This window comes from Neomonachus schauinslandi, chromosome 13, assembly GCF_002201575.2.
Source record: "Neomonachus schauinslandi chromosome 13, ASM220157v2, whole genome shotgun sequence".
Classification (NCBI taxonomy): Eukaryota; Metazoa; Chordata; class Mammalia; order Carnivora; family Phocidae; genus Neomonachus; species Neomonachus schauinslandi.
Genome location: NC_058415.1, coordinates 54,123,013 through 54,195,101, shown reverse-complemented (window position 1 = coordinate 54,195,101; position 72,089 = coordinate 54,123,013). Strand labels below are relative to the sequence as shown.

General features: G+C 35.5%; 1 protein-coding gene and 1 pseudogene across 1 annotated transcript; both read left to right on the top strand.

Moving 5' to 3' along the window:
- The first annotated feature begins 36,938 nt into the window (after window positions 1–36,938).
- On the top strand, window positions 36,939–37,455 carry LOC110572644 (annotated as a pseudogene).
- A 2,405-nt stretch (window positions 37,456–39,860) lies between these two features.
- LOC110572663 (ras-related C3 botulinum toxin substrate 1-like) lies at window positions 39,861–40,583 on the top strand. The gene is given in 1 exon segment (XM_044920411.1): window positions 39,861–40,583. A coding segment is annotated over 1 exon segment (723 nt).
- The last annotated feature ends 31,506 nt before the right edge of the window (window positions 40,584–72,089 follow it).

Sequence of the window (72,089 nt, the reverse complement as noted above, 5' to 3'; positions counted from 1 at the left end):
GTGGTGATAGTGGATATCCCTGCCGCGTTCCTGACCTGAGGGGGAAAGCTCTCAGTTTTTCCCCATTGGGAATGATATTCGCTGTGGGTTTTTCATAGATGGCTTTTATGATATTGAGGTATGTACCCTCTATGCCTATACTCTGAAGAGTTTTGATCAAGGAAGGATGCTGTACTTTGTCAAATGCTTCTTCTACATCTTTGAGAGGATCATATGGTTCTTGTTCTTTCTTTTATTAATGTATTGTATCATGTTGGTTTATTTGTGGATGTTGATCCAACATTGCAGCCCAGGGATAAATCCCACTTGGTCGTGGTAAATTATCCTTTTAATGTACTGTTGGATCCTATTGGCTAGTATTTTGGGGAGAATTTTTGCATCCATGTTCATCAAGGATATTGGTCTGTAATGCTCCTTTTTGATGGGGTCTTTGTCTGGTTTGGGATCAAGGTAATGCTGGCCTCATAAAATGAGTTTGGAAGTTTTCCTTCCATTTCTATTTTTTGGAACAGTTTCAGAAGAATAGGTATTAATTCTTCTTGAAATGTTTGGTAGAATTCCCCTGGGAAGCCATCTGGCCCTGGGCTTTTGTTTTTTGGGGGATTTTTGATGACTGCTTCAATTTCCTTAGTGGTTATACTAGGTCTATTCAGGTTTTCTATTTCTTCCTGGTTCAGTTTTGGTAGTTGATACATCTCTAGGAATGCATCCATTTCTTCCAGGTTATCTAATTTGCTGGCATGGAGTTGCTCATAATATGTTCTTATAATTGTTTGTATTTCTTTGGTGTTGGTTGTGATCTCTCCTCTTTCATTCATGATTTTGTTGATTTGGGTCCTTTCTCTTTTCTTTTTGGTACGTCTCCAGGGGTTTATCCATCTTGTTAATTCTTTCAAAGAACCAGCTCCTAGTTTCGTTGATCTGTTCTACTGTTCTTTTGATTTCTATTTCATTGATTTCTGCTCTGATCTTTATTATTTCTCTTCTCCTGCTGGGTTTAGGCTTTATTTGCTGTTCTTTCTCCAGCTCCTTTAGGTGGAGGGTTAGGTTGTGTACTTGAGACCTTTCTTGTTTCTTGAGAAAGGCTTGTATTGATATATACTTTCCTCTTAGGACTGCCTTTGCTGCATCCCAAAGATTTTGAATAGTTGTGTTTTCATTTTCATTGGTTTCCATGAATTATTTTAATTCTTCTTTAATTTCCTGGTTGACCCATTCATTCTTTAGTCGAATGCTCTTTAGCCTCCATGTATTTGAGTTCTTTCCAACTTTTCTCTTGTGATTGAGTTCTAGTTTCAAAGCATTGTGGTCTGAAAATAGGCAGGGAATGATCCCAATCTTTTGGTACTGGTTGAGACCTGATTTGTGACCTAGGATGTGATCTATTCTGGAGAATGTTCCATGGGCACTAGAGAAGAATGTGTATTCTGTTGCTTTGGGATGGAATGTTCTGAATACGTCTATGAAGTCCATTTGGTCCAGTGTATCATTTAAAGTCTTTATTTCCTTGTTGATGTTTTGCTTAGATGATCTGTCTATTTCAATAAGGGGGGTGTTAAGGTCCCCCAGCATTATTGTATTGTTGCTGATGTGTTTCTTTGCTTTTGTTATTAATTGGCTTATATATTGGCTGCTCCCATGTAAGGGGCATAGATATTTACAACTGTTAGATCTTTTTAGATAGACCCTTTAAGTAGGATATAGTGTCCTTCCTCATCTCTTATTACAGTCTTTGGTTTAAAATCTAATTTGTCTGATAGAAGGATTGCCACCCCAAGTTTCTTTTGATGTCCATTAGCATGGTAAATGGTTTTCCACCCTCTCACTTTCAATCTGGGGTTGTCTTTGGTTCTAAAATGAGTCTCTTGCAGATAGCATATTTATGGGTCTTATTTTTTATTCCAATCTGATAGCCTGTGTGTTTTGATTGGGACATTCAGCCCATTTACATTCAGGGTAACTATTGAAAGATAGGAATTTAGTGCCATTGTATTGCCCATAAGTTGACTCTTACTGTCTATTGTCTGTGTTCCTTTCTATTCTATATTAATTTAGGCTCTCTCTTTGCTTAGAGGACCCCTTTCAATATTTTTTGTAGGGCTGGTTTTGTGTTTGCAAATTTCTATAGTTTTTGTTTGTACTGGAAGCTTTTTTTCTTTCCTTCTCTTTTCAGTGACAGCCTAGCTGGATATAGTATTCTTGGCTGCATATTTTTCTCATTTAGTGCTCTGAATATATCCTGCCAGTCCTTTCTGGCCTGCCAGGTCTCTGTGGATAGGTCTGTTGTCAATCTAATGTTTCTACCCTTGTAGGTTACAGATCTCTTGTCCCGAGCTGCTTTCAGGATTTTCTCTTTGTCTCTGAGACTCGTAAGTTTTACTATTAGATGTCGGGGTGTTGACCTATTTTTCTTGATTTTGAGAGGGGTTCTCTGTGCCTCCTGGATTTTGATGCCTGTTTCCTTCCCCAAATTAGGGAAGTTCTCTGCTATAATTTGCTCCATTATACCTTCTGCCCCTCTCTCTCTTTCTTCTTCTTCTGGGATCCCAATTATTCTAATGTTGTTTCGTCCTATGGTATCGCTTATCTCTTGAATTCTGCCCTTGAGATCCAGTAGTTGTTTATCTCTCTTTTTCTCAGCCTCTTTATTTTCCATCATTTGGTCTTCTATATCAGTGATTCTCTCTTCTGCCTCATTTATCCTAACAGTTAGAGCCCCTATTTTCGATTGCACCTCATTAATAGCCTTTTTGATTTCGACTTGGTTAGATTTTAGTTCTTTTATTTCTCCAGAAAGGGTTTCTCTAATAACTTCCATGCTTTTTTCAAGTCCAGCTAGTATCTTTAAAATCATTCTGTACTCTAGTTCCAACATCGTACTAATGTCCTTATTGACTAGGTCCCTGGCAGTCGGTATTGCCTCTTCTTCTTTTCATTGAGGCGATTTTTTCCATCTTGTCATTTTGTCCAGAGGAAAATAGATGTATGAGAGATCAAAATGCTAACAGGGTAACAATGTCCCCAGAAAATATACTCTAAACAAATCAGAAAAGACCTGAAACCGGGGGAAAAGAAAGGGAAAGAAAGAAAAAAGAAAAAGAAAAAAAAAAAGAAAAAGAAAAACTTAAAAACAAACAAAAACAGAACAAAACAAAACAAAAAAACACAATGTGATCAAGTATGATCAGGCTGGTGCATAGATCAATGCCACACACTAGATTTTGGTTGTATTTTGGTGTTTTAGAAGAAAGTGCCTCCCAAAATTTTAAGGAAAGAAAACTTTTTATATGTACAAAAATAAGGGTTAATACAATGAAGGGATGGAATATGACTGTAAAGATGAAAATTATAAAAGATTTTATAAAAGGAATTGATAATATAAGAAGTTGTTTGAAAAAGAAAGAAGAGGATTTAAAAAAAAAAGGAAAAAAAAGGGAGAGAATGTGATCAGGTAGGAGACTAGAACAAAGCCATACACCAGAGATTTAGGGTATATTTTATCTGTTAGAAGAAACTGTATCTCAAAATTTTAAAGAGAGAACAACTCATATATATATATGCCAGAAATAAGGGTAACTACTATGAAGGATAGAATATGACTCTAAAAATGAAAAATAAAAATGTTTTTTTTAAAGAAGGGATTGATGGGGTGCCTGGGTGGCTCAGTTGGTTGAGCGACTGCCTTCGGCTCAGGTCATGATCCTGGAGTCCCTGGATCGAGTCCCGCATCGGGCTCCCTGCTCAGCGAGGAGTCTGCTTCTCCCTCTAACCCTCCCCCCTCTCATGTACTCTCTCTCTCTCTCATTCTCTCTCTCTCAAATAAATAAATAAATCTTAAAAAAAAAAAGAAGGGATTGATAACATGTTTTTTGAAAAAGGGGAAAAGAAAAAAAAAGTTAAAAGAAAAATTAACTTTGAGAGACTAAAGAATCATGGTAAAAAAGCCATGAATTCTATGTGCAGTATTCCCCTAGCACTGGAGTTCTGCTGTTCTCATTGATTGGTAAAGTTGGTCTTGGCTGGTGGTTCTTGCTGATCTTCTGGGGGAGGGGTCTGTTGCCGTGGTTCCCAAATGTCTTTGCTGGAGGTAAAATTGCCCCTCCCTTGCCAGTCCAGTCTAAGTAATCTGCTGGGGTTTGCTCTCAGGAGCTTTTATTCCCTGCAAGCTTTCCATAGGACTTTGGAAGACGAGAGTGAAAATGGCGGCCTCCCAATCTCCGCCCCAGAGGAGCCGACAACTCGGGGTCCCACTCCTCAGTGTGCCCTCAGAGAAAAGCAGTGAATCACTCCCGTCTCCCCGGTCTCCGGTGGCACTCCGTGCTCACCTCGCCTGTGACCGAGCGTTTCTATCTCTGGCGCACGACCCCATGTGGAGTCTCCAAACCCAGCAGATCCCTGCTGGGTGCACTCCTGTGCTGCTCCTCCTGGTGGAGGAAGGGGAGTCTCCCCAGATCTGCTGCTTGTTGGGTCCCTGCTGGAGGAGCAGTGGCCCAACTGTGCCTTGGATCACAGTTTATGGCAACCCCGAGCTGAGAGCCCACGCCTCGGCTCTGTCTCTGCAGCCGGCCTCCCCGCTCCGATACCTGGGAGCTCTGCCGCACTCAGGCACCCCCAGTCTTTCTGTGACCCCAAGGGACCTGAGACCACACTGTCCTGCGAGGGTTCCACCCCCCCACTTAGCCACTGGAGTGACGTCCCTCAGCAGAGCTGACTTCCAAAAGTTCCGATTTTGTGCTCCACTGCTCTATCACTTGCCAGAAGCAGCCAACGGAGGTCCCCTCCCCCGCCGTCTGTCCTCCTGAATATCACCTCGGATTCACTTCTGCGCATGTCCTACCTCCCAGAAAGTGGTCGTTTTTCTGTTCAGAGTGCTGTTGCTATTCTTTTCTTCGATCTCCTGTTGAGTAGGTGTTCAGAGTGGTTTGATCCCTATCCAGCCGAATTCCTGGTACCAGACGAAATCCAGGTCTCCTACTCCTCTGCCATCTTGCTCCGCCCCCCCCATATTCTTGCCATTTTTGTTGAAGATGAATTTATCATATAATCATGGATTTGTTTCTGGGCCTTCTGTTTTATTCCATTGATCTATATGTGTATTTTTGTTCCAGTATCACACTGTTTTGATTATTACAGCTTTGTAGTATAACTTGAAATCTGGAATTGTGACACCTCCAGTTTTGTTTTTCTGATGAAAGATCGTTTTGGCTATTTGGGGTCTTTTGTAGTTCCATACAAATTTTAGGACTATTTCTTTTAGTTCTGTGAAAAATGCTATTGGTACTTTTTATAGGTGTTGCATTATATCTATAGATTGCTTTGGGTAGTATGGATATTTTAACAATATCTGTTCTTTCAGTCCATGAGCATGGAACATCTTTCCATTTGTTTATATAATCTTCAGTTTCTTTCATCAGTATTAGAGTTTTCAGAGTACTGTTCTTTCATCTCCTCAGTTAAGTTTATTCCTAAGTATTTTATTACATTTTGTGCAATCATAAATGGGATTGCTTTCTAAATTTTCTTTGTTTCATCATTAGTGTATAGAAATGCAACGGATTTCTGTACATTGATTTTGTATCCTCCATCCTTATTGAATTTGTCAGTTCTAGTAGTTTTTTGGTGGAGTGCATAGGGTTTTCTATATGTAGTATAGTGTCATCTGCAAATCATGAAAGTTCTACTTCTTTACCAATTTGGATGCCTTTTATTTCTTTTTCTTGTCTGATTGCTGTGATAGGACATCCAGTACTATGTTGAATCAAAGTGTGTCTTTGTCTTGTTCCTCATCTTAGGGGGAAAGCTCTCAGTGTTTCACCATTGAGTATGTTGTTAGCTGTGGTTTTTCATGTATGGCCTTTATTATGTTGAAGTATTTTTTCCTCTAAACCTATTTTGTTGTGGGTTTTTATCATGAATGGATGTTGTACTTTGTCAAATGCTTTTTCTGTATCTATTGAAATGATCATATGCTTTTTATCCTTTCTCTTATGAATGTGATATATCACATTCATTGCTTTGCTAATATTGAACTACCTTGCATCTCAGAAATAAATTCCACTTGATCATGGTGAATAATTTTTTTAATGTATTGTGGGATTTGGATTGCTAATATTTTGTTTAGGATTTTTCATTTGTTTATCAGGGATAGTGGCTGTAATTTTCTTTTTTTGTTGTATTTTTATCTGGTTTTAGTATCAGGGTAAAGCTGACCTTGTAGAATGACTTTGGGAGCTTTCCTTCCTCTTCTATTTTTTTTTTTTTTTGGACTAATATGAGTAGAATAGGTATTAACTCTTCTTTAAATGTTTGGTAGAATGGGAGTTCTGAAATTACTGATTCAATTACATTGCTCGTAATTGTCCTGTTGAAATTTTCTATTGCTTCCTGATTCAGTTTTGAGAGGTTATGTTTCTAGGAATTTATCCATTTTATCTAAGTTATCCAGTTTGTTGGCATATGATTTTTTATAATATTCTCTTATATACTTTGCATTTCTGTGGTTCCAGTTGTTATTTTTCCTCTTTTATTTCTGATTCTGATTTTGTTCATCTGGGTCCTTTTTTTCCTCTCTCCCCCTCTCTCTCTCTCTTTCTCTATCTCTCTTTTTTTGGATGAATCTGACTAAAGGTTTACCAATTTTGTTGATCTTTTCTAAGAACCAGCTCATTTGGTCACAGCCTTTAAGTATCATTTTGTGATTAATGTAAGCCATCTTTTCTTTCCTTTTTCCATGCTAATTGGCATATCTCACGTTAAGGTTGCCCTCTTTTCCTAGAAAAATGACAAATGGAACAGTGCCAAACACCACCTAGAAAAACTGCATGGGTAGCAGTTATAGTCAAACCACAAATCACCATTTAAGTTGAGCAGGAAATAATCACATTTGCAACTAGCTGAGCTTTGAAGGTCATTTATTACTAAGCATAGCTGCCCTATACGTAAATCTATCTCACTCATTGAACCATTAGGTATTTTCCATTATAATCTGAGTTAGATACTCTGAGAAAGAGTTGAATATCAACAGAGAAAATTAAGCCTAAGGATTCCAGGTCCAATATAATTCAGCAAATATTCGTTGTGATCTTATTTTTTAGGAAAATGTGCTGAGTTATACAGAGAAAACTGAGATTGATTTCTTGTCTTCAAGGAATTCATAATCTATGTGGAGAAAATTCACAAATATAATTACTTTAAGATGTGTTTCTGTAGTTACTAAGGGTGAAGCATAATTATGGTTCCAGAGAAATACTGAGAAGGAAGGAGGAGATTTTCCTCAAATTTACCATGAAGGGGTATCTCATGAAATAGAGAGGGTTCATAAGGCCAAGAAAAGTAAGGAAGGAATGCTGAAATGTTTGTACTTCCCTTTGCTGGGCTGACGTAACTCCTTCCTTTGCTTTCCACCTCAGTGTGTGCATCGCTTCCCTAGTGTTTTTGCCTTAATAAATACATGTGATCACTAAGAACAAGAGCCTGCAATCAGGTGGGAAAAAAATGCTAAAGGTAGAGTTGAGATTTAAACCTAAGTCCTTTTTAATTGCAATTGGAAAATCATATTACACATGCCTTAAAATGTCATAACAATCCAAATCTTATCAAATAAATGCTGGAGTATTCATTTTACCTAAAAACATTTTTTCCAGTTTAATATTCGGTGGGAAAAAGCAAACAAGCAGTCTAAAACTGAAACCCAGTTCAGGGAAAAGGTCCTTTCTTCTCATGTTACAAAAGCACATTGACTTAAAATTCCCCATTTTTTCCCCAAGAATTAACAAAACATGTGAATAGTTACCTATTTGCATAACTTATTAATGTATTACCAAATGTATTCAATGCTGACAAAACTGTGTCCATTTCAAGTGATTAAATGTACATCTCAACATCTCAGCTGAGTTCATGTATCAGTGTTTTTTTTTTTAAGATTTTATTTATTTATTTGATAGAGAGATAGAGCCAGAGAGCACAAGTGGAGAGAGTGGCAGAGGGAGAGGGAGAAGCAGGCTCCCCACTTGAGCAGGGAGCCTGATGTGGGGCTCGATCCCAGGACCCTGGGATCATGACCTGAGCCAAAGGCGGACGCTTAACCATCTGAGCCACCCAGGTGCCCCCGTGTATCAGTTTTTAAAGTTACCAGATTCAAAGCACGGTTGCTTGTTTGAGTTAAACAAATCCCTGATATAAAATTAATGTTCAGTGTAATAACATCTTTAGCATATTTGGATATGTCAGGAGCTTGACAAGCTAATTTATAGATTTGAAGTGTTGGAGAGTTTATGATAGACAATCTTTTATAACCACATCTCATTAGAGACTAGGAAATTGAGGATAAGGGAAATTAAATTACTTTTTCAAAGATATAGAGATAATTAGTAATATAGCCAGCCTTATATATTCCAGTATCATTGTCTTTTCACCATGCCTCAGGTATGTATGTGTGTGGTTGTGTGTGTATATGTGTATATGTATATATATATATATATATACATATATATATATATATATGGGTCAAATATTGTTCTTTCTGTTTCATCACAAACCTAGTTGGTTACAGGGCAATTTCAGCAGGTGGACCCTGACCAGGATGGCCTTGGGGAGGTTCTGTCTTTTTATAGTGCTCCTAAAATCTCCATGTCATGTCTGTCCTGTTCCATCTCTAGGCTGGAAGAGAATTGTTGCAGAATACTTTTTTTAAATCTTTCTTAAAGGAGAAAGCAGTCTCAGAGGTCACTAAACCAATTTGGATTGAAATATTTTGTGCCTCTTTATTTAAAAAAATAATCATAGCTTATACTTTCTCAAAAATATGTGCATATTTTTATATATGACTCATTAATGTAGAAAAGCTAATGTATAATGACCTTGCTTTTCTGAGGTGAAAGAAGATTATGGACTTTCAGGGAGTAATCAAGACTTGGCATATCAAAGACATGGTTATGTGACTATAGTATTCAATCCATAGCCCTAGACTCCATCTTGATCACTGTGAGAACAGATGAAAGAATGTATATTAGTTTGGCTCTTTACTGTTTTAGGCAACAGAAAATTCTTTCCTTCAGGGGATAAAGGCTAATTGCAAGGATATAAAAGTTCTGTAGCCTGGCAGAGAAATAAAATATAATTTATTTATATTCAGGATTAAATAATAGATCTGGTGGCCTATCAATATCCTTGGTTACTCTCATCTCTTGTCATCTCCTCTGAAGTAGGTATTAATTCCTTTTTACACTCCTGATTCTTCTGATGTGTGCTTCAGCTTCTCTTGGAGTCGGAGTTTCTTTCTGCTCGTATAATTCTTCCTAACTTTGCTGCATTCCCTATGTGAATTTTACACTAAAAACACTTGAGACAGAGGCTGATTAGAATGTCCTCATATATTTGGGGAGATTTACCTTGTTCAACACCTTAGTAAAACTAAGATATTATTTCCCTAATCTATCTATGGGAGTCTTTAGATAGTATGCTGGTTTTCAGTCCCATGTGGCAAGGATAACAAGGCCATATGACTGAATCATAGCAAAATAAACATAATAATGGTGACAGTAATATAAATAGTTAAGCTTTAATAAGTGCTTAAATACATGCCAGCCACATTTCCAAGCACTTTGTGTGTATTAATCCATGCAATCTTAATGACAAATCTATGAATTTAGAACCGTTACTATGCCCAATTTATGAATGAGACTCTGGGTTTAAGTACTTTGTACAAGATGACATAAATACTAAGGAATTACTTTTGATTTACTTATTTTTTTTTAATTTTAAACAGGAACTTTGAATACACCATGTATTTAGTGCTCTCCTGTTTTCTCCAGTATGTAGACCAATTAAATCAGTGAAAATTATTAAATTATACTTAGATGTACGCTATTAGTACTACTGTAGTACTCTACTGCTTATTTTTATGTTCCTAAATTGTGTAATATCCATGTCCACACAAGAGCAAGTGTTCAGAACTTCTAATAAAGAAAACAAGAACGAAATAGGAGATATAATGGCCATCTGTTGCTTCATTTTCTTGGCATCTCTTCTTTTCTCTGTATGCAAGAGCACCACTTCTTGTATGTAATAATCCATCAACCACCCAATCTGGTCTTGTTACAATGGAAGTTACAAAGCCATAGTAATCCTTGTGATCCAAACCTTGACAATCATGTTGTTTCATTGTTTTTAATACTACAAGTACAAAAATGCAAATTTACAAAGAATCATTTGTTCATTCATTTATTCTTTCATTTAGGCAATGTCTGAAGCAGCAGTGAACCACAGCAAAATGCCTGAACAGATGAACTTTGAAAGAAACTATTATAAAGAAGGCATAAATTATATACAACAGTCCGTTAACTAATCATATATAGGAAATCAAGAAAATGCATATATTAGTTTTTTATGCACTTTTATTAGTTCCTCACTCAGGGATTTGTGAAGCATGAGTACAAAATATTGCGAAGTCTAATATCCCTTTCTGGTCCTCAGTGAAGCATTTCAAGTATTATATTTTTCCCCTCAAGCTATTGTTTTACCACAAGGACCAGTTTTATCTAATTAGTGTTCATTTATCTAAAAGTCAATAAACTATCCATAGAACTGGGATTAAAGGAATCCCTGGATTCATTTCCAGAGTACATGATCAGTGAATACAAAGGTGGGAATTTGAGAATTCCTCTTTCTGATAAATGAAACTTTATCACATGTAACTCATCCATCACAAGCTTGTATTCCTAAACCCTTGACAGATTAAAAGTTCATAGTCTAAAATTTTAAAATTTAATCTAAATCATCTTCTAATTTGATTTTAGAGGTACTGGGTTTTGTTGTAGTTTTCTTAATTTCAGGCTATGGCACATTTCGTTCTCAAAGATTTCGTTTTTCAGAGATGTCAATAATTTACCAAAGTATAGAATGGAATATATTAGGCCTTGTTCTCTAAATTAGAATAAATGGTATCTTTTTTATTTTTATTTTATTAACCAACCATTTTATAGTAATAAGGAAATGGGTTTTGTTGCAAAATCATACAACTTCTGTCAGAATCTGAAATCAGTAAATTCCAACTAATAATCTTAATCCCAAATTTGGGGTAGTATATGCTGTTTTATTACACAGATATTCTTCCCTCTTGTGAAAATGTAGAGATAAACCATTGATTACCAAGGCCACTGCCTTTATTATTTAAATGAAATGCAGCTGTCATTTACACAGAGCTTTGTGTCAAACTATTCACTAATGTGTTTGCTTTGTAATGAATTTCACATTTACTCCTATGCCCAAGGGTTTTTCATAAATCCATTCTTATTCATGTAAATTCAGGCTACCTCTCTGCTTTCTTGGCTTCAGTACCAATCAATACTGCCAACTCTTGATTGTCTATGTTAATGAAGTGTAGTATTAATGCAGATAATCCAAAACAGTGGCAAAATATCATGTGCTTTGGAAGTCTGTTCCCACAATATTTCTTGGATCCTACTTTACTCAGGTGATTGTATAAATTAAGCTACATTCCCTTGACATAGAGCAGTAGTGTGTAATGGTAAATGTTCTGTATGATTAGGACATCCAGTATGAAATTAAACTGTTTGCATGTAAACTCCTTTAGAAAATAAAACATTAAAATATGCCATATGTATATGACAAAGCTTGTCATAAAACAAACTTTTTTGAAATATGGGGCACAAAGGAAAGAGGAAGTTATTTAGAGAGCTAAACATCTTGACCTTTCTCATAGGTTTCTTTTATTCCTGGGATCTTCTAGAGCTAAAATAAAGCCATATTCTAAGCACTGACTCACTGTGAACTATCCTCCCCACCAACCCAGATTTCTTTAACACAACATGACACACACAATTCCTGCTACAAAAGTACTATTTTAATTTTATTTTTTTAAGTTTTTTTTTTTAAATTTATTTATTCATTTGAGACACAGAGATACAGAGAGAGAGAGAGCATGATCAGGGGGAGGGGCAGAGAGAGAGGGAAAAGCAGGCTCCCTGCTGGGCGGGGGGTCTGCTTCTCCCTCTGACCCTCTTCCCTCTTGTGCTCTCTGTTCTCAAATAAATGAATAAAATCTTAAAAAAAAAAAAAAACAACTTGACATTCTCTCCAGGTCTGCAATTAGAAACAGATACAGAAGTGATGTTTATGTGATTGTCCCTGATTGTTTATCTACCATGTTTATGAAAGAGAATGTTCTTTTCATCCATTAGTCACCAACACAAAAATAATTGGAATCTTCCCCTGAGATATGGATTGGCTCATGCTGTCCTGTCAAAATCAGATGTTTAAGACTACTGGACCTGAGATGTTGGCAAAATTATCAAGTTAATGCAACTCTGAGGGTTGTTGCTAGTGTGCTGGTTGTTCTTTCCTAGCTAGCATCTCTCTAATTTATTACCATAGCTTGTTGAACTGCAGTCTCTCTAACTTAAAATAACTTTGAAATATTATGTAAATTAATCATGCTATTATGCATTTTATTTTATACTGAGAAGGGATATAAAATATCAAGGTATTTAAAAATTAATTTTCCTTAAAATGATACTATATGTAACGGAATTATTGTTTTTTTGCATTTGATTAACCTTCCAGAAGTAACTCAGAGTCATGAGCTTTTTTGTTTTGTTTTTTTTTTAAGATTTTATTTATTTATTTGAGAGAGAGAATGAGATAGAGAGAGCATGAGAGGGGGGAGGGTCAGAGGGAGAAGCAGACTCCCCGCTGAGCAGGGAGCCTGATGTGGGACCCAATCCCCGGACTCCAGGATCATGACCTGAGCCGAAGGCAGTCGCTTAACCAACTGAGCCACCCAGGCTCCCGAGTCATGAGCTTTTGAGGATTTAAATAACTCAAAATTATGCTACGATCTATTTATTAGGATATAAATTAGTATCAACATAATGGACAGCTTAAAAATACCTATGCTTTTGACTCACTTGATCTTTAGATAGTGAACTTCAGGGGGAGAAACAAAACAAGGACACGCAAAGAGTTTACCTATAAGAATGTTCAATACGGTACTGTTTAAAATAATACAATTTTTGAGGAAGAAGTTAATGTTCAACCAAAAGGGGTGGTTTAAATAAATTATAGTCCAAAGGAATACTTTTCAACTATAAAAAAGAATGAAATTATATTTTGTTATGAATTTTGATATATGGAAATATATTGATATTTAATATTTGATAATGATTTTTCAAAGTTAATTTTGGAAATAGTATATATACTATGAACTGGTTTTATATAAAAATATGAATGTCTAGAAAATGGTCAGGAATGGTAAATAACAATGTCATGAGTGATCTTTTCTAGATGACATGTTTCCTATTAGTTATCTAATGTTTTTATACTGTAGGTTATGACTTGTTCATAATGGAATCACACCATATATGCATTTAACTAAAACATATTTACTATATTTAGCTTATGCCCCAAAGATGGTCCACTTTCCATTTTTGGAACGTGCCTATCACAGAACAAGCATCTTACCAGTGTTGACTTGCTAAATCTACTACCACTGACACCCCTTTATCATTGTATAACTAATTATAGGAAGTAACACATATTCTGAGACCTGGAGAGTGAGCTGTAATTATCTGAGGAGAAGACAATAGGGGTGATGTGAACAAGGGAATACTATGTGTAAGATCAATCAGGTGACAGGGAGTATGGTTTTTTCAGTAGTTAGAAGAAAATTGTACAGCTGCAGCATATAAAATAAGGCAAGTTGTGGGAGACTCCTCACAAAGTGGCAGATTATATAGGACTACAGAGACAAAGTTAAAGAATTAGGATTTTACTCCAAAAGGAACCTAAAGCCTCTAAAGGTTTTTTTTGTTGTTGTTGTTGTTGTTTGTTTTGTTTTTTAAGGGAGTACAAAAGCAGGTTGTATTAATTGAATATATTTTTGTTCATTTCTCTGCAGAAAATAAATTGGGAAATTAAGACATTTCTTGTTGTAAAAACAGGAGATGATACTAAGGCAAAGAAATTGGCAGGAGGAAAGATTGTATACATGATTAGATTTGTGAGATATATAGAAAGAGGCATAAAAGTATGGATATTTTTATTGTAGTATTTTAATAATATCTGGAAGTCCAATTCACCCAAGTCATAGAGTCAACCAAAAGCATAGTTCAAATAAATCAGGAAAAAAAGTGTGTTCATATTAGTCAGATTCACAATTTTGAATTAGGATTGAAGGTAGATTGTACTTTATAATTCATTAAAAATTCACTAATAAATAGGCATAAGGACATAAGTAATCTAGTAAATTCAAAGCTTTATAAGATTTTATTACAGTAATCAGTTGAACGTTTTTATTCCTTAATTCTATCTATTGGCATGTGAGATTGCTCATTTAATCCAGATGATTTCTTCTGTATAGTGGAGGCCTTGGCAATCATTTAACTTTTCCACTTCAAAAGACAAATTGATGTTGGTATTAAAGAGGGCATGTACTGAATGGAGCACTGGGTGTTATACGCAAACAATGAATCATGGAGCACTACATCAAAAACTAATGATGTAATGTATGGTGATTAACATAACATAATAAAATAAAAAATGTAAAATAAAAAAAGATAGATTGATGGGTGTTTTCAATACAGTTGTCATTTAAAATTTGTCTTTCACCTCTGTGTGAATAAATTTGATTGAATATGTAGAATGTTGGGGAGTATTATTTTCTGAGTTTTTCTTAGATTATGACATAGAGTAAATATGATATCTAAGATATATATATTATATACATTAGGTTGCAATTTGTTATTGTATCAAATGGTACAGCTAGGCATATATTCACTAGACTGAATATAATTGGGAGGTTGCAGAGTTGTTGTAGGGGGCTGACTGTAGAGATGCCTGCCATTATCCTAACTCCTGATGTTCATACTCTTATGTGATCTCATCTCCTTAAGGATATGGGAGGCCTGTGATTTACTTTTAGCCAGTGGAACACAGAGAGGTGACAGGACATAATTGGTTATGTCTACATGATTATGGGATTATGTTACAGAAGACCGTAGCACTCATTTTGTAGGAGTCTCTTGCTCTCTGTTGGTTGTTTTGAGGAAGCAAGTAGCCATGTTGGGAAATCCAATATAGAAGGGAACTGTGGTGGTCTCTAGCAGCTAAAATCAGCCTCCAATGAAAAGCCAGCAAAAAAAAAAAGGGGGCGGTGGGGTGGGAATCTTCAGTACCCACCAGGAAATGAATTTTGCCAACAACCTGAATGAAATTGGAAGCAGATCTTTCCTGAGTTGAGTTTCAGATGAGACTACATCCTGACCAACACCTGGATTGCAGGTTTGCACAGGACTCAGGTAGGCTGTGCTCAGTCTCCAGACCCAAAGAAACTATAGGAAAATAAGTATTTTTTTTAAGATTTTATTTATTTGAGAGAGAGAGAGTGAGTGAGAGAGAGAGAGAGCATGAGTTGGGGGAGGAGCAGAGGGAAAGGCAGAAGCGATTCCCCCTGCTGAGCAAGGAGCCAGATGTGGGGCTCGAACCCAGGACCCTGGGATCATGACTCGAGTCAAAGGCAGACGTTTAACCAACTGAGACATCTGGGTACCCCTAAATATGTGTTTTTTAAGCAGTTAAGTTTGGGACAGTGTATTTGCACAGCAATAGAAACTAAAAGAGATGGCTTGTGAGTAACCTCAAGGACAACTGAAAGATGGACATGTATCCTCCAGCACAGTGACACTGCCTTCCAACAAGGTTCCATTGGGCTCTGGACTGGAGACTGTCACACATGCTAATTCAGTGTCAACAGAGAAAACAAACAGTGATTTCTTGCATGCTCCTCACATTTTCTGTTGCAAGGGATATTACTCCAAATTGCAGGTTTGTTTTGATTAAGATGCTCCTGGCAGAGAAAACTCTTTTTTTTTTTTAGCGTTATCCCAAATAAGTGGCAGCAGGAACTTCTTTATTTAAGGATAGTTAACAATCAGTTAGATGCACTTAGGACAAACAACAGTTCCACGTAAAATGTCACTGTCTTTTATCATAATTATTTAAAGAAAAAAAAAAGGCCAACGGAGGCAGATAAGAATACTCTCTTCCTATTAAAATTTCAGCCTGCACTGAGAAGAAAGTTAAATCTAGAGTATAAAAGCAGTAGGGGATTATTTACCATGTGCTATTTGAAGCTTATTAATATGCCCATGTGTCCAAAAATATCTTCTGTTTTTCCTTGACTTCTATTTTTCTTCTAATTTACTTCAAATTTAGATGATCAGGATGCTTCCCATGCTTCTTGGGTTCAGCATCATGTTCCTATGATAATTACACTGAAAGTGGAGACCTTTATTTTATCACTGACACCTAAAAAGGATGATGAGCACAGGACTGGTGTCATTACCTAGGCGAGGCAGGGAGCAAGTCTGTGCTAATCCCTGAGATGACGAAGACAGCATGAGGTTATAGGGCGTGGATGGCAGGCTAGGCCAGATGGCATTTACAAAGCACCATGAAAGAGGGCAGCTGTGTGAAAAGGGTAAGGATATGTGATATGTGATACCATGTTTGCCCACAACTCTGTTCTTTTATACAAGCTATTTCTGCTTTCTGGAATTCCTTCTACTCCATTTTCGTTCCAACACCAATAGAAGAAGCTTTTCCTTTATTATTCAGGCATAGTTAATATGTGTTGTCCTGTGGGTCCACAGTACTTTACACCTAAACTCATTATTTGTAATAAATTTGTAACTTTCAGTCTCCCTTCAGTGTAAGGAATATGAAACTTCATGGTTTTAAATCTGTTTTTAGCATGGCATTAAGTAGATACTCAGTAGATATTTATTTAGTTAGTTTTAAAGATTTTATGTATTTGAGAGACAGAGAGAGAGCGTGCACAAGCAGGGGAGCAGCAGAGAGAGAGGGAGAAACAGACTTCATGCTGAGCAGGGAGACCAATGCAGGGCTCCATCCCAGGAATCCCCCAGATCATGACCTGAGCCGAAGGCAGACGCTTAACTGACTGAGCCACCCAGGCGCCCTCTCAGTAGATATTTATTTAAAAAAAAAATGTTTTATTGCTGATTGGGAACCTGTGCAGGAGACAAGAGTTCATACTAGATCAGACTTGGCCACATCATTTTACATATTCTTGAAAACAAATTTTAATACATATACACACACACTACAGTTATACTCAAATTTGTACTTTAAAATATCAGTTTTGAATATCAAATGGTCACATGAGATTTTTTAAAAACTGACTTCCTACCTATTTTTAAAAAATATTTATTTAGAGAGAACTCATGCAAGGGGGAGAGGGGCAGAGGAAGAGGGAGAGAGAGAATCTGCAGCAGACTCCATGCTGAGCAGTCACGATCCACGACCCTGAGATCATAACCTGAGCCAAAATCAAGACTCTAATGCTCCACCAATTTAGCTACCCAGGCGCCCCTGGTTTTCTACCTGTTAAGAATGTTTGCATTCTTATGTGTTTTCTGAAAATGCAAAGGAACATTGTATTTTCCAAAATAAATTATCACTAATACTTGGTTATAGAATTAAAGACTTCCAGATGGAAATAAAAATAATAAACCAATGTTTAAAAAAAGAACTTCTCAAAAATAAGAAAAATATACTGTAGTCTAGTGTGCTTCAGAGAAATAAACAAGAAAATCAGACTTATTCAGCCTTGTATCTGGTGTATAAGTGCAGATTTATTTACTACTTGTATACTAAGATTTTTGAAGTTTATTTTTTAATTAAAATAATGTTTGCATTTTCTCATAAAGAAATGTATACTCGGTGTCAAATGAAAATTCAGTAACCCATGAATATTAGCATCTGGAAGTAAACATTGTTTTCATTCTCATGTATTTATTTTTATGTAAATGTAAACAGGGACGCCTGGGTGGTTCAGTCCGTTAAGTGGCTGACTCGATTTCTACACAGGTCATCATCTCAGGGCCCTGGGATTGAGTCACACGTCAGGTTCTGCACTCAGTGGAGAGTCCCCTTGAGGTTTCTGTCTTTTCCTCTCCTTCTGCCCCCCACCCCTGTGAGCTCTCTCACTCTCTCTCTCTATATATAAAGTAAATTAAAAAATCTTTATATACATGTTAACGTTTATCTTTAAATAGTAGAGATACTATTGGGCAAACATCGCTTTTTCTTTAACATTATAATATACCATGAATAGTCCTTTATCATTGAATTAAAATATTTATGAAATATTTTCCAGATATTGTTTGTATAAAAGGAATCTGAATGGTATTATTTTATTTGTTTGGTGGACTTGTCTCTTTTAAAATCTCAATATATTTGAATAATTTTTAAGAATGAATACATGTGCAAAGACATTGAAATGATATAAAATAACTAGCTTTGTGGGAAAACTTGCTCCTATATTTTGTTAGTTATGACCATTTTGTTAAAAAGTGTCAATATATGCAAAATCTTTAAGTATATTGCCAAATAGTCATAGATCTCAAGATTTTTATCCCAGTTTGTATGCTATATTTAGGATATTGAAAAAATATAAAGGATTATTTCCCCTTGAATAACTCATTTTAGATTACTCTGCCTATGACAAAATTGATTCAAATTCAATCATTATTTAAGCCATTTTTCCTTAATTTTTTAAAATACATTAATTTTCTAAATTCAGTGACAAATTGTCCTGGTTCTGAGACTGAGGAGATTCCCAGGACATAGAATTTCAGTGTTGAAATCAGGATAGTCCCAGGCAAACCAGAACCGCTGATGGACTTATTCCTGTAGGAATGTTTCATGCTTCTCAGTGTTTTGTAGCAGGGTTTGTTCCCTTTTCTACAACTTCTTGTTCCGTCTTCTTCCTGGGCACAGAGCTAGACTCTATTTTCTAGCTCCTCATGCAGTTAAATGCAACCGTGTATGTTACAGAAGAGGAAGTAATGTGTCCTACATTCAGGCCTGGCCCACTGAGACCTCCCACACGTACTCCTTAAGGCCCCATTTCCCTTTTAGATAACTGGGATGAGGAAGGTCACAGCAACCTTGGAATTCAGATTCTGAGTAGCACCTTGGCCAGCCTGGGTTCCTGAACCACTGTTTACAGCAGGACCTCCCCTCCAACATGGACCCCTACTTTGGGCTGTTGCATTCGAGGAAATAAACTATTGGGTTTGAACCATTATTAGTTCTGGATCAGTATGTTACAGCAGCTAGAGTTAAAATACCCAATCCAATATTTCACTATTTAACTATTTACTCAGTTACAAAGAATATCACTGAGCTGTTTGTGAGGTTTACATCTGGGGAAGGATGATCTGAGATTGTCATATTTTTTAAAGAAATGCTGCAGTTTGAAAAGGTGGTAAGTAGAATTAAAAAGAAGTAGATAAATAATTGGAATTAGGCCAGAATGCCAAGGTTTAGGCCAGAATGCCAAGGTTAAAAGCTCTTCTCTTTTATGTGAGAGAGAGAGAAAAAAATCACAGTGAGATTTTTATTATTAGTACTAAGAATATGAGCAATTTAATAGCCAGAAATCATTGGTATCTCAGTTTTATGAATTTAAGATCACCCTTCACAATTCCATCTGTACATTTTACAACTTGATCATAAAATTATATTTAAAATTCAGTCATTCAGAAAAGAAATTCAACCGTTGCTAAAAGGAGAAGCTTGTTCTTCCTCGCTGAAGGCCACAGCTACACTAATAGCCACAGGGGGCGCCAGGGTGGCTCAGTGGTTAAAGGCTAGCTGGAGCCCCAGGATGGGTTTCCTGCTCAGCGTGGAGTCTGCTCCAGGATTCTCTCTTTCCCTCTACCTTCCCTCCCCCCCACCCCCACAGTGTGCTCTCTCTAAAATATATAAAACTTAAAAAAAAAAGATTAACAGTCACCAAAATATGAGGTTTAGAGAAAAAATACTTTCAAAAGGCATATCCAAAAGGGATGAGTTAGAAAGTTTATTTTCACATTACTTGAGAAGAATATTTTCTGAAGGTAAAATTAGTAGGATATAAATTAATAGAAAGATGAACAACCCAGATGCAACATTTATTCCAAATGAAGTGAAAGGTATGTAGGGGAAGTATGGCTATTTTATATTAACCTTCAGTCTCCATTTTTATTAAATATAAGATATGAAATTAATATTGAGAAATATAAACCTTCAAAGTTAATAAAATTGAGTGTATTTACAAATAATAATTTAAAAAGTAGTTCAATCAATTAATTAACCTGGGATATTTTCATACTGTGATTCCAATAGTGCCACATTTCTAATCATTCTTTATTTGATGACTATTTTTTGTGATTGAAAAAGATATGGATTCAGCTTTTCCTTTAATATCCTTAAAAAGTGCAGAATTTCCTGTTATGAGTATAAGCAGTCCAGTGGCTCCATGGTTTCAGAAAGCTTCTCTATTTTGTTTTTATTTTTTCTCTCATCCCTTGTGTATTACCCTTTTCCTGCATGGCGTATCTCCAAATCTCCATTCCAACAGCCTGTGGAAAATAAGTAAGGGAAACAAGATTGTTAGAACAAATAAATAAGCAAAAGCCCACAACTTGGTATTTGGAAAATAAGCACTTGTATATTTATTTATTCATTTAAATGTGAATAAGCAACAATAGGACAATATAAGGCAAATGAAAAATATACTGCAGCACAATTAATGGTGCAGTAAGGAGGACCACTCCTAGGAAAAATTAAAGAGAATAATACCTCTGAATAAGAACTAAGATAGAAAATAACAACAACAACAAGAGTTTTACAGAAGATCTGCTTTGCATTCTCAGTAAGTGCAAGGTGATATTGCCTCTATAAAAATAAAACAGTAACATAAGGGAGCAAGCAGAAATGCAAAGACATAAATCTGAGAAGCAGGTTGCAAAGAGAAAAAGAACTTGTTTAATTAAGAACACAATGCAGGGAAATGAAAAATACAATAATGATTATAATTCTCATTGGAGGCCATAAAATCTTGAATGGAAATTGAAGAAATGGGAATAGAAATTTTAGAAGGTAAACTTTATTCATTCTCGTAGAATGATTGCAGTAAAAAAAAGACAAATATGAGAAGGGAAGCTAATCAAAATCAAGGACTGGTGAGGAAAATATCCTAATTACAAATAAAATAGCCCAATAAGTACACAAAACAAACAAATAGATAAATGGAAGTGAAAATTAAACAAAAATATCTCTATTCTGAAATAACCTGAATCCGTAGGACAAAACTGCTCACCTTATTGTTGGCAAAATTAATGGGCTATGGAAAGATGCTTAGATTTTGAAGATTAAAGAAAAATAATCTCAAATGATCAGGTAAAGAGGTTTAACAAACAAAAGAAACAGAAAAAAAAGAGAAATAAAGCAGAATTAATTTCCTTTTCTCTATGAAAAATCAAATGTGAGCCAGCAATATTCACAAAAGTTGCTTTTAATATTTGAGAGCAGTAGATACTCTAACACAGGTATCTAGCTACTACTTCTACCTTATCTCTGACTATTCTCCAAAAGATCCTTCAGGTGTAGCAATACCAGCTTCCTTGAAGTTTGAACATGTCACATGTCTTGCTGTCTCATTATCTTTGTATGTTTTTATTAGCTGAATTAGTCTTCCTACAAATAGACATCTGACTCCTTCAGGCCAAACCTTCAGATCTCAGCTCAAATATCACCTTTTGGAGAGGTCTTTTATGACTATCCAAGGGGCATCCCCCTTCACTCATCATTTATTAATTCTGCTTTGTTTTGATTCTTAGGACTTGTCAATAACTAGTATCTAATTTAATGTATTTATTTCTGTTTTTTACAGGGACAAACTTTGAACATTCACAGTTATATCACAGCATGTAAAACAGTGTCTGGGAAATAGTGAGGCTCAAAAAATCTCGGCTGAATAAACGAATGAACAGAAAATATGTAGGTGGGGGAATCACACAAATGAGCTTAAATACAGACTAAGAGGATTTGTTCATTTTCTGAGATTAAAAGAAAATAGACAATTTGAAGTTATGCCAGCCTGTAGAATAGATACTACCAAAGAATGCCTGACAAAAATAAGTAAAATTGTGAATAACAGTAATTTACAACTGTTAAATAAGTCACTAAGCTAGCAGTGTAATGAGGAATCCAAACAAGGATTAGGCTGAAGTGAAAGTAGGAAAGTTAGAGGTTAAAAGATCATCAAGGTCTGGAGACGTCAAGGTTCTACTGCGATGACACGTTAGCTTGAACACATTTTTAAACACCTGTATTCATGCAGACATTTTCTGAACAGAAGCAATTAGATATTAATTTTAAAAACAACTAAAAATGCATTTTTAAAAGTTAAAAATACAACTCTAACCACAAATGAAAAATCAGAATGGAAATAAATTATTATAAATAATAACTGCAAGGGTGCCTGGGTAGCTCAGTTGGTTAAGTGTCTGCCTTCAGCTCAGGTTATGGTCTTGGAGTCCTGGAATTGAGTCTCACATTGGTCTCCCTGCTCAGCAGGGAGTCTGCTTCTCCCTCTCCCCCCTGCTTGTGCTCTCTCTCTCTCTCAAATAAATAAAATCTTTAAAATAAATAAAAACAATAACTGCAGAATTATGTTTCAAAATGTCTGAAAGGTAGATAAAGTTGTATTTAGATGGACATATATAGCTTTCCTTTGAGAAACAAGACCCACAGTAAATATTCAGCTAAGAGTCCATAATAAGGTATTAACGAAAAGAAAGCGGAATAAAGTCAGACAATAGAAAGAAGGAAATGTCAAAGATCGAATCTGTAATTAATGAGATCCTCTCTCTCACTCTCTCAAATAAATAAATAAATCTTTTAAAAAAAAGCGGGGAGGCGCCCGGGTGGCTCAGTTGGTTAAGCATCTGACTTTTGATTTTGGCTCAGGTCATGATATCAGGGTCCTGGGATCAAGCCCGGAGTTGGGCTCCCTGCTCAGTGGAGAGTTTACTTGTCCCTCTGCCCCTCCCCCAGCTTGTGCTCACTCTCTCTGTCTCTCTCAAATAAATAAATCTTTTTTTTTAAATGAGACAACAAAGCTGAAAGTTGGTTCTCTGAAATAGTAACATGAACTTAAGATTAATCAAAATCAAAAGAGAAAGTAACAAAATATAAATGAAAAAGGAGACACAACCACAGAGCTAACAAAAATATAAATTTAGGCCAGTAATTTAAATTTTTCAAAAAAATCATTACTTTGAAAAATACTTTCTGAAAGTGACTCAAAAAGATGTTAAAAACACAGAATGCTTTTATAGCCATTAAAGAAAATTACGAGTAGTTAAAAGTCTTCCTATAACGAAAATACTATGTTTAGCTGCTTCACTGGTGAAGTCAATCATTTGTGGGACAGATACCTTTAACACAAAATTTTAGTCAATAAAAGAAAAGGGAACATCTTTACACTAAAAAAGAGCATTTATACTACACCTATACATATATCACACTTAATTTTGAAATAACAAAGCCACTTCCTTTCCTTTTAGTCAAAGCGATTTCAGAGATGTCTATGATCTAACATATCTATGCAACATTGTCATGAGAAGAGAAATACAGTGTATAAAGTTTGAAAAGGGAAAACAAAAATCTCATAATTTTCAAATGATAGGATTATCTATGTAGAAAGTCCAAGATGATTTGAAGTTTTTTCCTCCAATTATCATAAATTTTATTGCCTTTTTTTTTTATCAGGACTTTCAGTAAAACATTGACTAGAAATGGCAGTAGTGGCCATTGCTATCTTACTGTTGCTCTCGTAGGAAAACCTTTCAAAATTTTGTCTTTAAGTACAATGTTTGTTTTAGTTTTTATTTAAGATATCTTTATCAGATATTATATTTTATTTTTTTAGTATGGTAGTTTTATTTGTTTTTAATGAATCGGCATTTCATCAAATGATTTTTCTGTATCTAATAAGATGTTTATAAGATTTTTATCTTATCCTGTTAATATCGTGCATTAAATATTTTTGTTTTCTATTTTAAAACTGCTTTTCTTGGGCACCTGGGTGGCTCAGTCGTTGAGCGTCTGCCTTCAGCTCAGGTCAAGATCCCAGGGTCCTGGGATCCAGCCCCACATCCGGCTCTCTGCTCAGCGGGAAACCTGCTTCTCCCTCTCCCTCTCCCACTCCCCCTGCTTGTGTTCCTGCTCTCGCCATCTCTCTCTCCCTGTCAAATAAATAAATAAAATCTTAAAAAAAAAAAACTGCTTTGCTTTTCATTAGATAGTAAAGTTGAACATGCAATTTAATATAAACTAGTAAATACATCCTGGGCAAAATGATTATGCCTCTGTCCCTGGAGACATGTACAGGACTGCTCACTGAAGTACTGTCCATAATTGCCAAAAAAAAAAAAGAAGAATAAATTGGGAAACCATCATCTATCAAAAAGTACAGTGGAAAAACCCAGTTTTGTTATACAATGAAGCATTAAAATGTATGGACTTCAGCTACATATGTAGAAATGGAGAAATTGCAAAAAATTAAGCAAAACAGGTAAGTTGCTGAATAATACATATACTATGATTCCATTTTTATAATTTTTAATGATAGTGATATTAGCCATGTAGGTAGTAAAATTATGAAGAGATGCAGTAGGACTGGCAAAGTATTTGTGATAATGGTTCCTTTTGAGAGGTAGGGTACGTAATGCTTTGGGGGTGAGATACAGAGGGTTATGACATGTATTGGGAATATGCTACTTCTTAAGCTGGGTATATATGAGTGTTGGTTTTATTATAAGTCTTTGAATTGTTCTACATTTATATAGTTTTCTAAATTAATATATACCACAATAAAGACTTTAAAATAATAAATGTATTACTATAAAGCTGACTGTAGTAAAACTTTATTTCAATTAGAAAATAAAACGATTCTGTAGAAAACTAGTATTTTAAAAATAGACATATCTTCTCTGAAATAATCTGCTCTTATGTTTTCTTTGACATTTTATCACAGATTTTCATTATATATTTTTTTATTTTTAACTTGCTCTTGCTGGTCTTTTTTTTTTTTTTTTGAGATTTTTATTTATTTATTTGTCAGAGAGAGAGAGAGCACAAGCAGGGGGAGCAGCAGAGGGAGAGGGAGAAGCAGGCTCCTCACTAAGCAAGGAGCCCGGTGTGGGATTTGATCCCAGGACCCTGGGATCATGGCCTGAGCCGAAGGCTGACGCTTAACGACTGAGCCACCCAGGCATCCTGCTCTTGTTGGTCTTTTCCACTAATTTTAGGCTTCGTGATGGAGAAAGTGTACAACACATGTAGCATATTGTCTGGCAAGCAGTACTTGCTCAACATACATTTGTTAATGGGCTAATGCATTAAATAATAGTGAAATGCAAGTGGGGATATTACTAGATCTATCTGTATTTATATAAGATATATATATCTATATAAGATATATACCTGTATATATCTATATAAGGCTCTGTTTATATTGAGCCTTACACCTTATTATTTAGGGATACCTAATTTTTCTCTAACCAAGAACAGATATGATATAAACCAATTGTACTAAGTCCTGTAGCCACAAAATGAGCAACAATAAAAAAATTTAAAAAATTTTTAAGAATAAACTAGAAAGTATAAGCTTACTTATTTGGCTGACTTTTTGCAGCTGCATTTCATAGTTCTCTTTGAATTATAGCCCAATTTAAAGGAGACATTAGCTTTCTGCAATGTCTGCAAAAATGTCTTTCTGCCATAAAACATTAAAACATCCCACATTTTCCTGGGGGAAATATTATTTCTCAATTTGTTATTGCAATAACGGAGACCATAGCAGTGAGTGATAATCTCAGAATAGGGAATAAAATTACTGATACTTTTTTTCCTGTAATGATAAATGCTCACCAGTAGAGTGGTTTTATTCCTTTTCAACAGAAGAATCAACTCGTTTCACTGCTTATCTTTGTCAGAAATATTCATATGGCCTTTGAGCATATACTGTAATTTCAGTTTAGATCCTCAATGAAAAACTCAGAGCTTTAGTTAGTTCTGCCAGTGATTAAACAATGATACATTTTCAGAAAGGTTATCTCCAAGTGCACTTAGGGGTTTTGCATTAAGGGGTTCTTCATTCTCCTTCATTAATTCTGTAAAGGACTAACCACTATCTGGTATACTTTGCAACTTCCCTCTTTGCTTTTCAGCAAATAATGAATTTAGTTACTATGGCATTGAGTTGCCAAGAATCTTTTTTTTTAGGATTTTATTTTTATTTATGACAGAGAGAATGAATGAATGAATGAATGAATGAGCAGGGAGGGTGGCAGAGGGAGAAAGAGAAGCAGACTCCCCACTGAGCAGGAAGCTGGATGCGGACTCAACCTCAGGGCCCTGAGATCATGAGCTGAGCCTAAGGCAGACTCTTAAACAACTGAGCCACCCAGGCACCCCTAGTTGCCAAGAATCTTAAAGCTGCTTGCAACTGCCACATTAACATCAATATTGGTAAGAATGAAAAGTTAAACATAAATACAACTGACCACATTAAGCTACTTATGTACAGCTGACCCTTAAATAACAGGGGGTTAGGGACACCAAGCCCCCCATGTAGTTGGATTCTTTGTGTGACTTTTGACTTCCTCAAAACTTAATAGCCTACTGTTGACTGGAAGCCTTAGCCAATACCATAAACAGTCAATTATCACAGATTTTGTATGTTCTATGTATTATATACTGTGTTCATACAATAAAGTAAGCTAGAGAAAAAATGTTACTAAAAAATCATAAGGAAGAGAAAATACATTTATGGTTTTGTACTGTATTTATTGGAAAAAAAAAATCCATGTGTAAGTGGCCCTGCATAGTTCAAGGCCCTGTTGTTGAAGAGTCAACTCTGTTTCCTGAATATACTGAAGATTTGGTGTTGTGTTTTTATATCATAAGGCACTGCCTGCAAATTGTATCCCATCTTCAGCAAAGGCTCCCTGAATTATAAAATGCAAAGAGAGTTATCTCCACAGTTAATAGTATTAGACACTGAGTGGTAACCCAGTTGAGCCTACATGAGGAGGTAGAGAACAGGTATCTAATGAACTAGTAGTGCACACTCCCTCGCCCACTACTCCTGCCCTTGCTTGAGTTGATCCAGTATCTAAGTTTTCAAGTATTTATTAGGGGCCAACCAAGGAAGACATGGTGGTATCTGTATCTAAGCATTTCCCCCCAAATAGATCTGATTCTTTGCATGGGAAACTTTAAATAAAGGCTAAGAGAGCTATAAAAGCATTTAAGGGACCTGGGTGGCTCAGCTGGTTAAACGTCCAACTCTTGATTTCAGCTCGGGTCATGATCCCAGGGTTGTGAGATTGAGCCCTGTGTCAGGCTCTGCACTGGGCATGGAGCCTGCTTAAGATTCTCCCTATCCCTCCCTGTTTCCCTCCTCTACCTCTGCTTTGCACACACTCTCTCTCTGTCTAAAAAGAAAAAGAGAGAGAGAGAGAGAACATAAAAAGCATTTAAGACTCCAGGTCACCAATAGATCTGTTTGAGAGTCCAAAAGAAGATTAAACAGAATTCATTGACATCTCAACATCTTGCAGGATTTTTAATTATTGGTCCACCTAAGCAAATGCTTCCCCGATTGTTTTGCAGGCATCTGACAACAAAATGGTCAGAAGATAGTAAGAGGACAAAAGCAAACTTTGCCCCAAGAGCTTCTATTCATCAACCTGAGCCTCCTAAGAGGGATAGCTAACAGAGTAGAGGTCATATGAATCTGGTTAGAGCTGAGATCTTTCATAAATGCAGATGTGAGTTATTAGTAAATTTGAGCTTTGATGGTTATATGAGCTCTTTGTACCTACAGATTGTCGTGGCATAAAGAAATTTGTGTTGCACTCGTTATTTATAACCATATTCATATTCAAATGTTATAAATTCAGGCTATAGTAATTTAAATTGTAGGATAATTGGTTAGAGTTAAATTTTACTACAGTTTAAATATACTGTTTCTCTGTGAATGATGAAAATTGATAATGTAGTTCAGATGTTGGTTATTGGTAGAATTTAAACAAATTTCCTTCATGACACTCAAGCATTTTATTTTATACATTTTGAAAGTTGCAGAATATTTCAAACATAAAAAAAGGACAGAAGATATTTCAAAAACACCTCTGCACTCATGCAGTTTTGCATGTTTATGTATTAATATATTTACTTGAGATCTATTTTTAAAACAATAAAAATAGAGATTCCATTAAACAAAATAGTCTGTTTTTTTCATTTTCTCCCCAGAGGCAACTACCATCTTAAAGTTATTAAGCTTCTTTGTAGCCTCTTTTTATGCCATCCATCTTCCTATGTTTCCACATATGATATACAGTATTGCCATATATATTGAAAAAATTACATTACATGCATAGAACTTATTTATTTTATAACTGGAAGTTTGTACTTTTGACCACCTTCCTCCAATTCCCTCTACCCCACCCTAAGCCATTGGTGGCCACAGTTTCTGATTTCTTTTTCTATGAGTTGGGTTTTTGTTTTGTTTTTAGGTTCCACATGTAAGTGAGATAGATCATACTGTATTAGTCTTTCTCTGTCTGACTTCTTTCACTTAGCATAATGTCTTCAAGATTCATCCATATTGTCACAAATGGTAGAATTTCCTTTCTTATGGCCGAGTAATATTCTACTGTATATATATACCACAACTTCTTTATCCATTCATCTATTTTTTTTTTTTTTTAGCATCTGGTCTCTGACTCTTTTTTAAAAATTTTTTTTTTAATTTATTTTTTTATTCTTATGTTAATCCCCATACATTACATCATTAGTTTTAGATGAAGTGTTCCATGATTCATTGTTTGTGCATAACACCCAGTGCTCCATGCAGAATGTGCCCTCCTCAATACCCACCACCAGGCTAACCCATCCTCCCACCCCCCTCCCCTCTAGAACCCTCAGTTTGTTTTTCAGAGTCCATCGTCTCTCATGGTTCGTCTACCCCTCCGATTTCCCCCCACTCCAGCAACCCTCAGTTTGTTTCCTGCAATTAAGAATTCCTCATATCAGTGAGATCATATGATACATGTCTTTCTCTGTTTGACTTATTTCACTCAACATAATACCCTCCAGTTCCATCCACGTCATTGCAAATGGCAAGATCTCATTCCTTTTGATGGCTGCATAATATTCCATTGTATATATATACCACATCTTCTTTATCCATTCATCTATTGATGGACACTTAGATTGTTTGCAAGTCTTGGCTATTGATAATAATGCTGCTATGAACATGGTGGTGCAGATAGCTTTTCAAGTTATTCTGCATATGTTTTCATTTACTTTGGATATATTCCCAGAAGTGGAATTGCTAGATCATATGATAGTTCCATTTTTAATTTTTCGAGGATCCTCCATCCCATTTTCCACAGTGGCTGTACCAGTTTGCAGTCCCACCAACAGTGCATCAGAGTTCCCTTTTTCTCCATATACATGCCAGCATTTGTTATTTCTTGTCCTTTTGAGATGGATATTCTTATAGGCAGGAAGAGATAACCCATTGTGGTTTTAATTTGCATTTCCATAATGATTAGTGATGTTGAGCCTCTTTTCACATACCTGCCAGCCTTCTGTATGTCTGCTTTGGAGAAATGTCTATTCAGATCCTTGGCTCATTTAATTGTTGAGTTGTGTGACTTCTTTGTATGTTTTGGCTATTAACCTTTACCAGATACATGGCTTACCAATATCTTTCCCCATTCACTTGACGGTTTGGCTTCTTTTGCTGTGTGGAAGCTTTTTAATTTGATGTAGTACCACTGGTTTATTTTCTATTTTGTTGCTTGTGCTTTAGGTATCATATCCAAAAATTAGTTACCAAAATCCATGTCAAGGAGCTGTTTTCTTCTCCTGCTTTTTTGTCTGAAGCCATTTTATGTCTGTGGAACAGTGTTCCATCCTTGCTTTTTTATCTGAGGACTTTTTCTGTCTTTGGAAATGCACTCAACTCATCCATAACAGGCCAGAAGTGCTGAAGAGTTAATACCCCTGGAGCAACTCTAAACAAATGAGAGATTGGTGGAAAACATGAGGTTAATACACCCAACCATGATTTCATAGTCATTATTTCCAGAAGGAGAGCAAATAGTTAATGGATTTAAAGAAAAATATTAACCAAATGATATACAGGAGGATCACAGATAAAGCAAAATTCACAAAACTAGTTTGTGTGAACAATCTAAGAGCCCAAAAAGGAGTTTAAGGCATGGAGGGGAAACCTGTTCAAGGATTAAGGTTCTGAATTATGCTGAGTTCCTCTTTAATTGCTGTCTCTCATTTTCCTATTGATGTATTCATACCACAAGTATTCATTGATTCTCAGTTATATTTCACAACATCTTTGAGCATTCCTAGAAGAAATAAACAGAGTTGGCCACAACAGTGACACATTCATTTACACACTGTTTTTTGTTGCTATTTTCGTTTTCTTTCCTTTAGTCCTTTCTCATTTTCCACTTTTTCTTCTTCTTGTGCTTACCTTATAAATTACTTACCCCAAATCTTTGATGATATACTTTTGGGGGATACCCCAGACCAAAACACGTGATCTAAAATGCCTTCAAACACTTAACCTCCTTTTATTTCTAGCCGTTTATTTTTAGTCCAGGCACATAAACAGCAACCACACTGAGGTCTCTGATATTCTGGAACAGGTGATAGTAATTTCCATCTCTGTACTTTTGCCTGATCTCACATATGGTCTTCATAGCCCAATGTATGACATGCATGTCAGGGGACAAGGCAGGCCCTCACCCACATGCCTGTGTCTGTGCTCTGGTTATTACCTCTTGCCTGAAATGCCCTTTACCATTGCCTTTGAAGTTCTACTTCTGTTTCAGTATTTGACTCTACTGTATTCTCAAAGCTGTGTTATTATCTCCCCAAAACTTCCATATTACTTTGTCAAATTTAGGACTTATCACAGTGTTTTGGCTCAATATACTATCATTCAGTTACACATCTGTGCTTCTCAGTAAGTCGTGAATTCCTTGAGAGCACAAACTGTGTCTGTAAGCATTCTTTATAGTTATAAGTGTATTGATAGCTGTACAGTAACCAATAATAATCTAATCAAACTAAATATCTGTTCTGAAGATATATATTTTTTAAATATTTTATTTGAGAGAGAGAGAGAGTGAGAGAGAGTGAGTGCACATGAGGGAAGGAAGGAGCAGAGGGAGAAGGAAAAGCAGACTCCCCGCTGCCCACTGAGCAGGGGGCCAGACATGGGGCTTCCCAGGATCCCGAGATCATGACCTGAGCCGGAGGCAGACGCTTAACCAACTGAGCCACCCAGCCACCCCAGTACTGAAGATATTTTTAATAGTTTTGTAAGCTAGCTTTAACTTCCTAAATAGACTTGGTAAATAAATTATAATTACAGTTTTTAAATTTAATATTGTTACTTGTCTTAATTATTCTGAAAAAAGTGACATACGGTAAAATGTAAATCATATTATTTGCATAGTAGGCAACTGTGATAGACTGAAACATTGTCTATAATTGTTCATCTTACCAATATCCATACCTTTGTTTTTGCTTCGTCATATGGACGGCATTCCCCCTCATTTCTAGATTGTGGATTTAACTGTGTTATTTGTTTTGGACAAAGATATGTGTGTGAAAATGACAATGAACCATTGATGAATCAAGATCATAAGGGAACTCTTATGAGTCTATTTCTTTTTGTGTGTGTGTATGCCTCTAAGGTTACCACAGGAACAGCTTCCCTTGGGTATCCCTCCAAATTCAGACCCAGAATGATGAAAATGGTGAAGACCAAAGCCATTTAGTAGAACTATATTCTGGAGAAGGGAACCACCAGCTGGGAGCAGAATGTCAGATTTTACCACCATTAGAAATTCTAATAGATTTTATCATGTAAGAAATATGAGTCTAAAAAATGGCATGATAAAGGAGTAAGCTCATTGTTAATGCCACTTTCCCTAATTTTATTATTTTTGTTAATTTTGTTTGATTAATTAAACTGTGTATAGGTTCAGATAAGTGCTAGCCAGGTCATGTTTTCACTAAGTTTTTACAAAGAGCCTCAAAAAAGATGAATTATCACCTTTAATGACTCCATCTTCCAGTTATAATCAATAACAACAATAATATTTAAAAGCTCTAGATATCAAAAGGGAGAGGTTTCATTGACTCACAGTTATAGGTTTATCACATAACCAGCCGTATTCCATTCAAATAATTCAGACATGCCTCTGGCACTGGAAAACTAATTACACTCTTTTTTTACACTTAATAAGTCCCATAAATCATATTGTTTAATTTTGTGGCATGCTATTCCATCTTATACATGATGGAAAGAAATGTAGCTTTCCTTTGGTGGGAAAATAACATAACTATTACTAATAAATAAAAGAGACACTGGTCTATACGTGCACATTATTAGATTAGTTCATTGTTTTGGCCACTTGTGGTTAATGTTAAAGCCTTGAGTCTTTGTTTTTCAGGTCCACTTCTTTATTAAAACTAGAATGTAACCATAATTCAAAGGTGGAACCATAGCAAGACTTAAGACAGTTACACCCATTTCAAACCAAACAATTCTGTTCAAGTTGGTCTCTGTAGGCTCATTCCTGCATTTCAAAATAAGACAAGGAAGGCCTTGGAAACTTAGCTGGGAGAGAATGGCAGCTTTTAAAATCCTCTGTGAAAGAGGCTGAGAATGCAGTTTGCTGCTGTTTGAGTTTCATATAGGTTTGAAAGATAGAATTATAGAAAGTAATCGAGGAATTTCAAAACTTGTTAGTGGAGATCTAGGAATATTTTTATTTTTCACACCTTTTATTATTATCCATATTCTCTTCTTTGAAAAATATCTATAAATATACCAAAATTGTTAATTAAAACATTTTATTACCAAAAGACAAACTATTTAGGATCATGGTGTCTCAGGGTTGGAGAACATATAAAATATTATTTTTTAAGCTTTTCCTTCACTCCTGGATTTTGGGAGTAAGCAAACTACACAGCCTGAAGACCAAATCTAGACTGCCACCTTTCAGTAATGTTTTATGGGAACACAACCACACCGGTCTGTGTATGGTCTCTGGCAGCTTTTGCACCACAGTGACAGAGGGGAGGAGTTGCACCAGACACTGAATGTGCTACATAGCCTAAAGTATTTACTACCTAACCCTTTACAGAATATGTTTACTGAATCCTACTGTATTCAGTAATATTCAATATGCATGCCTACTGTGGTGGAATTGTACACAGTGCAATGAATAAAATGAGAAAATTGGATATTTAGAGAATTAAAGTGGTTGCTTAAAATATATAGTCAACTAAGGACAATTCGAGTACTCAACTGATACTGCATTGTTCTGAATTCAGTGTTTTTCCTCTGCTCCAAGAAATAGAGACATGCCTCATTAAGCTGCATGACCTAGACATCATTTATAAATAAGGTACTTATGAAAAAAATAGTCGTTAGCTCTTTTATAGAATTGAGATTTTTATTTGTGTATAGGTTATTGTATATATTTCATATAATAAAGTATAGTTGGGGGATTGAATCATTTTGGCTGCATAATAATCTTTATCATGATAATCGTTATCATGTTCTTAGTTGAAGGTATCATCTCATCCAATACCCTGATGTCATAGCTTCTGACTACCATCTTTTGCCCATGACCACTTATTATCAGGAGCCAAACCATCTATCATCACTCATGGATGATGGATGCTTATTTGCAAAAGGACAAAATTATAGATTTTTCTCTGAGCTTTTATTATACTCCAAATCAGTTCCCTAAAAAACCAATATTTGTCTATCAAAAAATGCATATTCCTTTTGATTCAGAAATTTACTTCAAGGCATTTACATCAGAAGTTATTCTTACACTTGTCCACAAAAATATATTTTATTTTGTAGTGGGGAAAATAATCTGCCAATTACCTAAGTGGTAATAAAAAAGGTAATTAAATTGGTATATCCAGCTATTAAAAATAATGAATTCATTTTTTATAAAGTTATATTTTTACCTGTTACATGTATAATGTAATCAAAAGAGCAAGATGCGCAATTATGAGTGTCTCTTCTCCCCCATCTCCTCTCTTTAGTGTGATTGTCTATTTGTCTTCCTCTGTTTAGCTTGATTGTATTGCTGTGAGCCAGGTAACCCAAATAGAAACCCAGTCCCCTTTGTACCTCCTTATCCCTTAGCTATTATGGGTCAGAAAGTTTGGTGAATAGTGTCTTCAAAAAGACTCTCAGGCTCAAATCTTCTACCTCATTCCAGCTGTCACAACTCTAGGTCAAGCTCTTATTTCTCTTTGCTGAACTTCTGAACTCCTGTAATAAACTCCCAACCCCTATCCTAAGAAGCAATATTTTCAAGTCTTGGAATGAATTCCCCACACTGCTTCAAGCAATAGTTCTGGAGAGTCACTTGATTATGCCAATGTCCTTGTTCAAAACTTTGAATCACCCCATTGCTCCATGATAAAGCCTAACGTCCTGTCATGGATTATCTTTTCTTTCATGACCTAGCAACTGCTGAGTTCTTTAGTGGGGGTCAGATATCTCATGTCTACAAGAACCAGGAAGGAGATGTAAATGAACAAAATGAACCTAGTGGGGTGCATGCCCTGGTTCATTTGGACAGCTGCTCTTCAGCTGCTCCTCAGTCTTAGTCGGTGTTGCCATCTGAGTTGTGTGTGTCCAGTCTCTGCCTTTACACTCACCAGTAACTCCTGTTAATAAATACACAAGGCCAGCGCTAATATCATTTTCCTTTTATAGCTATCTCTGACCAGTGCTTCCTCCATCTCCTGCCCAAGTTCAAATTAAATGTTCCCTCATCTGTGTCCAGAATACTCTATATATATTCTCATGATGTTCTTTATCACCATGTATTTTAGCTATTATTGATATGTCCTTTTTTTTTCCTTCCTAAAATGTGATCTCCATACGGGTAGGAAGCATAACATTTCTTTTGTATAATTCTCAATGCAGAGGCCTTGAATATATGAGAAATAATTGGCATTTGAAACACTGAAAAGTATGAATATGAACAAAATGTTTCAAGGACTGAAAAAAGGGTGTGGTTAATTCCGTCTTAACATCTAGGGGGATGGTAAATGCTTCACTAGGAGATGATTTTTCAGATGAATCTTGAAAAGCAAGTAGGAATTTCCAGGTACAAGATAACAGGATGAAGGATGGAGGAAAATGAGAGGAAAGGATTCTGTACTCAGAAAACAAGCATTTGCAGACTCATACTGAGTGCGGTGTGCGCTGGCAATGACAGCTGTCCACAGTGGTCACTTGTGTGGGATTAAGAGAGTGGGGATTAGGGATGGGAGTGCAGCCTGAGTTCAAAGGGATGAGCACGCTCCAAGTGTCAACCTGCGGTCTTGAGATTTTATTTATGGGGTGTGGGAAGTCAGGGATGTTTTTTAAAGTACAATATTGACATGATTTATCTTGAATGTGTTACTTAGGAAAAATATAGTTCTTTCATCTCTGTAGAGATTAACTTGGAAGACAGAAACACAGGTTGGGGGGGAGGACACACTGAGGGGGTTGCTGAAAATATAAAAGGTACCAAGGATGAAGCATCCAGTTTGAAGAGTGACAGATCAGAGAGCCACAGATGGTGGACATACAGAGCTTGCAGTTTGTGAATCTGCTATCTTGCCAATGCAGACAAGACTTTGCCAGACATTTTTTTCTGGCTAGAAAGCTGACTGCTTCACCCACGTGCTCACTTCCTACTTATTCTTCAACACACAGAGCCCTGTCACTTTGGGGAGGAAGCATTCTTTGGCAAACCACACATTCCTCACCCTTAGTCCATATGAGGGACTCCTGGTCCTCTGTGTTCTCTTAGCCCTTCTGCACACCCTAGTAGTACATGCGTTCTACAGTATGTGTCTCTGCTAATCTTTTGTTTTATCTGAAGCTGTCAGCATCTTGAGGAAGGTATCTGTGAGTTGTCTTGTGGTATCTCTTTTTAGTACCAAGCACTGTAAGCAGCAGTAGAAGTTCACTGAATTAATAAATAAAGAAGGACTGACAAAGTAATTGTGGCAAACAGGAGACAGCAGATTGTTAATATAACTGGAATTATTACTTTTAAATCTTTCTAGCTTGGACTGCTTTTTTACTGTTTTGCCTCCATAATTGGAGATAATGCTTTCCTTAATGATTAAGTGTACAAATGGATTGTTAATTTTTACTTAATAAAACACATACTGTGTTTTAAGTGCCACATCATCAAAAACCTGATGTAGATTCAGCTTTGAAAATTTAATTAAATATTGTCTCATAAAAGCTGTCTAAAAATTACTCTATATAATGTAACTATGTTGTAAGAGAGCTCACACTGAAATAGTGCTAAAGATTTTCAGTCAATTGAAGTATAAAGGAGAACAAAATGAAAATTTAAGACGCTAATTCATTATTTTATGGTCGAATTAAAATTACAGAAAAATTTACATTTTGCAATCAATTAGCATATACATCATATTCCACACATTTCAGCTTATATTCTTTAATGCTTTAATATATCAAATTATGACAGGATATTCAATTCATTGTTTTTTCTTACCTAAATATGGTTACTCTTGTGAACTTTATCCAAAGAGGACCAGTTGTGGCCATTGTGAATAAGCCCTTGGCTTGCATTAGTTAGTATCAGTTCTCCATGGGTGTTTTTACAGTAACGGAAATGCAGTGAGCACCATTATCACTGTTTCCTACATCTCTCCGTACTACCCAGCTAAACACCATCAAGGTCAATTTAATAATCTCTATGTTTTCCTAATAATTAAAAAAGATAGGGCAGTGGTGCTGGGAGCCTCGCGGGCGCGGCGCCGTTACTCGCGGTCGGAGGCGGCAGCGGAGGCACCCCGCCCGCACAGCCCCTGCGTTGGCGCAACCACCCTCGCTCCCTCTGCTCCTCTTCCCTTCGCTCGCACCAGGGCTGATCATCGTTCGCACCATGGCTGATCAGCTGACCGAAGAACAGATTGCTGGGTTCAAGGCAGCTTTCTCCCTATTTGACAAAGATGGCGAGGGCAGCATCACAACAAAGGAACTTGGAACCGTCATGAGGTCACTGGGTCAGAACCCAACAGAAGCCGAATTGCAGGATTTGATCAATGATGGGGATGCTGACGGAAATGGCACCATTGACTTCACATAATTTTTGACTATGATGGCTAGAAAAATGAAAGATACAGACAGTGAAGAAGAAATCCACGAGGCATTCTGAGTCTTTGACAAGGATGGCAACGGTTACGTCAGCGCGGCGGAGCTACGTCACGTCATGACCAACTTAGGAGAAAAACTAACAGGTGAAGAAGTAGATGAAATGATCAGAGAAGCAGATATTGATGGAGATGGGCAAGTCAACTATGAAGAATTTGTACAGATGATGACTGCAAAATGAAGGCCTACTTTCAACTCCTTTCCCCCCTTCTAGAAGAACCAAATTGAATCTTTTACTTACCTCTTGCGAAAAAAAAAAAAAAGTTCATTTATTCATTCTGTTTCTGTATAGCAAAACTGAATGTCAAAAGTACCTTCTGTCCACACACACAAAATCTGCATGTATTGGTTGGTGGTCCTGTCCCCTAAAGATCAAGCTACACATCAGTTTTGCCATATAAATACTTGTATTACCTTAATGATAAGGAAGCACCTAGTGGACTCCTTGCAGTTCCATTTGCTCATGATTGAGCTGGCCAGTTTTTCTTGCATGCAGCTTAATAATTGAGCACAGTCAGGCATTTGTATCAAAAATGAAAAATGAAAAAACAAATTTAAAACTTCCTTAAAAAAAAGATATTATAGACTATATGTAACTAAAGTGTGGACAATGAAATATAGTCACCCCCGGTTTTGGAGGGAGAATAAATTGTTAGTGTTTTAGAAAATGTGGCACTATATAACAAAATATCTACGAAGTCTTTTGGGGGGCTGTGGAGATAAATAGGCTGAGCATAAAGGATTTTTAGAGCAGTGAAAATACTCTGTATGATAGTGTAAGGTAGATATATGTAATTATATATTTGCCCAAACCCACACCATATATGACATCAAGAGTGAATCCTAATGTAAACTGTGGACTTTAGGTGATTACGATATAACAATGTAGGTTTATCCTTGATAAAAAATTATACATTCTAGTGAGTCGTGTTGATAATGGAGGAGGCTGTGCACCTCTGGCAGCAGGGTGCTTATGGGAAATGTCTGTACCTCCTTTTACTTTTATTATCAACCTGAAACGGCTCTAAAAAATACACTCTTGAAAAAATTATTGCTGGAATTATTTTTCATAATGCCAGAGCCTAGAACATGTATTTGCCTTCCCATCTACCCAGAGTAACACTGCAGTGACTTAGAGTGAAGTAACTTAAGAGCTATGTAGCCATACTGAAAAGATGAAAAGAAGAAAACAAGAAAAAAAACAAAAAAGTCCTCTGCAGAGGAGAGACTGAGTTATTGTAAGAGAGGGAGCACATGATATCATTTTAACATTTAAACCTAAATAGATGAAAACTTCAAGTCAAAAATGACACTGAAGGAAGTTTCAGAGAAGATGGGGCTTGTTTTTTTCTTCAAGTGTGCATTCATTCCAAGATTAGAAAACCTTGTTGGCTTCAGTACCAAATACAGATATGTGGGATCTAGTCACTTCTCATCACCTGCACTGCAAAAGCCCTGGTCTGAATCACCACCTCTCTGTCTGGAGGACTGCAGTAAACAGGTCCCCTGCTTTGCCTGCCAAGCCCCAAGAGTCAGTTCTCAAGACAGTTGTAGTGCAAGACTTAAAGCCAGATCATGTTCCTTCTCTGTCAAAAGCAGGTGCATTCCTTCTTCTCTAGAACCAGAAGCCACATTCCTTGAGTGACCTCTGAGGCCCTAAGGGATCAACATGACCCTTCTTTCTGACCTCCTCACCTACAACTCTCCTCCTTGCTTCAGCCCCTCTGGCCACCGGCCTTCTTCTTCTTCTTCTTCTTTTTTCAAATATTTTATTTATTTATTTGACAGAGAGAGACACAGTGAGAGAGGGAACACAAGCAGGGGGAGGAGAAGCAGGCTTCCTGCGGAACAGGGAGCCCCATGTGGGACTCGATCCTAGGACCCTGGGATCATGACCTGAGCCGAAGGCAGACGCTTAACGACGAGCCACCCAGGCGCCCCACCACCAGCCTTCTATTATATTCATATAGGCTCAGGACTCTCGGACTCCTGTTGTGTGAATTGACGCTTTGAATTGAAGCCCATACTGCTTTTCCCATAGATGCTTACGTGTTTAACACTCTTGCTGCTTCAATGTCTGCCTAAATCTTACTGTCTCAGTGAGGTCTACCCTAACTTCGAGATTTAACAGAACTTCATCCTTTGTTAACCTCCACAAATGCCATTATGCTGCTTAACTTCTTTCTTAGTTATCTTAAACTGTTAACATACTAAATGATACATTTATTTATTATGTTTTGTCTCTTTTTTTTTTTTTGGTCTCTCTTTTCTTAATGTACTGTAACCTCCATAATGATAAGGCTATTAGTCTGCTATATTCAATAGCGAGAATCCCAGAATCTAGAACATTCTTTAGTACATAAGGGGTGTGTTATAAATAACAGTCAGGTCAATCAGTGGTTAAAGACTAACTTAAGCCTTTAGATTAACAACAACAACACTCCTGTTTCTCTGCAGCTGTCCCCAGCTTTGGGTGGGAGCCACTGCTGGGCTCTGGCTTCCTGTGGGCTGGAGGGTGAGGTGGCGGAGGCAGCAGCCCCAGAACCTGGCGTCTCGAAGTCCACTGCCCCCACCTGGTGCCCCTCTGCCTGCCTGCTATACCCTGAGCCTGCAGCTTCTCGCCTCAGCATCCTGCCACCACTGTGGCCCAGCGATGGGCCCGATGTCAGCCATCATCATGTATGTGGTGGTGGGAGACGGAGCTGTAGGTAAAACTTGCCTACTCATTAGTTACATAGCCAATGCATTTCCTAGGGAATATATCCCCACTGTCTTTGACAGCTATTCTGCCAATGTTATAGTAGATGAAAAACCAGTGAATCCGGGTTTACAAGCTACAGCTGGACAAGATTATGACAGATTTTGTCCCTTATCCTATCTGCATATGGATGTATTCTTAATTTGCTTTTCTTTTATGTGTCCTGTATCATTTGAAAATGTTTGAGCAAAGCGGTACCCTAAAGTGTGACACCACTTTTCCAACACCCCTGTCATCCTGGTTCAGACTAAACTTGATCTCATAGACCACAGAGACACGATTGAGAAACCGAAGGAGAAGAGGCTGACTCCCACCACCTACCCACAGGCTTTGGCCATGGCTAAGGAGATCGATGCTATAAAATACTTGCGGTGCTCCCCACTCAGTACGGCCTCAACAGTGTTTGATGTAGCTCTCCCAGTGGTTCTGTGCCCTCCTCCAGTCAAGACGAGGAAGAGAAAATGCCTACTGATCTGTCCTCCTCAGAATCTTTGTAGACTTTGCTCAAAAATGGTGAAGCCCTACACTCAGTGCCAAGTTTTTGTTACAGATTGTTTTTTTCATAAAACCATTTTGAACCAGTCAGTAATATTTAAGTTTTATTTGTTTAAAGTGTAAGACTTCAAACTTTCACATTAAATTAAAATTTTGTCCTAAAATGGCAAGCTTTCTTAAAGCCTTATTTTTCTAAAGCCCCTATTGTTGCTCAGATTAAGAGTTGCCAAATTACCTTAATAACCATGTTGCATTGTTGTACTGAGAACACTAAGCACTAAACCATTAAAGACCTTTGTCTTTAAGAAGAGACTGCTGCTTCCCAAGTTTGGCAATGCAGATACTTCTTAACTAGTTTCTGATACAAGAGCAGCACAGCCTCTTTTATGAAATGTTGCCATCTAACCCTGCATAATTTATCAACCCTTGTCCATTCCCTAACACTGTACTGTATGTCAAAATGGAATGAGTGTAATGACTCAACTCTTTGAATCAATCTTTTTTATTTGATTTTGTAGTGAGACTTAAAAAAAAAAACACAGCAACAACCACAACAACAACAAAACTGCATATTCACTTTTGCTGAGATTTTGAATAGACCTCTTACTCCCCTGTCCTTCTAATGAAGTATCTGCTCTAGCTGTGGCTGACTGGGGTGGGATGTGTGCAGCACCTGTCATGATCAAAGAATGAAGACAGTATTTTCACAAAATCTGGAGGTTAATTTACACTACATTGTACATGTCATAATTAAGCTGAGTAAAAGTGTCATGGGTAAAATTTTAAAAGGTTAATTTCTGTCAAGTGCAGTAAATGATGAAGAAAGGTTGGTATTATCACTGTCTTTAAGCTTTTCCTTTTTCTTAGACCTGACTGCCATCCCTCCTGAAACTGGGCATTTAATTCATCTTTGAGGTGGTCATTCTGTGAGGGTTCTATAAGTCTGTGCTCCGTGCTAATGCAGTTCTGTACAGCTTACTCACTGGCAAGAATACAAGGTTGGACCTTTCAACCGCTAGAACAAATTTTTTTAAATTGACAGCTGCAGAATTCTCGAGTGGTTTTACGTTGATCTTTTGCTACTGCAATTAGCAGTATGTTTTGATGTATGACTTAATAAGTTCTTGAGTCATAAAAAAATGCTAAGCAGAATGAGTTAAAGAAAACGATGAAAAGAGATCCATGGATCATAGTGAAATTAAATAATATCTAAGGATAAGCAAAAATTTCTACAAAGCTTCCTGATAAAGTTTTTATAAAAAATAGGATCATTTTGGCTCCAGATTTGTCTTCAACAATATGAGTCTTCAGGAGGCATTCAATCTTTGCCCTCAAGGTTCTGAGTCAAAATACATTTGAATTTAGACTTATATACTTAGCCAGACGGTATTCATATATGAATGCAAAATAAAGGTATTGAAGATTCATAGGCTGAGGAAAGTTTTTCTCTCACCAAACTATTCTGAAATATTAGTCAAAGGTATACATTACCAAAATGAAACTGAAATATAAGAATGATCATAATTGTGATTCAGAAAATAGCAAGTCACAACTAGAATGCAACAAAAAGCAAAGCAAAACAGAGAGGGAAGCAATGGACCTCCATAGCCTTTGGCTCAATTCAGCATGCGAAAGAGGTGATTGTATGATAAAGCAAATGAAAAAACCTTAATGTTATAATTAAAAATATATGTAAATTTTGTCAATGGAAAGGCATTTAAAAATCTAAGAGATAGCCAAGACATATAGAAAATATTGAAAATATGGAGCAAAATCATGACACAATTTTGAGCTTTCACAGGTGTTTTAAAAAAGCACACCCACCTGCTCTTCATACCTGCACTGGTCTCTTTCAGATTTCATAAATACAGTCATATGAAATTATATACTATTTTTATTGATGTAATTGCATTACCCTGTTCAGTAGAAAGGTGTATTTAAATTCTCATAATATTGGGGATGCTATTTATACTGTTTTTAATTTATATAATCAGCACTTACACAAGCACACTAAACATACTTAGAGATGAGATAGTCCATTTTCTAAATTAAAGCATTATGAAATGGATATATCTGTCTTATATCTGAGTGGTAGAGAGTGAGATAGAGTCTGTGTACAGATGATGATGTTTTCATTCTTTTATAGTAGTGCAGAGTCAACATGTTTATTTATTTATTACTTAAGGCTAACTATGTTAAGTTAAAGTTGTACACTATAAACCCTAAAGCAACCACTAAAAGAAAAAAAATGCTATTAGCCAATAAGCCAACAAAGGTGATAAAATCTCAATCATAAAAAAGAAAAATAATCAGAGAAATAATCAGAGAATCAGACGTAAAGGGAAAGGGGAACTTATGGGAAATGTAAGAAACAAATAGAAGGCTGGTAGAATGAAACTTCATCATATTAAAAACTATATTAAAGATAAATGATCTAAATCCCCCCATCAGAAGGCAGAAATTGTCAGATTGGATAAAAAGACAAGAATTGACTACATGCTTCCTACAAGAAAGCAACTTTAAGTAAAAAAAAAAAAAAAAAATTAGGGGGCGCCTGGGTGGCTCAGTTGGTTAAGCGGCCAGCTCTTGATTTCGGCTCAGGTTATGATCTCAACCCCTAGCTGGGCTCCACACTCAGCAGGGAGTCTGAGGATTCTCTCTTCCTCTCCCTCTCCTCCTCCCCCTGTTCATGCTCTGTCTCTTTCTCTCTCTCAAATAAATAAATCTTAAAAAAATTAGGTTGCATGTAAAAATATGAAAAACTATACTGTATTTACAGTAGTTACAAGAGAGCTGGGTAGCTATGTTAATATCAAAGTAAATTTCAGATCAAAGATTATGACCAGAAGAAAAAAGTCATCTCATAATATTTAAGGGGTCAATTTAGCAAACAGACAAAGGAATCCTAAGCATTTATGCATCCAATGACAAATGTTCAACATATATGTTACAAAATGAATAATAGTCTTTTTATCAAATGCTGCTGGAACAAGAGAGTATTGGAAAAAAGTGAACTTCAATCCAGTCATCACATTATATATGCAAAAGCACTCAAAGTGGAAAACACACCTAAATATAAAATCTAAAACTATACAATTTCTGTATTAAAACATAGGATACAATCCTTATAAACCTTGGGATTAAGCAAAGATTTCTTAGATTTGATAACAAAAGCCCAATCCATAAGACACAAATTGATAAAATGAAGTTCATTAAAACTAATAGCTTCTGCTTTTTGAAATGTAATGTTTAGAGAATTAAAAGTCAAACCAGAGACTGGAGAAACATTTGCAAATCATATATATGGTAAAATGCTTGTTTTAAGGATATATAAGGAACTCTCAAAATGTAATAAGTACATAATCCAATAAAAATGGGTAAAAATATTCAGATGGCAAATAAATACATGTCAAGATGCTTAATATCTCCCAAAGAATACAAGAACACTAATTCAAAGGGATACATGCACCCCTGTGTTTATAGCAGCATTATTTGTAATAGCCAAGATATGGAGGCAGCCCAAGTGTCCATTGATTTATGAATAGATAAAGAAGATGTGTGTGTGTGTGTGTGTGTATGGATGGATGGAGTGGTATATTATTCACCCATAAAAAAGAATGAAATCTTGCCATTTGCAACAACATGGATGGAGCTAGAGAGTATAATGCCAATTGAAATAAATCATAGAAAGATGAATACCGTATAATTTCACTCATATGTAGAATTTAAGAAACAAATGAGAAAAGGGGGGAAAAGAGAGAGACAAAGCAAGAAACAGACTCTTAATTATAGGGAACAATCTGATCATTTTTCTTTAAGATTTTTTTATTTATTTGTATGAGAGAGAGAGAGCACAAGCAGGGGGAGCTGCAGGCAGAGGGAGAATCAGGCTCTCCGCTGAGCAGGGAGCCCGATGCAGGACTCGATCCCAGGACCCTGAGATCATGACCTGAGCCTAAGGGAGACGCTTAACCAACTGAGCCACCAAGGCATCCTGGAGAACAATCGGATGATTACCGGAAGGGAGGTGGGTAGGTGGATGGGTGAAATCGGTGATGGGGATTCAAGGGGGGCACTTGAGGTGATGAACGCCTGGTGATGTATGGAAGTGTTGAATCACGATATTGTACACCAGAAACTAATATAACACTATAGGTTAACTAACTGGAATCAAAATAAAGGCTTAAAAAAAAAGATGCTTAATATCATTAGTCATCAGAGAAATGTAAATTAAAACCACAATAAACAGTATACCTATTCCAAAGGCAAATATTAAAAACATTGGCTATATCTAATGTCAATGAGGTTGATTGCTGTGTGAATGTAAAATGGACAGTTTGAAAAGTGGTTTGTCATTTTATTTATTAGTTTTTTTAATTAAACACATACCTACCATATATGAAGCCATTCCACTGCTAGTGGACATGAAGGCATGTAAGCATATGTGAAAGGACATGAATGTGTCTCATACATGAATGTGCATAGCAGTTTTCTTTGTAATAACCAAAGCTGGAAACAATCCATGTATCAACTGACAGATGAATATGTTGTCAAAATACACAGTGGTGTATGTATATATAATGGCATAATACTCAGGATTAAAAATAGAAATATTGGGCGCCTGGGTGGCTCAGTTGTTAAGCGTCTGCCTTCAGCTCAGGTCATGATCCCAGGGTCCTGGGATCGAGTCCCACATCGGGCTCCCTACTCGGCGGGAAGCCTGCTTCTCCCTCTCCCACTCCCCCTGCTTGTGTTCCTGCTCTTGCTGTCTCTCTCTCTGTCAAATAAATAAATAAAATCTTAAAAAAAATAGAGATATTAATACATGTAGCAACATGGCTAAATCTTAATTATGCTGAGTGATTGAAAGCAGTCAAAAAGCATACATACTGTATGATTCCATTTATATGGACATTTAAACTCATGAACAGTGACTGAAGGTGGTTTTGTGGTTGCCTAAGGATGGGGTGAGGATGAGCAGGAGTAGGGAATAGAAAGGGATTATTGCTATGTTAAAGATATTGATTCTGTATATTCTGCTTTCTGATTCAAATAATAAAACATTGTGCTAATGGCCATTATATAGAATATTGCCACCTTTGCGTATAGCTGTAATTAGCCCTCATCTTACTATACTAACTGGACATCTTAAGTTAATTATCATTGTGCTTTGGATATAGTCTCAGTCTTGCAAAAAACCTACATAATTTTAAAATGTTCGGGAAATACCTCGTGTTTTCTTTCTTTTTCATATCTCTTTCCACTCTTGTCAGTATCTGCACTGAGCAAATTGCCTAGGAACTCCCACTATCAGGGAGACAAGTCAGGGCTTGATCCCAGGACCCTGAGATCATGACCTCAGCTGAAATCAAGAGTGAGATGCTCAACAGACTGAGCCACACAGGCACCCCATGGAAAAGCAGGTTTATCTGGTGATATAAACTCACTGAACAGCTCACTTTTAATACAAAGTTAATAGAATGCATCTAAGTTTTATAACTTCGAGTCAAGAGTCACAAATAAAAAATGTAAAGTTTTGATGATAATTACCAAAAAAGCTAAAAAGAGAAATGGTTAACAGTTAAAATGAAATATATGTCTAGCATCTGAAAAATATGTTAATGTTAATTGTGTTCATTTCTAGTTTGTGGCATTCAGATGATTTCATTGACTTTTTAAAAAACTTTGTGTATTTCTATGTTTTTGCAATTTATAGCCAGGGAAAAATGATAAAATTATTAAGCTTAAATTTGTTCAGTCTTACAAAAAACTATACTTTCAGGTCTCAAAATTATAGGATTTTCTAAGAAATTACTGCCTCACATTTTATAATCTGTTCTCATTTGTCTGGTTTGATCTGTGGTGGTATTAAAAGAATACAAAAATCATGTACTGGGGGAAACAGGTTTATCAATAATAATTATAATTCACTGTCTCAGATGTGGAAACAATAGTGTATATGCATTTTGTAGATACCAAAGAAAGAGAAAAATCTAATGCTGAAAAACAATTATTGTGACCAGGGGTAAATCAAGAGTAGCTTCACTAAGAATGTGAGAATATACTTGTGTTTGAAAAAAAGAAAGGAATTTCTTTATCTGAGGAAGGGAAGAAGAATATTCAGAAAGCATGCTGCATAAATTTATTTTTTTAATTTAATTTAATTTTATTGTTATGTTAGTCACCATAAAATACATCATTAGTTTTTGATGTAATGATCCATGATTCATTGTTTTTGTATAACACCCAGTGCTCCACGCAGTACGTGCCCTCCTTAATACCCATCACCGGGCTAACCCATCCCCCCACCCCCCTCCCGTCTATAACCCTCAGTTTGTTTCTCGGAGTCCATCGTCTCTCATGGTTCGTCTACCCCTCCGATTCCCCCCTGCTTTCATTTTTCCCTTCCTTCTCCTAATGTCCTCCATGCTATTCCTTATGTTCCACAAATAAGTGAAGCCATATGATAATTGACTTTCTCTACTAGACTTATTTCACTTAGCGTAATCTCCTCCAGTCCCATCCATGTTGATGTAAAAGTTGGGTATTCATCCTTTCTGATGGCTGAGTAATATTCCATTGTATATATGGACCACATCTTCTCTATCCATTCATCTGTGGAAGGGCATCTCGGCTCTTTCCACAGCATAAATAAATTTAAAACAGAATTCACAGCTTAGGGGGATGGATATTTGTTAATTACTAGGTTACTAAGGTAATTCTTCCCTTATTTTGAAAATAGAGTATTATTCACTTTTTAAATTCAGATTTAATTGCCTGCTAGAAAGAAATCTAGGTCATGTGCCTTAGCCAAAACCTATAGGAGGAACACAGTGAGTTACTACTGCACACCTAAATGAGTATACTACAGGCTAAAATAGTATATATATTAGCTAAATTAAAAAAGAAAATCTGTCCTTACCAACTGTTGATATAAAGGAAGTAGACTCTTAAACACTGCTGGTGGAAGTGTAAAACCATACAACCACTAATGTTGGCTAATTGATCATAATAAAAATATATATAGGAATAAAAAAACAAAAACAGACTTTAAAAATATTAGACCACATTCTTAAATATTTGCTTCATGAAAATCTATGCAATTCTCTCTTCCCTAATAATCATGAATGGGGAGTTGATGTATTTCTGTGCTGTTTATAGTGTTTTATATTTTAAAACAGGTTTATCAATAATAATTATAATTCACTGTCTCAGATGTGGAAACAATAGTGTATATGCATTTTGTAGATACCAAAGAAAGAGAAAAATCTAATGCTGAAAAACAATTATTGTGACCAGGGGTCACAAATCATTTATGCTCTGAATGTTAAAATTTATACATAAATGGTTACCCATTCCACAGCATAGTTTGTGAAAAAGATCTCCTATGTGTGGCAATATTTATTTAAAAAGCCTCAATAATCTAAAAATATTATTTGAATAAGGAACTTTATCAAGAATCAAAACAATTAAAATATTCTAGCATCTGGCCAAATGTAAATAATGAGTGACCTCATATTTCAAAAGTAACAATTATTGAGTAATCTTAAAACCCATAAGCCTTGACTGAGTGAATTAAAAATACCATAGCAAAGTGACTTCTTTAGTCTCAAAGGAATGGAAAGGGCTCTGCCCTCAATGTACCAGAGAACCCATTCTAGAGAAACAAAAATTAGAATTCAACCCAGATGTGCCAACATTTGTTTGCCTGTTTTCTGGGGAAGAATAAATGTTAAAGAAAAAAATGCAATTAATAGAAAATTGTGCAAGATAGGGGTGCCTGGGTGTCTCGGTTGAGTGTCTACCTTCAGCTCAGCTCATGATCCCAGGATCCTGGGATGGAACCACACATCGGACTCCCTGCCCAGCAGGGAGCATGCTTCTCCCTCTCCCTGTGCTGCTCCCTTGCTCTGCTCTCTCTCTCTCTCTCTGTCAAATAAATAAATTAAATCTTAAAAAAGAAAAAGAAAAAAGAAAATTGTGCAAGATAAACAGTAGCACCAAGAGATATTCTTTTTTGCTTAGAATTGCAATAGTTTTACTGATTGGTATTATTTATTGATTTAAACTATTTTCCAGTGTTTAAAAATATATGAATGTACCACATTTTCCTCCCGATTTTATGACCCATATCAAACTGTAAAATTTGTGTTTAACTCAAACCCTGTTTTAGTAACAAGTTATATAGCATTAGTAGTATTTGTAAAAGTAACTTGCTTGAATAGTATGCACAAGCAAGATTGTGTGTTCTGAATAATAGACTTCTTATTCATTAATAAACAAATTATTTAGTAGCAAAAATAATATATCAGAAATTATATTCATTCCAAATAATGTTGAATCTGAGTTAGTGTTAGTAGTTTTAATCAGTTTCAAACTGATTTTTTTCAATACATATGGTCATGTGTAAACAATACATATGATTGTATAAAAGGAAGGGAAAAGGAGAAAAAAAAAAGTTTTGCTTCCATAGGCTAGTGACCATGGATTCATATTTGAATTTATTATTAACCCACAGAGTAATTTTTATCTCCTTTCCTTTATGCCTGCAGGTTTCTGATAATCTCATATTGCTTGTCTTTAAGGTCAGCTATTACAAATTAGTCTTTAAATATATCCTGAAATTCAAAATAATATTTAATATGTGCTTAGCAAGATGTAGTTTTAATAAAAATGTTTTTCATTAATCAATTACTAAACTACATAATCAACCTAAAGTTATCTTAATGCCCAGGACTATGCAGCTTGCTGGCTTAAGTATTATCCTGTAATTCGAAATGCAGGAGAGATAAGAATAATTCTTATCAGTTCTAAAAACATTGTTGTGTTGATGTATACAACATGGCCCATTTATGTTTTTCAATATTAAGACAATGCACTATATAAAACCAGTTTAAGAATCTGAATTCATTCTATTGGCCTAAAATCAGTACACCTTAAGTTTACTACTTTTAGCAGTAGGGATAAGACTAATATAAAGCAAGCTATGCAAATTTTTATTTTTCTGTGACTTCCTGGGTCATTACTCTGATCTACCTGTAGATAGAATAATGGGCCAAGTCTCCCTGATCAATGGTAAAGACCTCAACATGTTACATAATAAAAAGCGGTTCATAGTTTTCTAAAAGCATATTTATTTTAATTAGTATTCATTAGCTTCTGAATCCTTGACACCAAGAAAAAGTAAGTGCAAAAGTCAGTTGCAAATAAATTCCATATTGTCCTTATTAACATACTCACATTCACTAATGCAAAAAAAAGAAAAAAGAAAAAGAAAGGAAGAAAAAGGTGGTGAGAAATAATGCCAGGTTCTAACCATTCCCAGCAGGATATTATGCAAATAAAAAGCCTGGATTTTATCCTGAGAAATAAGTTAATTAGTTTTTGCAAATAAGATACAGCTTCTAACCATAAATAGGAAATAAAATGTCCTTAGAAAATGTGAATCGTGATCATTCTTGTTTTGTGTAGGAAAACTTTACTAACTTATACCTCCTAAAGGGACTGCTAGTCAGTAATGGTAAAGAAGTTGTAATATGAATGGTAAGCACATTAGTGTTGAATATACCTTGATATTCATATTTTATTTAAGATATCTGAAAAAATGAAATAAAATATATTAAATACTACATATCATATATACATATTATATATGGGTGTATATATGTATATATATTTTATTTATACCAAATACAGATTTCCTAATCAAATTGTTTCCACATGTACATTAAAAAACTCCTACATGAGCACAGCCAAAAATTATGAGAAATCTTAAATGAATAAAGCAAGAATTCATAAGATTTTCTATAAAATACAAACCAGGAGGATATTAAGCAATTGAAATATAATGTTCTAAAATCTGCATATATCTTAGTTGAGAAAGAAGGGGATTTTACAAAGTAAAATATATGATTGTGAATAATTGTTGAGTCTTAAGCCTTGAGTAAAATTTGTGGTCTCCAAATAACCTTTCCAATCCTCATCTTCCTCAAATATGGGAATAATGATAATAGTTTTTTGTTAAGGTTGTGACAATAAACAATAATATGTATTAAAGTGTGTGGCATGTTGCCTGGCACATAGAAGGCACTAGACATCACACAATAAATATCATTACAATCACTAATATAATAAGTAGTTGTAGCAGCAGTATATTCAGAGTTACATCTTCTTAGACTTGGAATATTATAATAAAGAATCTGACTCCCTTTTTGATGTTTAACCACTGACTTTAAAGTCTCTCCTTCTCTTTCCCTCTGGTACCACATTTAGACAGACTGATGAGAAAGTACTCACATGTGTGTATTTTCTCCTTTGGCACTGATTCGAAATTTAAACCTCCCATGCACGGGAACTTGTCCCCAGTCCAGCCTTTTCCCAAACTACTCATTTCCTATAGTTTGCCCAAGTGAGACCAAACCTCCTTATACCTAACCAGCTTTCACCAGCCATCCCACTTGTGAATAGTAAACTTTCTGTCAAATTTCGTTGGTGTGTGGAATGTCATCAGTTTTGATAGTAAACAAAATTTCAGGTGTCAGTCCATTCTACTTCCATGAGGTGTAGAAGGCTTGGCATACTGAGGAGGATTGTATTGGCATGCTCTAAGCTATGGCCACCATTCCTTGACATCTTTTTTCTGCGGCTCTTGGTTTGCTCTGCACACATGTGTGGGATGGCTCTGCTGCTTGCTGATAAGCTTTCATTTTGAGTTGTGCTGCATTGTGCTGCATTTGAGTCCTGTTGAACCTCTTTCAAAATTTTGCTGACTTAAATTGAAAGTTTTGATATTGGAGTTTAAGGACATGAGCGTAGGATTGGAGATCACCTCTCTCCTAGACTCCTTGGCTACCTGAGGAGCCCCTTGGAATCAACTGAGTGAAGAGTAAATGTGTTCATAATACTTTAAGAGAAGAAGTACCACAGTCACACGTTGTAGAGCTCACTAGAGAACTGCTGCTTTTCATCCCCAAACTAGAACATTCTTGGTAAAGGATGGAACCCAATCCTAAGCATAATAGGCCAAATTCCAGACAGTCACATTAGCACTGGAGGATACCTTGGCCAACAATTGGCCCAAATAATAAATCTTCACAGACTCCTAGGCCATTGTCAATAGGCTAGCTAGTCATTTGGTCAGGCCATCACCAAAAAACCCCAAACAATAACAACAAAAACAAACACTTTTTATTCAAGGCTGCCCCTTTTTGGGTAAAGAATTTTAGGAATTCCTGACTTCCAGGTAACAAAGATTCAAATTAAGATCTCACCTGTCTCTGCCCACATCAGACTCAATTTAATGCTAAAGCTGATATAGCAACACATACATTCTTGGTTCAAGGTTTTATCCTCCAAAGGTTAATGGTTTTATTGTCCTTCTGAGCTAATTTATTAATTTTCCTCAGATTTCTCCTCTTATTTTTAGTTGTACCATCTGCATTTAGGGCCAACTATATCCTCTTGAGCTCCTGTCCCTAAACAAACCACACCAATCTTGTTTTCAAGGGTACTGTATTGTTGCTAGTTACTCCATTCTGCTGATCACACTGTGGGACACTGTGCTGCTTTCAGAATCCACAATATTATACAAAAAAATTAAACTGATGCCTTTCAAGAACTGCCCAAAATAATATCCACATGTATGATTCAAACACTTCTACCCTCAAAAGTGTAAATGAAGGGCTACCCTCTCTGGCAACTATGGTTGCTGATAAAGGTCTAGCATTAGACTATCCACCAGCCAGCTAAGCTTTGGAAATAAAAATACTAAAATCAAATTTTCTAGTGATTGGGGACATGGAGTTTGGGTGCACTGAACTTATTGCTGCATATGGACAAACAATACAGGCAAAGTTGCTCAAATGTTCTAACAAATGAGACAACAGGTTAAAGTCAACAATATCACTAGGGTATTTAAACAAGTGCCTTGAACTTCATGGGCGTCTTTTCCTGGCTCTCCTCAACTATTTAGGGTAATTGTGTGCTTATGTTCTTCCAAGGTCTTCTCATTTTCATTATAGATGGTTACACAGGTATATGGTTCCAAGATTTATGCTTAAATGCAGCTTCAATTAAATGAGACATGGCACATGTCAGTCATCAAACAACAGGGAGTGAATTGTAGTAAATGTAATAAAATAAATGAGTCCATTATTGATATTTGACTACTAACTTCTTTTATGCCTCACTCTTCTTTTCTCCTTTGGCCTTGTATCTGGACAAGCTGATAATAAAGCACAAGCACCTCCTCCTTTGGTACAGAGAGGGAATTTAAACCACAGTAACGAATTTTACCACAGTCGCATCTCCTCATCACTATAAATGCCCAGCCTACAACCTCTGCTTTGCCCAAGCCAGCTCAGACCTGCTAGTTTGTGTCTAGGTCTATCCACAAGTACCTCATGTGATTAAAAAACTTCCTCTCAGATTATCTGGGTATGTAAAATGTCATCAGCCTTTACATCTGAACCAAATTTCAGGTGATGTCTATCCTGATTCTGCTGACTGACTACAAAACATAGATCCACTGAAGCTGAGAAAAACATTACTATCCAATGGAAACACTACATAATTATAGATTATTAATTCCCCCAAAATGTTTTATAGAGCATAGATTTAAAAAAATCAGGATAAATGAGTTGTCAAGCTGAATACTTTTAGGAAACACGGGAGTATTATAATTAAACATGTTCCATAAATATAGATCTTCCCAGAGCCTTAATAATCTAATGTTATTTATAAATCACTAAGAGAGGTGTATATAGAGCAAGATTTCACAAATTCATGTTTTCATAAAATTGGGACTGATAATTAAAGAGGTTCTACGATCACCTTAAGGTGGTTATGGCAATGTCTGTTTTGATTGCTAGTGGCTATGCTGTACCGTGTGTGTGTGTGTGTTCATATATGTATATACACTATTGTCGATAACATAGTTATACATATGCAATATGTGATATAATCATGTATAGGTGTACATATGTATGTGACATATTTAATATATGAATATATATATTACTCTGTCATGGGACTATATTCAGTGGAGCATGAGCTAAACTAAATCTTCACCAAATGTATTTTAAGAAATACTATTTTTGGTGGTTATCAATCCTATGTATTGATATTTTTCTCAAATACAAAAGTTTCTAGTTTTCAGAAGAGTATATTTACATTGAACTGAAATTGTCCTTTTGATAACTTCTAGCCACTTTCACTTTTTATTTAGTGTTGCATAATAAAAAGCCTGTTTCATGTGTCTGTAGTTATGACTTTACTTCAGCCTAAGGGATGCATAGTCCTAGGTAATCATGATGTTCAAGATGAACAGTGTCTTTTTAATGAATTAAAACACTCCACATCATTGGAGATCTTGAGAGATTTCAAATCATGCAACTTTCTTCAGAAACTCATAAATTCCTCTTTCCTTCTCTGTAACCTGTAGTGTCTTGTCCAAATACACATTAAAATGCAGAAGCATTTCAGATTCTAAATATATTTGCTCCACCTTCTTTTTATATCACAATTCCATTTTTTATCATCTTAAATTTCTTCCTAGTGGAGAGAGGTGTCTGAGGTGATTGTTACTTAGTAATTTGAAAATCTAAAAGGGTAGTGCACCTAAGTGGCATGTGCCCAATCAATAGAAAACTTCATTTTAATATTTTCATTTCCATGATTTAAGATTATATTGTTGTTTATATTTAGGAGACATTAGATGTATATGTGTACTGTATATTCCTTGACACTTGTGAGACATTAGAAAGTTATCAACTGTTAGTACTCTTGTTGCTTGCTACATTTATATTCATTATGAAATTTTAGAGGTACAAAAGAGGCTAGGGAAAATGTATCACCCAATGTAAACATCCTTCTAAATTAGCAGTGCCAAAAGATTGTCCCAAATAAATCAGTTTTCTATTAATTTTATGAGAAAAAAATGAGTTCCTTGTTAGACTCATCAAATGAAATTTCCCTTTCTGATTTTGCTTTTCATATATTTACTTTTTTCCTCAAGCATTAATCTTTCAATTGTCATTGTATTTTACCCTTTAAAAAATTTTTATTGAAGTATAACATACAGTGTTATATTACTTTCCGTTCTATAACATAGTGATTCGATAATTACTCAGTGCTCACCATAATAAGTGTAGTCACCTCTGTCACCATACAACATTATTACAATATTATTGACTATATCCCCTATGTTGTAATTTTCATCTCTGTAACTTATTTTATAACTGGAAGTTTGTATCTTTTAATCCTGTTCTCCTATTTCACTGGTTTCCCTACTCCTCTCCCCTCTGGCAGCCACCGGTTTGTTCTCGGTTTTTAAATCTGTTTGTTCATTTGTTTTGTTTCTTAGATTCCACATATAAGTGAAGTAATATGGTATTTGTCTTTGTCTGTATGACTTATTTCACTTAGTGTAATACTCTCTAGGTCTATCCATGTTATAAATATCAAGATTTCATTATTTTTTATGACTGAGTAATATTCTGTTGTGTGTGTGTGTGTGTATACACACTCACATACACAAATCACATATGTGATTTGGACATATATAACATATATTATATATATATCTCACACCATTTTTATCCATTCATCTACCAACGAACAGGTATTTTGCCCTTTTTTCTCATCATCCAGATCATCCAGGTCTTATAATTCTGTCCACAAGTTTTGCCACACTACAATCAATGAGAAGCATCAAGGAAAATTTTCCCTTCATTATTCAGTTTCCATGTTTGCCAGATCTCTCTAAAGAGTAATCTTCTATCAGTGCATGTACTTTTCTGTTTCAGATTGGTTTATTTATTCTTTGCAATCTGGCTTCCAATTTCAGCACCTCCTGAGCCATTGTGCTGAATTGCCTTTGTCAACTCAGCACTGTTGCCTCCTTCAGCATTCTCCTTTGCATTTTGGGGAGAAGGCTGAAACTACGTTTTCCAGAATCTTGGCCCTTAGAGTCAACCAATGAGAAGTATTTAATCAAATATCGGGAAGTGGAAGAGGAATAAAAGCTAGTATTTTGTGATGGCAGTTATAGACAGACAGTTTCGAATATCAGTAGTAGCTCCCCTTGACTTTGGACTCCTACAGAGAACCACTTGTAGTCCAGCAGTTGGAATCACACTCACCAGGAGCAGACAGCTCAGAACATCAGCAGGAACTTTTCTTTGATTCTGGAGGTTTTCAGGAGAATCATTCATTTAAATGCTCTAGAGAGCTGGATTCACTGGCTGCAGAGTTGAGATATTTATACTTTGATATTTCCTGAGAGCAGTTTACTGTCCTTTTCTCTTCCAGTCCTTCCATAGTTTGTGTAAACTCTATATACTAAATCATTCTGTATTTAAAATGGTTATATTTGTTTGTCATCAAACTCTGATAAAGTTATTGGTAGTCTCCTAATTGTGTGATAACATTGACTTCCCAGGCCAAATCTTTTTCTTTCCCAACCTTCCCAGAATTTAATATACTTGACCAGATCATCCTCTTGAAGCTGCTCCTCCACCCCTTTTATATTTTATGATCATGTACACTTTCAATCACCTACTTCTCTTTTAAGCATTCTATCTGACACATTTGTTAACTTCTCGAGGATAGGGTCAGTGAAATATCTATATATAATTCCATTTGTGCATGATTCCTTTAAACAATACTGTGATTTGGCTCCTCTCCTTTTTATCTATCATAAGGTCAGGTTTTACTAGCAATTTATGTTAAATCCTCTTTTCAGATGTCTCATTTGGATGATCCAATACATGTGTTAATGAAAAAAAACATGGGCTTTAGGCAGAAATGAGTAAAGGGTCTGCCTATAACTTTTATAATTATATGATCTTAACTAAATTGCACCATATTCTAAATGAAAAAAAGTGGGAATAATACTGTTTACCGCATATCTTATTATATGATTACATAATACTGTATGTTACATTGCTAATAAATTGTTTGGCATGTAATGTTTTTAATAAAATGTGCCTCATATTTAACAGCATTAAAATGACCTTCTTGTTAGTGTTTTATAGATATTTGTATTTGAATTAAGGAAGAACAGAATACATTTCTGACAAATCCCATTTTATAAGTATCTTTCCTTTTTCATGATTGAAATATTTTAAAAGTCTTTACACACCTATTGATTTACCATCTATAGAAGGATGTGACACACATATGTAGTGATGACTGTGTAGCAGTACCCTTGAAGTTAAAGTTGAAAAGGCACTTGCAATATACTTTAATTAACTTCCAAAAATAAAATATCAAAAATTGAAATGTCATATTTTCCATTTAATGATTTATAAATTTAGCCTAAGTCATACAAAGCAGTTGCTGCTCTTTTTCTGGATCTCACAAATCATAATACGTTTTCTACTAAAATCAAAGGATCTCAAAATTGGACTTGGTGCTGGGTTAACTAGGAATACTGTTTGAAATCTGTATTACTGATATGAAGAATAATTTTGACCAATCTGATTATATTTGTTCTTCCTAAAGTTTAAATTCTCAAAAATGATGCATGTGAATACTTACCATCCCAATTTGGATTAATATACTTTTAATTATTTATCTTCTAATTAATAATACTTCTAATTATTTATCATAGTCATGACACAAGAAAGTTATATTTAAACATGAAAAGAAATTTTTATGATTTTATTGACATATTTACTTATTTTTTTAATTATTTTATAGCAAGCTCATTTCAAAGATAAAAGCATTCATATAATACTATTTCTGTGGTGAACTATGTTGCAACAATAAGCCTCTATAATTAGTACCTTTCTTTCTTATGTAATGGTCTATTAAATTTGAAAGCTAATGTTATAATGAACTCAGATAATGACACAGCAGATGCATAAATGAAACCTGAGGTGAATAACCGATGAAATTATGGAAAATTGTTATTAAGTCAACATTTGTTGGATACTTTTTTTAGTATACACCTGGATTTCAAAATGAGGATTAATTAAGTCTGGTTGAGAGTCTATGCCTGTTCTTTAACCAAATATTGTCAGATGAAAGGAATGTTTTACAGAAAATGGAGATCCATATGAGTCTAATCTAGCTAGTAGTACGCTGTGGCAGATACTCAGTGCTCAACAAATATTCCTCTGCCCATATGTCACAGCCTCCCTTCCATTTAAAATGGGGCCATGTGACTAGTTTTGTCAGTGGATGGAGCGAAAAAGTAATATGCATCACTTCTGTTTTGAGGCACTTAAAAGCAATTAATGCCTTTTCCACCACCATTCTTTCTCGCTACAAGCATAAAACGATGAAAGGAGCCCAGGAACTAGAGTGACTGGAGAGAGGAGCTTCCCTGCTGATTCACATTAGAATCTCAGAAAATATGAAATATGAAATTAATTTATTAATCAGGTCACTGAAGTATTGTTTTTGTGACAAAATAGTGCCTATTTTCCTGAATACCAATAATTAAAATGAAGTAAAAATATGTGGCTGAAGTCTAGGCTATACCCAGTAAATTTTTGTTACTGATTCTATGCTTTTAAGGAGCTGAAACCAGTCAGAAGCAAAAATAATCTTAATATGAACATTCAGTCTCATTGGTTAGCTAAACATAGAGTGTGCCTCTTGAGTTACAGCTGACTCTGGTTTGTTTGTTAGGATATAAAGAATGGAACATTCTCTTAACTCAAAGACCTCACATAAACATGGAAATACAAATAAGAAGGATTTTAGGTAGGATTTTAATGGGAAAAAAAAGCACATAATGTGGTTTGATCTAATTAGCACATATTTTAGACATGAGTACTCAAATTTATTTTTATTTTTATTTTTATTTATTTATTTTTTTAGAGAGGGGGAGAGAGAGAGAGGGAGAGAGAGAAAATCTTAAGCCCAGTGTGGAGCCCAGTGTAGGGTTCCATCTTACAACCCTGAGATCATTACCTGAGCCATAATCAAGAGTCAGATGCTTAACCGACTGAGCCACACAGGCACCCCAGTACTCAAATTAAAAAAAAAATATATATATATGGCACAATGTGAATAGCTTCTTCTAAAGTTGTATAATATAATGGTCCTGACTACTGACACTATTTTTAACTCCAACAAGTTCCTATTGGGAAGTGCTAATGGAGAAAATATATACTTGGTAGAAAACTATTTAATTGGTCAGATTTTTTTTTTATTCTTATGTTAATCCCCTACATTACATCATTAGTTTTAGATATAGTGTTCCATGATTCATTGTTTGTGCATAACACCCAGTGCTCCATGCAGAATGTGCCCTCCTCAATACCCACCACCAGGCTAACCCATCCTCCCACCCCCCTCCCCTCTAGAACCCTCAGTTTGTTTTTCAGAGTCCATTGTCTCTCATGGTTCGTCTACCCCTCCGATTTCCCCCTCTTCATTCTTCCCCTCCTGCTACCTTTTTTTTTTCTTAACATATATTGCATTATTTGTTTCAGAGGTACAGATCTGAGATTCAACAGTCTTGCACAATTCACAGCGCTTACCAGAGCACATACCCTCCCCAGTGTTTATCTCCCAGTCACCCCATCCCTCCCACCCCACCCCCCACTCCAGCAACCCTCAGTTTGTTTCCTGCAATTAAGAATTCCTCATATCAGTGAGGTCATATGATACATGTCTTTCTCTGTTTGACTTATTTCACTCAACATAATAATTTGGTCAGATTTTCTAATCAAAACAGTACTGGTGTCCTCTGAGTTCATTAATTTCTTCCTTCTTTTGTCTGATTATCTGTGTGAACATATCTCCACTGATAACTTGACTACTATATTAATGACTTTATACCTTGTACTTCAAAGTATATCTGTCAGTAGAACTCTAGATTCATTTTTCTAACTGCCTTCTGGATATTTCCATTAGATTGAACTATTGGACAAAAAACCCAAACTTAAATTTATTTATACCACCAACATAAAATTGTTGCATGTGGCCTAGGTTATGAGCTTACATTGGTCTGTTGGCTATGGAATATTTCTAGTGGAATTCTCGTATACCTCTTAGCTATCTAGCCAAGGTCTTTTCCTTGTCATCCTCTAACGGATAGGCCTTCTTCTGTTTGTTTCTAGGCTTCTAGCAAGCCTCAGCAGAGGGCTTATGAACAAAATCTAAATTCCAAGGATAAATTCTCCAAAAAGTGTCACTGTAACAGAATTTGCATCTGACTACTGGAAAAAAAAAAGTTCATAAGACTTCTGGCTTGGAAAGAGAGACAGGATTTAAATTAATAATCAGTCTAAGTAATATAATGCTTATAAGTATGACCACTGTTTCAGTAAATTTGTTTGTTTTTATTTTTTATTTATTTTATTTTTTAAAAGATTTTATTTATTTGAGAGAGAGAGAGAGCACAAATAGGCAGAACAGCAGGGAGAGGGAGAGGAAGAAGCAGGCTCTCCACTGAGCTGGGAGCCCGACGTGGGGCTTGATCCCAGGACCCTGGGATCATGACCTGAGCCAAAGGCAGCCGCTTAACCGACTGAGCCACCCAGGCACCCCAATTTGTTTGTTTTTAAATTATGGAACAACAGATTATGATATTAAAAAAAGCTTAATCATTTATTGTGTGAATAAATGGATGCACAATAAAACTAGTGGTTTTCAGGAAGTGGAACTAAGAAATACAACCAAAGTATATTTTATATCTTAAAATTATTATTGTAAATATGTTCATTCGCCAAATATCTGTTTCATCCCGTACCCAACAACCTGATTTCCATTGCTATGTTTATAATGGGAACTTTTATACTGCTGGTTCATGTTATCTAAAGCTATTGGGTCTCTTTTGCTAAAATGGAATATACAGATAGAGATATCTATATATAGAGAGAGAGGGAGAGAGAGGCTACAAACACCACATGCTGATGATAGTGATGGGGCAGAAAGGTAGAAGTAGTCTTATTTTTACGACTTCCTTTAAGAGCTACATCATGCTTAAGATTTGTGCCTTCAGAATTTTATTTTAAGATTTATTTATTAGAGAGAGAGCGGCAGGGAGGGGCAGAGTGAGACTGAGAGAGTATCTCCAGCAGACTCTCCACTGTGTGTGGAGCCCAACCCCAATGCGGGGCTGATCTCATTCTGAGATCATGACTTGAGCTGAAACCAAGAGTGGGACATCTAACTACCTTCACCACCCAGGTGCCCTTGTGCCTCCAGAATTTTTATTTCAATGAAAAAAATAAATTCTCTATGTAATTACTTTTTGTCAGGTCTTCTGTAATTTGCACCTTAATACAAACCTAAATAATTTATTCACTTTCCTACATGAAATATATCAGTGTTTTTTGTATTTACATTTATCAGAACATACTTAAAATTACTCATATAACAAAATATATATCACATTGTTCATAATATCTTTGTATCAGAGCCTTATGAAATACCTGTTTACTCCCTAATTTGATAGTGAAGAGCTAACTTTATAAAATATTTGAACAAAGATGGCATTCTTAACCCACCTCTGTGATTTTTTTTGCTCTCTCAAGTTTCTTTTTTTTAGTCTTACTGAGGTATAATTGACAAAAGTATATTTATTCTGTACAAGAGTAATAATTTGATATACATCGTGAAAGGATTGCCAGTTGAATTAATTAATATATACATCATCTCATGTATTTACCTTTTTAAAAATTTGGTGAGAATACTTGTTATATTCTTAGTAAATTTCAGTGAAACAGTAGAATATTATAAACCGTAGCCACCTTGTTATAGTTTAGATCCTCAGATCTTATTCATCTTGCAATTAGAAATTTGTACACTTTCACCAGTTTCTCCCTATTTCTACCAACTCCCCAGACCCTGGAAGTCACCATTCAATGCTCTATTTTTGTTTTTATTTTTAAAGATTCCACATATAAGTGATACTGAACAATATTTGTCTCTCTCTGGCTTATTTCACTTAGCACAAGGCACTCCAGATTCATCCATGTTGTTTCAAATGGCAGGATTTCCTTCTTTTTTTTTTTTAAATGAGTAATATTCTATTATGTATATATACAGCATTTTCTTTCTACATTCATCTGTAAACAAAGATTTGTGTTGTTTCTATACCTCAGCTAGTGTGAATAATGCTGCGATGAATATGGGAGTACAGATATACCTTTAAAATAATGAGGCACCTGGGTGGCTCAGTCATTAAGCGTCTGCTTTCAGCTCAGGTCGTGAACCCAGGGTCCTGGGATCCAGCCCCGCATCAGGTTCCCTGCTCGGCGGGAGGCCTGCTTCTCCCTTTCCCACAACACCTGCTTGAGTTCCTGCTTTCACTCTCTCCCTTTTGGCAAATAAATAAATAAAATCTTAAAAAATAAAATAAAATAATTATTTTGTCTTCGTTGAATATAGATCCAGAGTGGGATTCCTGGATCATATGGTAGTTCAATTTTAATTTTTTCAGGAACCACCATATTGTTTTCCATTGTGACTGTACCATATTGCTACAGACAGGGTACAAGCCTTCCCTTTTCCTTTCATCATCACCAGGTGTTGTTATGTTTTTTTGTTTTGTTTTGTTTAAAATGTTTATTATTGAAGTATAATTAACATACAATGTTATATTAGTTTCAGATGTACAACATTGTGGTTCAACAATTCTATATATTACTCAATGCTCACCACAAGTGTAGTCAACATCTGATCTTTTGTCTTTTTGATAATAGAAATCTTAACAGGTGTGAGGTGGTATCTTAATGTTTTGAATCCATTTTCTTGATGATAGTGATGTTGAGCACCTTTGCAAATACTTGTTAATCATTTGTGTTTCTTCTTTGGAAAAATGTTTATTTAGGTCCTTTGCCCAGTTTTAAAATATTGTTTGTTTGTTTGCAAATGAATTCCTTGCATAATTTGCATATTAACTCCATATTAGATTTATGATTTGCAAATATTTTCTCCCATTACCTAGGTTGTCTTTTTTTTTTTTTTTAAAGATTTTATTTATTTATTTGAGAGAGAGAATGAGAGAGAGCACATGAGAGGGGGGAGGGTCAGAGGGAGAAGCAGACTCCCTGCTGAGCAGGGAGCCCGATGCGGGACTCGATCCCGGGACTCCAGGATCATGACCTGAGCCGAAGGCAGTCGCCTAACCAACTGAGCCACCCAGGCGCCCTACCTAGGTTGTCTTGTTTATGATTTCTTTTGCTGTACAGAAGCTGTAGTCACATTTGTTTATTTTGCTTTTTTGCATTTGATTTTGGTGTCAAATCCTAAAAATCATTGTCAAGACTAATGTTAAGGAGCTTACCCCCTCTATTTTCTTCTAGGATTTTTATGGTTTCAAGTGTCACACTCAAGTCTTTAATACACTTTAGGTTGATTTTTGTGTATGGTGTATGTTGTGTTTGGTGTCCAGTTTCATGCTTTTGCATGTGGATATCCAGTGATCCTAATACCATTTATTGAAAAACTATTTTTGTCCTCCATTTGATAGTCTTGGCTACTTTATGGTAAATTGACTGATCATGTACACATGGATTTAGTTCTTGATTTTCCATTCTGTTCCATTGATCTGTGGGTCTGCTTTTATGCCAATACCATACTGTTTTGATTAAAACTAAGCTTTAAAAATAGTTTGAAACTAAGAAGTTTCTTGTTCTGTTTGGAAAACATTTCTCTTTTCCTTCATTTTTCTTGACTCTCTGTATTGGTTTCTTCATTAGATAAATCAGCGCCTTCTTACAGTCTTGGCAGATTGGTCTCCTGGAGGAGATGAACCTTGTCAATCAGATTGGCCTGAACTCCTGGTTGTCTCTCAAACCTTTGTGACTGTACTAGCTTCTGTCTTTGTTCTTAGTGGCTTCCAATAGTTAAAGGTATACCGACTCATCACAGATGTAGGATGATTAGAAGCTGGACCTTCAGGCAGCAGCTGGGAAGGTATGCAGTCAATTCTTTTTCAGGGAGAACAGCAGATGGGCATTTTGTTTGCTACCTGTGCATTGTGTCCAGGTGTATAGCCCTGTAGGGTGCACTTGTGCCCATTAAAAAACTGCTTTTTTATTTGCTGTATTCATGAAATAGGTAACATCCTATGTTATGTACTACTATAAGAAAGGGGCCCAAACTTTGATGAGTTTAAACAGACAATAGTGCATTTATGAACTCATCGAGAAACAATAATGACATATAACTGTGTACAGTATATGAGCAGATACCTCTTAGTGAGTAATAGATGTCTTGTTTATTTTCATCTAGTTTCTGATAAATCCTGAGCTTCTGATCTATTGCCAGGGCTGACAGAAAGAGGAAACCCATTTATCCCTTTGTCCTACTTAGAGCCAGCACTTGCTTTATGAATACAGAAAATCTGTAGAAGGATACATGCCAACCCATCAACATCAGTTATTTCAAGAACATAGGATTGCTTTTTGTATATTTCCAATAAATAAATAAATAAATAAATAAATAAATAAATAAATAAATAAATAAATAAAAACTTTGATCTTAAAAAAAGTTAGTAATTTCCCCAGGTGGCCAGAGTCTGCTAGGAAGAGATGAAGAAAAACTTTCCCTTTGTTTCAGATTATTCTTTATATTACACAGAAAAACTACAGATTTTTTAATCTGCCCCCCACAAAATATATACATCTACATCAAACATATTCCTTCTCAATTTTTCTGGGTCTAAAAACTAGACAAGAATCCTGAGCCTTGGACCGAAGCATTCAGCTAACAGTCACGTAGCAAGAAAACCTTCTGCATAAGAATAATCAAACTGAAAATATTTATTCGACCTAGGTAGATGTCCAGCAGGCCTTAATTTTGGAAAAAAATTAATTGAAGACTAATCAAAGCTCTTCTTATCCCACTCAAGAATCCAAAAATTGTCATATCATAAGGGGATTTTTCTTGCTGCCTGCCAAATTATATATCCACTATAACTTTTAATAATTTATTCAGTATTTGTATATTTATTTATTAATTCATTCTTCATTTTTCTAATTTTGATTGAGTGCCTGATAAAGATTAAACATGGGCCCACATGTAAAGGATACAGATATGAGTAGATCTGCCTACTCTCATGCTTCCTGAGGCATGTAACCTAGAGAAAAAATAGAAAATTTTTATCATCCTTGTGGCATTGTGTTTCAGCAACTGCCTTTCACACTTTTCTTTCCTCATGATGCCTTTTCCTAGGGTTGACTGACTTGACAACCAAGTTGAGTGATGCTGTGAGGTTACCACCATGTTAGGCTAGGCTTCCCATTCTTCAAAAGGCCTTTTAGGGCTCTGTTAGGAATTCATTCACCATCTTCCTTTGTGCTGCCCTTTTCTGTACCATGCCCTCACCCCATCCACTGTCTGTCCCTGTACTCAAAGGTAGAATGGCTAGAGTGAATACCGTTGAAGGAGTTGTCTGTTTTGAACAAGTTTCTGGTTCAGCAAATTGATATTTGGCAAACTGACTTTCTAAACATTGGTTTTCAGGGAACTTATTTTCAGGTAATTGATTTAAAGCCCAGACAAATTAATAATTTTCTGGTGCTGATGATAGTTGTTGAGATAGGGAGCAATATCACAGCAAAAGGTCTCTAGTTTCTCTGCCCCTAGATAAACCATTAGTAATAAGAGCTCTGAATTCACACAAAATTGGGGAGCAGAAAAGATGACCAGGGGTCAGTGGGCCAATAAACCCTGATTGCTTTACTAGTATTTTCTACCTCGCCATGAATGGATAGACAAAAATTTCTAGACTCAGTAATGTTAAAAGACAGATCCCAGAATGGCTGGTTGAGACAGTTTCTGTCCCCATAGCACCTTCTGCCTTGTATGTCTATGGTTTTGCAAGGTTAACCAGAAGAAGATGGATATCAGGCTGTTAGATCTCAGTAGTCTAACAACAGATTACTCAAAAATTGTCAAAAGATTTTCCAGAAACGCTAAAATACATGTGATGGATTTCACCTTAAAGGACAGATAGTTGTTATGTTACTGGGTCGCTCAGTTCTTGTTGCAAATGCACCAAAACATTGGAGACCCAAGACCAGGATGGGGAGATGGAGTTTATTGAGTAGATGAGTATAGTACATTTTCAAAGGTGAAAGTGTACTGCTGGTCCAAGAGTGGCAATGGCATAGGAAGCTCTAGCTTCTTCCTTTTAAGCCTGCTTTCTGCATATGGAAATTTGCTTTGATTGACATCTTTGATTGACAGTGTAGGTTTTGGTTTAGAGTACCTTTCCCTCTGTCTCAGGCCTCTGAGTGCCTTTATAATTTCCCATTCTGTTTGAACTCTTTGTTCTGTTTACAAGAAGGCAAACCTCAAATAGTTCCAGCCATGTTAAGGGTATTCTCTTATTGACCAGAATGTGGTTTTCTGGACTGCTGATTGTGTAGTCAGTGCCTGGAGTGAGTCCGGGCCATGCATAGACCTTCCAACTTTGTCTTAAGTTTTTGTTAAAGGGACAAGTTTTTTTTTATGTTCTGTTTTGTTTTTGAGAGATGTGCAAAATGACATATTGAGTGGTCTCAGACTTTAGGAGTATGCAGTAGATCTTCTATTTAAAGCTGTTTAAAAAGACATAAAATAAAATTTAAGGACATATAGGTAATTAAAGATAAAAAGTCAAACTGTTAATACTTACAATTAAAAGTTGTGTTTTTTGAAAACTAACAGTAATAGAGTAAGAATTTTTAGGTAGCCATCTAGCTTTATAATTCATAAAAATTTAGAGAATATGAGGGCAAGAAGCTCATTCAATACAATACAAAATTAAAACACGTTAAAAAATTTAAATTGTTCAAGACCTATGGTGATTATAATAAAACTTTAATATAGACTCAAAAGAGATCCCAAATAAATGGAAGTATACTATGTTCTTATATGGGTAACTATTAAATGTAAATTCAATCCAAATGCATTTATAAAATTACAAAAATCCAAACATAATTCTAAAGTTTATAAATGATTATAATCTTATCTGGACAAATTTTAAAAAGTGAAAATAGCCAGAATCACTCCAAAAAAGAAGAGTAATAAGAAATTTTTCTCATCAAAGTGTCAAATATGTTATAATATTATTTTAACTTAATAAACATGGTTCTGGTTCAAGAATAGTTCAAGTAACCAGTCAATTATATATAAGAATTTTCTATCTGGTAAATGTTGTATTTGAAACCAAAGGAAAAATATTATATAAATATATACATAATTTGTAATACATGATGTTAATGATACAGTGAATTAAAAAAAGCCCTCTGTATGTGAGGTACCTAAATGTACTTTATTTATTTATTTATTTATTTATTTTTTTAAAGATTTTTATTTATTTATTTGAGCCAGAGGGAATGAGAGAGAGAGAGAGCACATGAGAGGGGGGAGGGTCAGAGGGAGAAGCAGACTCCCTGCCGAGCAGGGAGCCCGATGCAGGACTCGATCCAGGGACTCCAGGATCATGACCTGAGCCGAAGGCAGTCGCTTAACCAACTGAGCCACCCAGGCGCCCTCTAAATGTACTTTATAACTGATTACATTATCCAGTGAGGGAAAATAAAAATAAAATCAAACCAAACAAAAATCCAAGTGGATATTTATATCACTTATCAAATACTTTCTCTTAGTTTCTATTATGTACTTTAGGACTCTGTTAATAACTTAGATGTGATACTTTCTTCATGAAGCTCAGGATCTCTCTTGAGAGTCTGGCAAATATAACTAATTAAGCTTCATGAATAAATAAACATGGGTGACAGAGTTACAACTGATGACTTGAAACACATTATGGATGTAATTTCTGCTCTCCATTTTATTCAACAAAGAATCTGGATGTATTATGTTAATAATTCTGTGTAATGAACTTATAGTAGGTGAAGTGTGTTGTAAAACTTGTTTGTACAGTAAGGATAATTATTGGTATCTTATAGTATATTCATTCTTATTAAATGACATAGGTATAAAAAAATGCCCATTAGAATACCTTGCAAGGTAGGTGTAACAATTAGGCCATTATACCCCCATATTTAAGTTTGGCTAAACAGATAATATTATTATCATTTTTGTGTTCCTGATGTTATTCTTAATTTACAAAAGAGGAAAATGAGTCCTTCTGAGCTTTAAGTATTCCTCAAGTTTACATACCTAATGATGCACAATGCCAGAATCGTAGCTGGTTATTGTAAATGCCAGTCTAGTCTAGTAGTGTAGTACTCTTTTTACTTCAGTAACCTAAATAGTTTAAAATGATAGAAGATTTCAGTATTACTACAGATTTTAGCTTTACCTTGGTAATATGACATGCTTAAACATGCTTAACATACATCAGATGGCTCTTATGTTAAAGGAAAACAGATTCTTGTTTTTTTATTCTATTTCTTAAAAAAAAACAGCTTAGGACTTTTATGGCTTTTGCTTCATTATTCTTTTGTTGGCATGTAGCCTTTGTTTAATTGTAATTCTCATCTATCTATTTCTCAGTGAAGTGATATAGCTTCCATCATTGTTATGATTTTAGAGTGCTCCTCCCTCTCTAGATATTTGTACTTTCATATAAATGGAAAACAGCTTTCAATAAAATAAATGTGAATAACACCACACACACAGAGGAATATTGATCTGTTAGTCATTCATCAAAAACCAACTTGTCTGGTCGATGACATTTTTGTTATAAGGTCCTTAATAATTTCTAACAAACACACAGAAATAATGTATAATAAAGAACCACGAAGATATATGATTTAGTAGGTATTCATTCATTCATTAAATGCATGTACTCTTGTCAGACATTTTGCTTGAGGATGGGGAGACACAAAGAAACATATGAGAACCCTCTATTATGAAACTCACAAAGAACTGGAGCTCTAAATCTGCCAAGCTGTATTAAAATAACAAAATAGGGGCGCCTGGGTGGCTCAGTCGGTTAAGCGTCTGCCTTCGGCTCAGGTCATGATCCCAGGGTCCTGGGATCGAGTCCCACATCGGGCTCCCTGCTCAGCGGGAAGCCTGCTTCTCCCTCTCCCTCTCCCACTCCCCCTGCTTGTGTTCCCTCTCTCGCTGTGTCTCTCTCTGTCAAATAAATAAATAAAATCTTTAAAAAAAATAAATAAATAAAATAAAATAAAATAACAAAATAGCCATATATCTTATACACGTCATAAAAGAAAATTAGAAACAGCTAAATCTTAGTGGCTCTAGTTAGTTTAAGTAAATAATGAAAAACTGTTAATTAGAAAATGATTAATCTCAGTTTGGTGTACATTGACATTAGTCTAGCTTGAATTACAAAATGTTAATCAGACTTTGAGGGGTAAAGTCTTGCATTTGCCAAGAGGAAATTACATTAGGTATTTTTAGGAGGTACCTAATTTATGCTTAGATACTGACAAACATTTATACCTTAAAGTCAGTTTATGCCATGATCTTGCAGATTGGTGGGTAGGAACCAAGTACATACAGCACCTGATTCAGAGCTAAACCTACAAGAAAATTGGTTTTCTAAATTACAATTTGATTGGGTTCGAAGTATAAGTTGGAAATATAATAAAACAAATCTAAAACATATTAAAACAAGTTTTAAGTTAGGCTTTATGTAGTCAATAGTTGTTAAATTTGTCATAGCATTAAACTACATTTTTCCTTAATTAAAATGATTATTCTTATATAGTCTTAGAACTCACTTTGTACTTTTAATTACTTATTTACAAGTTTACAAATGAAGCAGAATAAATATATTTGGATATAGCTTTCCTTTTCAGTGTTTATGATTTGGAATGCCAAAACACAAGATAATACTACTTTTACATGAATATAGTTATATCAATAAAAAAACGAACTGCCCATGTTACTGGAACTTAAAATAATAATTATAAACTTTTATTTTTGATAGATACCAATGTAGACAAATGAAATATTTAGAATTTTTTAAAGGGAAATTGTTGATCAAATAATTTTGTCTTAAATTACTGATACGTTCTGTTTTACTTTGTTTTAATTTTGTATGGTTGCTATGCAATGTAGAAATACCTTCCACTAAACACCAACATTTGATTTCCTTGTGCTTTATAATATTTTAAAATATTTATGACCAAGTAGATTAATAGAGTTAATATTACTGTAATTGAGGAAAAGATATTAATATCATTTCATCAGTAATTATTTATTTCATTATTCATGATTCTTTGCTTCCCTTGATGGAAAACCAAACTGACTTAAGCAATAATGGGGTATTGCAGCCTTTGAAAACTTAAAATTTCATGTTCAGTTTGACATTTTCATTTGCGTTAAAGCAGAGGCTCAAATAACACCATCAATTGAATCTCTCTCTATATCTCCTGCTTCATAATTCCTCAGAGTGGATTCATTGTCATGTGTGCCTCTCTATCCAATAGCCCTCAGCAACTCCAAATACATAATACTTTTACAGTTAACTTTTGTGAAGGAAATAAAGATTTTCTGTCTCAGTGATTCCAACCAAATTCTTTTATTAAGTCTCTTATCTGACTTGGGTTAAGCAACTATATCTTAACCAATGAAAGTGGCAGAGACTTATAAATCTCTGAATGTCTGTTATTGGCCAAGAAAAGTTTACTTTCTTTTGCTGCCGTGAGGTAGAGTCAATCTCATTCAAAACTCTTGAGTCACAAATGATATTAGATTATAATTTCAGCTACATTTGGTAAATAGATATTCAGCATTAATATATACTGGTGCACCTGTGTCAAGGAAAATATGAAACACTTCAGAAATAAGAAAGAAATGAAGGTGTGATAGTGCCGTAAAAGAAAATTTAGACTACCAGGAGAAGAATGATGTCCATTTGACAGGCACAAAATGTCCATTAAACTAACCAATTTTCAATGGACCTAGCCGTCTAAATGAATTTTATGGGTAGTAGGACTTTGCAGGAATAGGATAGCAGTGCCCCAGATTCTCTAGCTTATTTCTGACAACTCATTTTCTGGATTCAGAGTCCTTTTTCCACCTTTATAATTTTTAACTCAGATTTCTGTGATCATCATGTTTTGCGTCTTTCCCTCCAACTTCCTAATCCTAAACGTGAAAATTGCTGAAATTAGAAATGGAATCAATCATTTATAAATGGATGTTAGAAGCACAGAAACAGGAGCAAAGACTGAGATTTTAATATTGTAGAGAGAGAAAACAAGGAACCTGGGAGCAGGTCATTGCAAGAAGCACATCTGAGATATTGAGTGGTTGTGGGATAGAATAAAAAAAGTGCTACCATTTCACAAATTTTCTCATAGTATTTTATGCTATTTTCTTTATCACTTTTATAGTACTCATTATTAATCTATCATATCAATATATAACCTTAAACACATTTTGAAAAACTCCTTCTTCCCCAACACCACCTTGAGGAAAAAAGTTTTAACATAGCAGAGACTAATTCTCTCCCTACTCTCAAATGTTCTCCATAATAAACTGTCTGGAACTAAATTGTTCCTGTCCTTAAAAACTTAAAAATAAAAAAAGAACACAATTTTTCTAGATCCCAGGTTATTTTTAGATTTGGTGCATATAAACTCTACCACATAATAAAGTGAATTAAATTCTCAAACTCAACAAAACACCAGGATTATTTCCCATTGCTAGAATGAATAGCAAATGGTATAGACAGGTGATAATTATTCTGATAAATTTCTTGAGAGTTTGTATGCTTATATTTGTAAAGGGCTATAGACACTTTGCCTTACTGATAATTTTCATGTTTAGCTATATCACAGCGATAGTCTTCATTAGAAGTACACAGATACAATTTCTCTTCCCTATATTGGGAAGGGATTAAATGCAATTTTTATTTTTGTCATTTGAATAATCCCTCTATTTTATTTCTTTTTTTTCCCTGACAGCTAATGCACATACCAGGCAAAAGATCTGTGTCTCTTGATATATTTAATTAATTCCATAGAATTAAATTGTTCAAATTATTTTCTCCAGAAGTCGAGCCCTTAAAACAATAATCAAAAGCAAATGGGGCTTCTGTGTCAGTTAAACTTCAAGAGCTGATATTAAGTGTTTTCCATTTTGACTTGTTTGCATCACTCACTCTGGACTGATCTGCTAAAGGGTAAAGGAAATTATCTAAGTAGCAGCTTAATTTAAATGCCTCCTCTCCAAAGCCTCTTTACACTGATAATGGGGTTCTTCTGATCAAATAAAAGTCTTCATTCAGTTCATGATGTCAACAAGACGAGGCAACATAGATGTTAACTACTCATATTTTGGACAAAATAAGTTAGGGAAATAAGAAGTACATATCCCTATGTGTTAAACTGAGTTTTTCAGTTGCATACGTAATTCAGTTTTTGAGACAATGAAACAATTCAGACACTACCAAGTTGCTCCTGGAACATTTTCACAAAGAGTTTTTGAATTTGTGCAGTCCATCTCTAAAGTCTTAGTTCATTTTACATCCATAACTCCAAGAATGAAAAATATTCCAGAAGCCTATTGGGTTCTTTCTCTGTTTCCTTTCTTTCAAATTTATCTTTTAACAAATTTCTAAATTTTTGCTAGTTTTGTGCATTGTATAGTAATTGATTTCCCTTTTGAATCTCTGCCCACCTCTTTTGTACCACATAAGTAGGGCATTATTGCTAACCTGTATTTTTAATTGCGATGTTTTATATAGATACAGATATAGATGGAGTTCAGATATAGACATATGCT